The sequence below is a fragment of the Ochotona curzoniae genome, unplaced genomic scaffold, assembly GCF_017591425.1.
Source record: "Ochotona curzoniae isolate NIBS_2020 unplaced genomic scaffold, NIBS_Ocur_1.0 contig_46, whole genome shotgun sequence".
Taxonomy (NCBI): domain Eukaryota; kingdom Metazoa; phylum Chordata; class Mammalia; order Lagomorpha; family Ochotonidae; genus Ochotona; species Ochotona curzoniae.
Genome location: NW_024466340.1, coordinates 1725415 through 1795497, shown reverse-complemented (window position 1 = coordinate 1795497; position 70083 = coordinate 1725415). Strand labels below are relative to the sequence as shown.

The following is a 70083-nucleotide window of genomic DNA, read 5'->3' as shown; positions in this document are numbered from 1 at the left end:
AGGTTTTTTTTTTTTTTTTTTTAAGATATATTCATTTCCGTTAGAAAGTCAGATATACAGAGAGGAGGAGAGACAGAGACGAAGATCTTCTGTCCAATGATTCACTCTCCAAGTGGCCACAATGGCCAGAGCTGAGCCTATCCGAAGCCAGGAGCTTCCTCCGGGTCTCCCACGCGGGTGCAGGATCCCAAGGCTTTGGGCTGTCCTCGACTGCTTTCCCAGGCCGCAGGCAGGGAGCTGGATGGGAAGTGGGACTGCCAGGATTAGAACCAACACCCGTATGGTATCCAGGCACGTGCAAGGCGAGGACATTAGCTTTTAGGCTATTGTGCTGGGCCCTCCTCATACCACTTTTTATTTCTCACTTACATGTCTATGTGACCATGATAGGAAAAAGTCAAACAGCATATTCAAGCATATTCCCATCCATCTCCCATCAATAGTGGAGTCAGCATCTACTTTAAAACCTCTGCTGCTTCCCACTGCCTACAGGAGGAAATCCAGATTCCATCACATGGCATGAAAAGTCCTTTGCACGCTGTCCCTCCACCTCTCCAGCTCCCCACTAGCATGGCTGACCTTCCTCGGCTGCACTTTTGCTTTGTGTGCAACTGAGTCTCGCTTCTTTGCCGATGTTCACATATACTTCATCCCGAATTCCTTCTCGAGTTGCTGGAAACAGGAAGCAGCACAGTCACGTGGCAACTCTAAGGCACAAAGTGAAGAGGTCCTTTGCCGACACACCTTGCACTTGGCGTGCACGGGTGTCTACACCCAGGGTGATTCAACTCCAGTGCTCTTTTCCTTTAGAGAGTCGGGGCCAGCGACCTCGGGCCAGCAGGGGCTCTGCTCCCAAGCACCTGTGTGCTGAAACATGATTTCTCTGGGCAAACTGCTCTCCCTCACCCCTCGCTATCTGTAAAGACATCAACAGCGCAGGAACTCCATGTTTGATTATGGGGTGGAAGCCCCCGGGGGGAGAGGAACCAAAATTTATCTAAAGTCGATACCAATTGTCATATTTGGATCACATAAATGATTTTCTAGTCTATATTGTCCCAAAGAAATATTCCGTAAGTTTGTTTGTAGTATATGGGGAGACTTAAAGTTTGTGGAAAATGGAGTTAAAAGACAAGTTTGTTTTAGTGCAAAAATATTTTTAAATCCATGCATTCAAGTGGTTACCAGAAGGTTCATGAAAATCTGTTTTATACCAAGCAACAACAACAACAAAACCCACTATGCAGGGATTGCAAAAATCTGCATCTGGCGCACCTCCTACAGCAAGAGATGGATCCTGTTTAACAATGCCGACGCCAACACTGTGACTTCTCAGAAATCCCCTCTGCCTGTGTTTGCTTCAGGTTCTGCCTTCTGCAAAATGAGGCAAAGAGAGGTAAGAAAACTTACAACTCTTGAGGTTCATTTTAAGTCCCCTGAACTTGGAATTCTCATCGGCTGTAGCTCATTTCACCTCCAAAGCACTACAGCATTAACCGCACCTGCCTAATTACACTGCAGAGGAATGGCCTGCCTGTATTTCACCTGAATGTGACAGAAATCAGGATGGTCATCTGCCAGGAACATCCGTGTGCCTGCACACTCAGTCTTTTCTGATGATCAATGAAGGGATAGTGTGTGAGACAGAATATGATATAAATAGTGGGTGCCTTTCTTTTGCAATACGCCAGTTGTCATGGGCTTCTGGGCAAGATATTATTTCTGATAAATAGATATGGACAATAGATAATGTCTGTATTAATATCACTAAAAAGTGGTCCTCTCTTGCAACTCACCCGAGACGGGGCCGTGCATAAAGAGGCAGCCTGCAGATGCCAGACAAGAGACTTTCTTCTTGTCACAGGCTGAGCTCCCCACTGCAATTAACTCCCCCCCCCCTTCATCTTCTGCAATGTGCTTCAGAAAAAAAAAAAAAGGAGGGGGGGTGCCTGTATTTTCCTCCTGCTGATGGGAGTTGATTAGCAGTCAGGTGGAGTGACGCTCAGGGGACAACACAGCGGATTAATTAAATCACTTCTACTGGCTAAGTGGTGACACTTTGATTTATAGCAGAGCTCACTCAACCAGACAGTGGCTTTTCTTGCATGCCGAAGGAAGAGGGGCCAAGCTGGCCAGTGGTTTCGCAAATTCTAAAGACAAGCATCCTTGCCATGAAAACAGAAGCCTCCCCACCGGGCTCTACTCCCCTGGGGGGAGGGAGGGGGGAGGGAGAGACCCAAATAGAGAGGAACTAGAGAAAGAGACTAGAGACAGGCCGTCCAGATGCAAGACTTCAGTCTTTGCTTTTTGCAGAAAAGCAAAGCGGACTGGGGCCGGCTCGGCTGGGTTTTGCTGGGGTCTGTTCCGGCTGGACTGGGCCTTGCACTTCCCTATTAACTCAGGGCTGTGTGAGATGATTTCCCTTTACACCAGGGGTCTTCTCCATCAGCACGCCTCACACGCACATCTAGGGAATGGCTTTGCATCTGGTGGGTCACGCGGTGAACTGCACACCTCTGGTGGCTGACCCTATTCCACTCTTTGCTCATGCTGTTCAGAAGCTCGGTGTGGGAGCAGCAGCCCTCACACCCAGCTCCCACACATGAACTCTCCATGGCATCTGTGTACAAAGGTCTCCCATCTCCCCCTCTTTCCTGGGAACAAAAATGTTTACTGCCACAGGTAAAAACTCCATTTGTTATCTCCAAATTGGGTGAACGCCTAACGTGGTTGACCAGCGAACAGTCAGATTCAACAACCAGTAAATGACCCAAATGTTGAGTAAACAAACACACGATGGTCCAGCCACACCATGCAATATTATCCAGTGCTAAAAAGCAAAGAAATCCCGATACCTGCTACAACATAGATGAATGCCTTGAGGGCGTTATGCTAAGTGGAAACACACAAAATACAGTTTGATTCTAATTACACGAGGTGCCCAGAGTCGCCAAAATCATAAAGTCCAATGGGGCTTGCCAGGGGCGAGAAGGAGGGGGAAGCAGGGCTAGTATGGAATGAACAGAATCCCACTTTGGGTCAGGCACCATGGCGTTAAGCTGCTACTTGGGACGCCTCCATGCCGTATGAGAGGACTGGCTCCAATATCACCCACCCAGCTTCCTTCCCACACACCTGGGAAACATCAGTCCTTCGGTCCCTGGGACTCATGAGGGAGACCCGGATGGAGCTCCCGGCTCTCAACTTCAGCCTGGCCCAGCCCTGACTGTGGCAGGGATTTGGGGAGTGAACCAACAGAAGGAAGATCTCGTTCTTTCTCTCTCACTCACTCTGCCTTTCAAATTTAAAAAAAAAAAACAAAAAACATGCCTTTTTTTTTCTTTTTATATAAAAAAAGATGGGACTGCAGCTTGCAGAGAACTTCTGAGAATGAATGCTGGCCATGGCGGCACAAAGGCACGCATGCGCTTACTACTGATGAACTATACATGTAAAGGTGGAGAAAATGCAAACTCTCGGGGGGTGTCTGGTTTAGCAGGACAGAAACCGATGGTGTCATGACAACACCAGGCAACCTTTACCTTCCAAGACCCCCTCCTCACCTTGACCCTTCCCTGTGATTTAGTTGCCAACCGAATGTGTAGTTGAGGTGCAAAGCAAAGGGGGCCGACAAGGAACAGGAGAGAAGTAACAGCTCCAAGCTTCCTGGTTGTTTAAGCCACAAGTCCCCAAAGTCCCCGGGAAGCCACAGAGAGCTCTCCCAACGGCGAAGGAAGCTGATGTAACATCAAATATTAAAAGGGTAGAGGAACCAGCATACTTTTCCATATAAATGAATCCACTTACATATAGGGAGATTGCTTTTAAAATTCAAATATAATTATTTTTTAAAAGGAGTCCTGCGAGCACCGTCTCTCTGCTGGCGCTGACACTTCTGGGCCGCTGTCATGTTCTGGTGAGGTGCCTGCTGGCAGCCAGCCCAAAGCACTTTGTAACGTGCCCTCCAGATTCGAACTGAAAACTGATCAAAGGACTGGCAGCCGCCAAGACAAGGCTGAAATCAGCTCGGGAAGGGGTGGGGTTGGGCCATTGTCCCTCTTTGTGGGAACAGCTGCTGAACAGGGCGTTGGGACGGCCTGGTTAAAATATGCATGCGGGCTGCTCTGCTAACAGAAGTCGGCTTCCAGGACCTGCACCTTCATTCTTGGCCCCGGGACCTGCAAGGACACTGTGTCAAACCTTTCTGAATATGTCTCCTTGACTCTTGTCACAGCCCATGGCTCCCTCTGCTGTGCCCTGGCTCTCCCTGTCTGGATGCTGAGAGCGCTCACAGCTCATCCTGCTGCCACTTGTCACCATCCTGGGTTCCCCTGGGGTCTGGGTAGCTCCTATAAAGGAGAATGCACCGCTGAGACCATCAGTGTTTACCGTGCATAGCACAGACAGGACATCTTGGTACTAGGGGTAGCAAGGCAGGGAGCCACCCATGGACACACCTGGGCCCTGGTGCCGTGGACCAAGGAGAAGCCTGAGGTCCTGGGCTTCAGCAGGTGGCTGTGGCTGCGAAGCTTCAAGCCACCTCACCAGAATCTCCCCAGTTGTGAGTGGCAGGACCAGACTCCCAGGCCCACATGTGCGGTTGGCTGGTTTGGTTTTTGCCTGCCCGCTTCCTGAAAGACACAAATATGTTAGTTTGGGAGGGTTGTGGAGCGGGAGATGCTGCCTGCTGCCCAAGCCTGCCATGTCCAAGTTCAGCCTCGCCTGTTGGCAGCTATAAGACCCCCCACCCCTCCCGCCCGTTCCCATTTCTGGCAGCAAAGGGAGGCTGGGGAGGGGAGCGGATCTAAAATGAATATATGCATGTGTCTCTCCCACTAATCACTGGGATGCATTTTGAGGAGAGGTGAGCAGAGGGATTAGCGGCAGGACTCCCATTAATGTTAACTTTATTTCAGTAATGAGGTGCCAAGGTAGAGAACAATCACTGCGGCTAATATGGCATAATCATGGTGATGAGCCCAGCGTGCTGGGAAGCCAGTGAGAGGGGGTGAGAGTTGGTGGGGGGTGTGGATGGCACAGGAGGGGAGGCAAAGGCAAGACGGGTGAGGAGCAGGGTGGCAAACTCTGGCAGATTGGCTAAAAGGAGCACGCAGACGAAGAGACTATCATGGTGGCGGTCTCTCAGTGGACATACAGGGTGACCAGGCAAGGGGAAGGACTCTGCTCATGCAGTGTGGCCTGCTGTGACCACTGGAGAGTGGGGCATGACCCTGAGCAGGAAGGCCAGCGAAGTGGGCTTGAGGGAAGTTCAGAAGTTGTGTAGCTTGTGGGAGCGGCTCAAACGGGGAGCTAAAGTTCGAATCACCGCACGTGGCGGCACGTGGTCTCACTGCTCCAGACACGCACAGGGAGGGGAAACGTAGCACAGGGAGACTGCGGGAGCTACAGATGGGTCCCCGGGGAGGAACGGGGCAGGGCACGCAGCCTGGCAGCCAACATTCCATACGCTGCCAAGTAGGGGGGCCAACGCTGCTGCTCAGTGCCCTACAGGCAAAGGACACATCCCCTCCCCAACAAACCGTCACCCAGCTCCAAGTGTCACCAGTGGGAGACTGAGGACCCCTGGACTGGGATTGGGTGTGCCCTTCAGGGTAGGATCATGCAAGGACTCTGGAGAAGCAAAGGTGGTTGTGGTAGTGGATCTCAGGTAGAGGGGACAGAGGTTAGAGGAGGCTCCTAGGTTGCAGGTGGGCAGGAGGGGCTGGGGTCCCAGCCAGGGACAACAGAGCCTGGGGGAAGATCCCAGAGTCCCCCACAGGACCCCTCCGGCTACTATGTGAAGACAGCCTGTAGGGATGCCTGGGGACCAGTTGCGAGGCTGTCCGCATTAGCCAGACAAGCAAGGCCAATGCTTGTGGACGGTGGCAGTAGGGGCAGGCCTGTCCCGTGAGACTGGCCAGCAGGTTTAGATGAAGGAATGACAGAGAGGACTCGAGAGTGGCCGCGCTTTCAACCAGGTCCCTGCTTCAAGTGTGTCCCTAGAAAGAGGGACTTCCTCCCCCTCCCCCTGGTGGGTCTCAACCAGGAGTGACTGTGCTCCCAGAGACACCTGTAATGCCCAGCACTGGGGTGTGGGCTGCCCCTGGCATCTGGTGTGTGGCCGCCAGGGATGCTGCCCAATGTTCTGCCGTGCACAGGACAGCCCTGCCACAAAGAGCCAGCCAACCTTGACTGTGACCAGCACCCAGGCCGACAGGGCCTGACCTCCAGGGACCCTCATGCATGCACACCTGGCCCTGCTCTGCCAATTTAGCAGGGCCCTCCACGAAGGGCCTGGAAGCCGCCGGTGGATGCATCTCAGCAGCTCGGGCCTGAATTAACTACATCTCACTTGTTCTGACAGCGACACGGATCAGATGCTGCTGCTGCTGTGGCCACTGCCACTCGGCGAGCGAAATGTTAGAAAGCAAATTCATTTCCCAGCCATTAAGGGTGTGAGGCATGCGCACGCTGGCCCGACTTGGGTACCTGAGAGCCCGCCCCGCCCAGTGATTGAGTAGCTGTCAGTCTCCTCCGCTCCATGACCCTGGCATGCCAACGCCGGGCCTCCTGTGCGCAAGCTAAAGCTCCAAACGGCAGTAAGTAACGGATGGGTTCATTTGTTCTGTACCCAGGCTGCCACCAGGCTCTTGTGCAAAAACAAATCAGAACAAACCCACCCCTAACCCCAACCACCCCCCCAAAAAAAAGGAAGAAAGAAAAGAAACAAACCAAACATAAAAGAAAAAGAGATTCCCTCCCTCCAATCATGGGTTTGACGTGCCAGCTGCTGCGATTCAGATTCTGCAGGAGGAAGAAAAACGTGACGTCCAGGCAGAGACCCGTGGACTCGGTTATGTTTACTTAAAAACCAGTTTTTCATCTGCAGGTTATTCTTGCAGGCCTGGGCCTCGAGCAACAGATACCTCACGCTTCCAGGTGGTATCTTTAAGGAAAGCTAATTAGGACTCTTGGCACTTGGAGCACGAAACATTTTACAATTTTCTACAAAGCAATTTGCCAACGTTAGCTAATTAAAACACCCAGCCTTCCACTGAGAGGCGGTGAGCAGACAGGAAAGTCGTCACTTCCGAGCATCTGCCGCAGGTCTTCGACTGCAGACTCCGGCAGCTCCCGCTCGCTTTAAGCCCTCTTCCGGGGATGGCTCCACGTTGTTTTAGCAGCTGACCCCGGAAGCGGGGGCACTGAGAGCAGGACTCCAGCTTGGTTAGAGCTTGGTTTCTACAACAAGGTGCTGCATTGGGCAAGAAGCTGGAGGAATAAAGGCTGAGCCAAAAGCTGGAAAACGGTAGCCCTAGGACTGTTCCAGCCCTCGGTGTTTGTTAATAAAGTTTGATTGTAACACAGCCATGCTCGTTTGCTTGCACAGTGTCTCTGCTCTGGAATCACCATGACACTGTAGAGCAGTTCTAACGGACAGTGTGAGCTGCACGGCTGAAAACGTGGGCTAGCTGGATTTTTACCTGGGCATCTACTTCACCATGACCTTCTACAGCAGCAGGTCAAACTCCCCACACAGCCCTGGGTTCAACTCACCCACTTTCCTCCAGGTGTCTAAGTCATCAACAGGGCATCCATGGCCACATGCTGGGTCTAAACACAAGATCCAGCAAACCCAGCAGGGACAGAAACATCCCTTACCCTGAGCCACGTTGGGCCAGAAGAGGCACTGCCCAGTCCCTCCGAGTGGCTTTCACTAAGTCTTGACAACGTCACATGACCTCGATTTACTGGGGCTCCCACTTTCCAATATCCTACCTACGATAAATGGGCCCCTTAAAGTACGAGCTGGCAGAGGCAGGGCTGGGCTGGGGAGGACGGAGCTTCCCTGCCTGGACGTGGGACACAGAATGGGTTATAGGGTGTGTGTGTGCCCCACACGCTCATCAGTCGTCCTTTGCAGGATCAAAGCAGAAAGGGCTTGAGCTGAATGGGAGCCTTCGAGTGGGCACCTAAGTAAGGGGGCCATGGACACGCACAACAAAGATGTCAGCTTGGCCCAAACCTCTCATTTTATGCAGCTCTGCTGCATTCAGTTCGGCTGCCTTCCAGAAGCTTCTGAAATTACAAGGGTTTCAAGGAAAGCGCCCTTACCAGCCGTAAGGTCACACAGAGGACCACAGCAGCATCTCGGGGCTGGGAGCGAGCCTGTGGTTCAGTGCTTGTGGAACATAGCATGCGTAAGAAACGTTACAAACTTAATCTCCTTCATCCAAAAAAGCGTGTGGGCACCGAGTAGCACAGCTGCTTTGCAAATCGGAAAACGAGCTGCAGAGCAGTGTAGTGTTGGCGTGAAATTGTCAAATGGTGCCACCAGCAAGGGGGCAGGGTGGGCATGTGTGCGCTGGCCTGGCTCAGCCCTCCCACCCCACAGACACCAAATCTTCGACACACTGTTTCAAAACGGGTTTACTGAGATGTCATTAGCAACCTGTAAGATTCAGAGCCGGTGGGGAGGTAGGGGATTTTGCATCCCATATGTCAGTGCCAGGGTTCGAGGTCCAGCTCCACCACCAGTCCAGTTTCATGAATGTGCACCCTGCGGGCAGCAGGTGATGGCTCTGCGGCGTGGGGCAGCACTGAGCGCTCTCCACGGCTGACTGATACTCCGCCGGGCAGGCAGCCTGCATCGTCGGCTTTAGACACGCATCAGCTGAAAGATTCATTTTATTTTATCTTTTATTGGGAAATCAGAGATACAGAGAAAAGGAGACATAGTAAGATGATTCCATCCGCTGATTCACACTCCAGGTGGCCACAATAGCTGGAGCTGAGCCGATTTGAAGCCAGGAACCAGGAGCTTCTTCTGGGTCTCCCACACAGTACAAGGTCCCAAGACTTTGGGCCGTCCTCAACTGCTTTCCCAGGCCACAAGCAGGGATCTGGATAGGAAGTGGAACAGCCAGGACATGGATCGGCACTCATATGGGATCCCAGTGCGTGCAAGGCGAGGACTTTAACCACTATGCTATTGTGCCGGGCCCAAAGCATCCCATTTAATAAAGATTGAAGGAAAAAGTACAAATGTGCACACACTTTTGTTGGACAATGCTACAATGCGTTATTGACACAACTGGGGTATCTCAGACACAGCAAGCAGCGGGGCGTGCTGAAAGGTCAGCTGAGCAGGACTGGCGACTCAGATGCGGCCGGTGTCTTTCACTCGTGCACTAGGCTCATTCAGACATCTCCCAGTGTACAACACCTCGCTAGGCACCAAGGATTTCACATCTTGATCAACGAATCCCACGCTTTGAAAACTTGCTGCTCCTGTCAGCTGTTCGTCCGCTTGAGGCCTTGGCGTCTGCAGCGTGGGGGATAACACAAGGACCCGTGGGCCTAAGTACGTGGGTCCCAGCTCCTACCTGAGAGACCTGGCTGGAGCTCCTGGCTCCTGACTTTGGGCTGGCCCAGTTCTGGCTATTTCAGCCATTTGTGGAGTGAGCCAGCAGACAGTACATCTTCCAGTCCAACTTTCAAATAATTAAATCAATGCTTTAAAAGGTGGTGGTGTTGGGGAGCAGGTGAAAAGCAGATTCTGCTTCAGGAAGTGGCTCAATGTTTAAACACGAGCTCCTTGGGTAGGGGGGCCTGAAGAAGCAACAGGAGCTGGCGGGCGTGGAGGGCGCTGGCCGGTGGGCTCCCACATCCCACCCTGCAGGAACCACAGGGAGCACCAGCAGGTTCTCAACGCTCCGGTCGCTGCATTCAACCATCCCTGCCACCAGATGGCGACATAATCCCACAAGGTTGCCGCAGTGCAACTCTCCGACAAGCAGCAGGAGCTGGACCTCCACCTGCCCAAGGAGGCATCGTGGACTGACAGCATGACCGACACCTTTAGTTAGCAGGGACCTACAGCTGACCCAGCACCTCACATCCACTGAACGTGTCTCAGCAGGGCCTGGCCTGTACCAGGCTCTCCTACACTGGCATACGACCTCACAACTTCCTCCCACCAGGAGCCGCAGCAACAAGCTGTGACAAGTTACTATGGACTGGGTGGCTGAAAGTGCTAGAAGCTGTCACTCCAAAACTAAGGTGCTGGCAAGTCCCTCTGCTTGGCTTGCAGGCAGCTGCCTTCGCTTCGGGGCCTCACGTGGTATCGCTGTCCTTCTGACACGTGCCCGGTCTTGAGGGTGCCAGGCACTCTTTAGAGACCCTGACTTCCAACACAGCCACAGGCTGTGTGTCCAGCACTCCCACACAGGAGGAGTATCGAGGTCAGGGCAGGGGTGGGAACGTGATTCGGGCCCCAGCAAGGATGCTGCTCAAGAGGAAGACTTTAGGATACAGGCCTCTCATCGTGGCTGTATTGAAACCCCAAGCCCCCTTTCAGTACATTCTTCAAAAGCCTTTCCTGGCAGGGACTGGCAGCCAGAAGCTGGCATAGTTCACTTAAACCAACGATGCTCTGATCCAAAGGAGCAGTGTAAAACCCCAGGCCATGGCACTCAGAGCCCAGTATAATACACGGCTGAAACACCACACCTGAGTCTGTCTTCCTGTCTCAAATAATCAATCAAGGAGTTAAAATGAAGCTGTAACCATGGTGCCTGTGTGGGGTGGCACGTGGTAAGCCACCCATCTCCTCTTCCACCCTGGGGGCAGAGGGCTCTGGAGACCAATGCTGGATGCTGCTGCTTGTTGTCCTGAGAGGAGGGGGAGGCGGAAAGCGGGGAACCAGGGCCCCAGGAGCCATCATCACCAGCCGGCTGCCCTGTCCACTGGAGAGGTGGCTTCATTGTTTGGGGTGAGAGGAAGGGGGGGGGAGGAGATCGCGGAGGCACGGAAAATCTAGGGAGCTGGCACCACCCAGTGGCACGGGGAGCAACTGCTGGCGCTCAGGCCGCCTGCTTGCTTCTGTCCCTCCGTCGCCTCTCCTTCCTACCCCGAAAAGGCCCCCAGCGTCCGTGCTTCAAGCTCTGAAAAAGCTGCGGTGAAATGCAAGGGCCTCGAGCTCTGTCTGACTTGATTTTGTGGTTCCGCCGCGTGCTAAATCAGGTCAAGGAGCTTATTCGTGTCAAATAAATTACCCCGGTTGAGTGCTAAGCTGATGCAAACCTCTTTCTTTGACTCCCCAGTTCCCGTCCAGCAGGCTATGGGTGCCCGTGGCAGGAATGGGGCATTGATGGACCCGATCTTCCCCCCCTTTCATCACTGTACCCCTAACCCCCTCAGGAGAAGCTCCTGGGGCCCTGGGACCCCTAGGGCACAGCATAGCTGACTCAGGCTCCCAACAGGGACTGTTAGTGGCCACCACTGAACATCAAACATCGCAGCACATCTGTCAGAGAAGGGCATCCTCTGGGCTGGAGGGATGGAGCAGTGGTTTAAGCTGCCGCTTGTTAACACAGAGTGCAAGTGAGTCCCAGCTGCTGTACTTCCCATCCAGCTCCTTGTTTACAGCCCAGAAAAGCAGTGGAGGATGGCTCAGGTCCGTGGAACTCCTGGATGGGGTTCCAGGCTGCTTGGTTTTGGCCTGGCACGACCATAAGTGCAGCGGCAGTTTGGGGCGTGAACCAGTAGATCAAGATATCTATCTCTGTCACATTGCCTTTCAAATAAACAGCCCCCCCCCCCAAAAAAAAACACTGATTTATTTTCATTTGAAAGGCAGATTCACAGAGAGAGATAGAGGTCTTTTATCCGCTGGTTCACTTCCCAAAAGGGCCTCAATGTCCAGAGCTGAGCTGATCAGAAGCCAGGAGCTCTTTCCATGTCTCCCATATGGGTGCGGGGGCCCTCGAACTTAGGCCATTCCCTACTGCTTTCCCTGGTTAGAAGCAGGGAGCTGGGTGGGAAGTGGAGGAGCTAGGATAGAAACTGGTACCCATATAGGATGCCACAGGCACAAACGGAGGATTGGCCTGCTATGTCATTAATATGCAGCCCCACAAGTAACTTTTTTTTTCAAATAAATAAGGAAAATATATGATATCCTCTACCCTGAAAACTAGCAGGCATTCATCAGAGCAGGCCTGCACAGAGGGAACCCGGGGCTGCCCTGAGCAGACAGCATCTGTTCACAGCAGCCAAGGCTCGCCGGGTCGGCTGCCGGCTGCTCCCGGGACCTGCTCATCTGGTTCGTTTCTGCACTCTGTGACTCTCGGACTGACAAGCTCAGGATATGTGCAGTGAACTGCTCTCTCTGTTACTCTTCTCTCACTTAGCAAAGTGAAAGGTAAATTGCAAGTGTCCCACCTGCCCGGACAGGTTTCGCCTCCGCTGTGCTTAGCTTGCACGTCAACTTCAGCCGCGGAAAAGGCCTCTCATTGATTTACGAAGGACAAAAGGACTTCTTTCTCCGCTGCATAAAACCAGCTGGGGGCGGGGGGGCTGGGGGGAAAGCATGCAGAAACGCAAAACCAAGCCTGTGCGCAGTCTCTCCCAGGGCAGCGTTTTCCGTCTTCGGGGTAGGGTGATGTAAGTGGACCAGGAATGAGTGATGCTGAAGTAACACACGCAGCGCCGTTCTACCTTCCCATATATCTGCACGTGAAACGCACGTTCGCCTACAAAAAAAATGTGCGCGGAACTCTGGCGCGCAGGTGCGTTCAGCAGCGGCTCTTTCGGGAGCCAACAATCTGATTCAGCAACGTAACTCGCGTTTTTAAAGCAAATTTGTACATCGCAGGGTTTCTTCCTTGTAACACAAAAGAAATTTGCCCTGCTTGGCAATTCTACGTTGTTCTGAGTCTCTCAGGTTAAGCACATCTGAATAATTCAGCACCGTGTGAAGGTGTGGCTGGCTGTACCGCATGGTTCTGGGTTTCCCTGCCAAAAGGCAGCTGCTTTTACGAGAGAGCGCAGCAGCTGTTTTCACAGGTGCAGGGCAGCCACACATGATGAAGGTGCTCCCAGCAGAGATGGAGTGCACTTAAGATCGGAGGAGAAAGAGGCGGAAAATGGTTCGCTCCGGATGGGACCCTGTGGGGAGGGGCAGGGGAGGCCTAGTCTGAGGAAAACGGGCTCCAGATGGCTGAACGCACCTCCCCTGTGAGGTTCACGGCCCCAGAAAAAAAAAACCTCAGAATTCAGGACCTGCAGAATTCAGGACCTTGTCCTCCGATGGGACAACGAGCAGACCCAGAGCCGCAAGGTCAGTTAGCCAAGGTCTGCTGGAGCCTGGGCTCTCGCGGGTCGGGCCAGCTGTCACACAGCTCACACTTCTGTTACTGACACATCAATGAGTGGGGACACATGTAGAGAAGCATGCATGACGTCATAGCTCAAACATTGTCAGCTGTCTTTAACCAAGATACCCAGGAGGAGCTTCTTGGAAAGGAAAAGGGGGATCTGGCCAGAACTTTCTGGAAGGCTGCCTCCCGTGGAATAACAACCTCACCCCACACCCACCTCTTCAGTGGCTAGGATCAAATCTCCTCACCTTGACCCATGGGTCCCTCCGCAGTAAGCCTTCAGTAAGCCTCAGCCAGCTGCAGACTTGGTTGCAGTGGCCATGTGGGGGTGAGCTAGCAGATGGAAGCTTCCTCTGCATTTCTCCCTGTCACCCTGGCTTTTAAATCAATGACTGACTCTCTCACACACAACACACACACACACACACACACACACACACACACACACACACTCACGAACAGCCTTGTTCTAATTTCTTCCTGTGTTTATTATTTACTTGATATGTTTTTTTAAAGGGGAATGACTAAATCTGCTCAATGGAATCTGGCACAACAGGTTCACACCTGCTTCCCATCACCACCCCCAAAGAACTCACCACTCCAAAGGACTGCAACTTTGGTGCAGGGGGAGGAAGGCTGGGGGTGAGGAAGGCCAGGGAGGGGGCTGGCCTGTGGTGGAGGGGAGGGGACTGGTGTTGCTCTAAACCACAGTGGATCCCTCAGCCAGGAGCCCGTGTGTGCTCAGCAGCGTGGCAGGGTGATCAGGTCACGACTGGAGGCAGCACCGGGCTGGCAGGGGCCTGCGAAGGGGCAGCAGGTCCTGTGGGGACTGCGGGGTAATTGAATCAGCAGCAATGCAGCAAGGGCGGGAGGTAATGAAGTCTGCACTCAGCCAGGGGGAGCTCCTCAGTTCAAGTCAAGTGTGGAACAGGAGACTCCGGGCCAAAGCCCCTGGCCCTGGGCGCTGTCAACAGTGGCAGCCAGAGGACTCCGTGTTCTGGGCACCGCAGGACCATCCACTGACACCCCTGGCCTTCGCCCACCAGGTGCCATCTCCAGCTGTAACAAATGTCTCTGAACATTGCCAAGTGTCCCTTGACACATGTGTGTGTGTATGTGTTGGGGGTAGCCTGTTTCAGATTGAAAACCAATGCCCCAAACTTTTGAGAATTCATGAGCTACTTTGCTCTAGCTAACATAGGACTGAAAAAGAGAGGAGAAGGAGTGTGAGGCCTCTTACCCTTGAAAAAAAATGCCCTGTAGTCATCAGGAAGAAAAAGTCAAAACGCAACCAGGTCACAAACAAGTGATCCATCCCATGTAAACAATAAACTGCCAAACAAAACATGGAATGGGTTTGTCTCACTAGAAATGAAACAAACACGAGTCAGGACACGGAGAGGCACTGGCAGAGTTTACAATGGCAACACTGGGGTAGACACGGGGGGGTGGCACAGCTGGGTAGGTCACTGCTGGGACGCCGCTGTCCTGTATTAGTTGCCTGGGATTATGTCCTGCCCCTCCTTCTACTCCAGCTTCCTGCTGATGTGCACCTGGGAGGCCGCTAGGCGATGCTTGTGACACGTGCAGCCCCTAGCAGATGTACCCGGCTTCCAATCCCAGCTCCGGCACCTGACCCTAGCTTCCTCCTCCCACAGACCCCGGGAGGCAGCCATCACAGCTCCAGTAGCTGGATTCCACGTGGGAAGCCTCCATCGGGTCTCTCGGCTCCTGCCTTCGGGGCCACCCTTGGCTGTGGCAGGCACTCGAGAACCAGCACTAGGAAAGCTTGGTCTCTCTGCCTCTCATCAGCCCACAGATGAAAGGCCTGGGACTCAGCAGAGTTAAGAAGCAAGCAGCGGTGACTAACTGCAAGCCTGTGAGGGGTTTGCTAAATAAATGGTCTCTTCACTATCCATCAATGGGGCAAGGACGGTCAGAGCCAAACGGATCATCACTTGGATACCAAATAAGTGCTTTTTTTGTACCAACTGTGTCTACAACCTATCTGCAGATCCCAGGGATCGGGAAAGCTTGCTTGGAATCTCACAGATCGCGTGCCTGTTTCCCCTGAAGCCAACACTGAATAAGGAGCTTCCAGGATGTGCCCTGGGGAACAGGGAGGAGCAGTTGCTGCTCTGAAGTCCTCCCGGAGCAGCGTAGCCCTTCATGGTAGTGCTCCTCAGCCTCAGCGCTGTGCTCACACTGCAGTGTGCTCCTCCCTGGGGGAACCCACCTTCTCTCTGCAGCTCCAGCAACGAGCCTGGCAAGCAAGGGGCAGAACTACCAGAGAGACACTTTCAAATACCCAGCGACCTATAGCCGAAAGCAGCTGGCATTTCAGACTTTTCCTAAGGGCTCAATGTCTGGCCATGCTTCGCTGGGCTTGGTTCTCACCAAGCTCTGGCAAGGCCCCTGCTTGAGAAAGCCTTGGTCAAGGTGAAGCAGAAACAAAGCAGAGTAGAGAACAGGACTCCCCATCAGGACAGGAGGCCAGGGAGGCCAGGGAGGCTGGGCTGGAGTGGCCTGGCTTCCCTAGATGGTCTGGGGCACCACAGGTTTCCAAAACAGTGAGCACACCCCTACTGGGGTTAAGGACAAAAACAACATACTCTGTGGCCAAATGAAAATGACCTTTGGATTATCAGCCTGATTTGGATATTTATACCACCTCTCCTCTCTGTGACCCGCACGATCTGAAATCTATACGCTCTCGGGGGAGATGCTCACAGATGAGTCAGCGTTCGAGTGGGCAAGAGGCAGTACGAACACAGGGCCGAGAATTCGAGATGAAGTTCTTGTTTTGGGTTTTGTCATGAAATCTCAGCAGGGGTTCTGGCAGTCGCGGTGCCCCTTGCTGACTCCCCACGCACAGGGTAGAAACACGAGTGGTTAGGCCACAGGTGTTGGGTGTAAAAGTGTTGAAAATATACAATGTGCTGCTTAAGCCAAGGTCAGAAAGGCTCAGGGGGCAGCCACGAACCGGCCTTGGCCGTACACTGCTCACGCTCAGCCGGACTCAAGTTACTCAAGCATTACAACAAGCTCAGAGACTCAAAGCTCTGGCTGCTACCAGTGTCAACGAGGGAAAGAAAGCCATTTGAATTCCACCTCGTGGCACCAGAAAGGATAGGTTTGATAAAATTTAAAAAAAAAACAAGCAGGGCACACCATGTTTCTCTCACACAGGCTTGGATTTAGCACTGTTCAGTACACACAGAACCTGGGAAGTCAAAAGCAAACAGAATAGATTACCTGGGGTCTGACAATGGAAAAACACACACACACAAACACCTGCTTGGCAGTTCACCCTCTAAGAAAATGTATTCAGGGAAACCCATGACCTTGGGATAAGTGTAAGATAAATGCAAGGGGGAGAAGCTGGGGAGCCAAGGAAACACTGGAAGAGAAATAAGGCCTAAGAAGCTCCACAGCAGAAACAAAAGATGCTCAACGGGGATCATGCAATTAGCACCCTGCTCCCAGGTCAGTAACGTGAACGGAAGAGACCTTGCCCAAGGCCAGGGTTCACGAAGGACTCCAGGAAAGAGGTGGGCCTACCCCAGCCAAAGCGCAGTGCTATGAGACGGACAGCATGTCTTCACCCTAGAATCAAATCTTCCGTGCATTTCAGGTGAAACACTCCGAGTGCACTGAGTGTGTGGACCAGGACAGTGCAGCAGCCGCAGCCACAGCCGCAGCCATCACCACAGCCGCCCTTCCAAGTTGTCGAATCACACGCATCACCCACTCAGGACTAGCTAAGACTCGCTTGTAGCCCTCTGACAGAAGTCGAGTTCTCGTCTCACATCCCAGGGAAACTGAACATCTGTACCTGTTACAGCTCCTGAGGCTGAAGCCCACCGGCAGGCGGGCACACAGCACACTGCCAGCTGCATTTCCATCCTTGCCCACGTACTGGCTTCCAGGACAAGAGAAGAGGCAATAGCCCAGCGCTGAGCGAAGGCTCTCCTGGTTTCAGCGCTGAGCGGATGACAGAGATTTAGAGAGCATCATGGAAAATGACAGAATCCCAGGACGGCGTGTCAGGAGCCAAGGCTGACACCAGGAGGAGAGCGTGAGGCTCATGGGCTTCAAGTGCCATAGATCTGGCCTGGAGTCTGAGATCCTGCATAACCTCCGAGGCCGGGACACGGTTAACAGGTGTGTGCAGGGCTGCGAAGAACCTGCAGAGCCCATCCAGGCTAAGCAAAACATTCCAGAGGGAAGGTGGCAATGTCATTCATGTAACATAAGAACCAACAACCACTGCAAAAATTTCCTTGAGTGTATTTGACTAGAGCAACAAGGTATGCTCCTACATAAAACAATATAATTTTTCCATTATTCCAAAGAAATCCAATAAATAATTTTACAGAGTCCTAAGTGAAAACTGGAGGTGAACACCTGGCCCCAGGCAAGCACAAGTCACAGGTCCCCGCACAGGCCCCTGTCTTCTCAGAAGGCCGCTGGCCAAGCCAAGCCCGCAGTCAGTCAGTCCTTGGGGAACCAGACCAGTGGCGACTCCAGGATGCTTCACAGAAGGACGTCCACCTGATGATGCCCAGGTAGCAAGTGACAAGGATGGTCACAGCCAAGGCCTCCTCGAGCGGCCTGTCTTCTTGCCTCAATGCTACAGTCCAGCTCCAGGAGCCAAGTTCAGCAGTGGGGGCTTCCTCACCCTGGCTCTCCAAGCCTGCAGCGCCTGTCACGCAGGGAACAGCTCGGGGGGGTTCTCTCCGTAGCAGAACTTCGCTATGGGGTCCCGGTAGGTGTTCTCATGTTGCACACTCTGTGGGCAGAAGGGAGACAGGAGGGTGGTGAGGCATGGCAACACGGTTCTTTCCTGCGGGTGGGAGAGAACAGCCGGCAGACACGACCTGCAGGAGGCGGCCCTGGACCGCACATGGACTAGAGGCTGCTCTAAACTAAGAGAGATGCTCAACAGAGCACCAGAAAAAGGCACAAAAATGACCACCGTGTGGCTGGTGCTTTCCCTGACCACCAGTGAGCTTTTCAGTAACGTGACTGAGACCCTGGCAACTCAAGACAACTATACTTTCTTAAGCGATTTGACACAGGTGAAGACCCAGTGGGCGTGTCCATGCGAGCTGGTTCCTAGCGGGGAATCCCACCCTGAGGAGCCCCTCTCACAGGGCTCACCTGCCCAGCGGGCGGCTGCATGAACCGAGCCTACGGTACGGTGGAGCGTCGCTGGGGTGAGCCGGCCGCAGGCGTCACGGAAAGCACACATCATCCCCGGTGGCTCATTTTTCAGCAATTTGTTTTCAGACAAGCAACTTGCGTTTTTGGCTCATCTACAATTCTCTAATTACCCTGAGACCAACGCTAAGCAACTGAATTGTAAGTATTAATCCAATTTAACAGACAAACTGCCAAATCATCTCTTCCTTGGGATACTGTTATCAAAACACATTGAGTGGCAGTTGGGAAATCACTGTTCACAATAAAAAGACAAAAATCTGAAAGGATGGTAGCTTCGTGGAAGACTGGAAGTCCTCCCGGGTTTTATCGGTTAAGCAGAGAGAAGACTTGGGCCTTTTCTAGCATTTCTCAGAATGAGCGAATCTGAACCAAGCTGAGTCACACGTTCAGCCTTCCTCCACATTTCAAGCCCAATCAAGTGGAAAGCTCTTCAAGCAAAACAAGACCATAACATTTTCCTGAAACATTTACCCAGCGACACTGAAAACCCTCAGGACAGACCAGACACACAAAGCAGTGGGAAATCAAAGAGGGGGGCGGGACTCCCGGGCGAAGGGGGCAAGGGCTCTGCAGAATGACGTGTGAGGCTCGGGGAGCAGCGAGAGCCGGTGACCAGAAGACGGGAGAAGCATGTGCTGCTGGGTCAAGTACATCCGGTGGCTTTGCACAGAGGCTGTGGCCAGTGGTCAGCCACAAACGCTGGGCGCTGCACGATGGGCAGGCAAGGAGTCCGAGGCGTTGCCAGCAGCAGGTGGCCGAGGAGAGACTTGACTGCCGAGAGCATGCTACCGCGTCCCGAGAGTCACACAACCTTTACCACCTGCCCTTCCTCCTCAGTCCCGAAACAAAACATAACTGTCCAAATGGCTTCTTCCTCTAATCCAGTGATCGCTGTCAAATCTCAAAGACGGGGTAGTGGACAATTTCTCTAAGGAGCTGGACTATGAGGACTCCACTTAGACTTAAAAGCAATTTTAAGCTTCCACTTAAAATACAAATATTGCCAACCAGAGAGGAAATACAAGCCCTGATTTAATATCAAAGCTTTACCGCTCCCATGCTGGACAAACCGCATGCTGCCATCACCAGCACCACCACCCCACCAAATAAGTGGCTCAGCATTGCTGTACCCCTGCAGCCCACTACCACCAACCCTCCGTACCCTGGCACCCCCAGCTGCAGACAGCCCAGCCTCTCACCTGGGATGAGGTCCTGCATTTAGCCAGGCACAATTCGAAGTGATCTTCCACCGCCATGAAGAGGTTTTGGAATGCCATGGCTGCCCGATTGAGGAAGCGCTCCAGGAGAAGTTGCTATGGAAGCAGAAGTTGTACCAGTAACAAATTCCAGACCCAGCCAGCCCAAGGGAACCTTGAAAGTCTCCCCTAAACTAGCAGAAGGAGGTGGTGAGGCTACAGGCCTTATTCCCAAGATTTTTCCTGAGGAACCCAATGGTTCACTTAGGCCAAAGAGCCTCTTCCTGGTCTGAAGACACAGCTCAGTCCCAATTCTGTTTCCATTGTCCAAAGAACCTCTCAGGAAGGGCCTTAGGGACATCGAGGGGCAGGGAGCAGCTCCGTACCTTGTTGGGCTGCAGGCAGCAGGAGACGCAGTATTCGTAGGCGCTGCAACAGCCGTTGGACAAGCAGCCATCGCAACAGTACTGCTTCGTGCCGGGGACGTTGACGTTACAGCAGCCGTTCACCAGCAGGTCCTTCCTCTCACAAACATAGCCTGGAAGTCAGAGGCCAACCTCAGCACCAAGCCCTCAGGGGCCCCCCAGCCCCTCGCCACCGCGAGGCAGCAAGGACAAACCCTGACCCAGGATCTGGAGGCTGGGCGTCCCGGGCTGGCTTCCCCCAGGCCACCGTTCCAGGAAGCAGGGCCTCCTGTGTGGACACAGGGCTCTGGCCAGCCGCGGTCTGGAGTTCCTTTTAGTTTGTGGTCACGGTTGACCTCATTGCCGCGTGGAGCCTACATTTTCCCATTCTAACTTAAGTAAGCTACTCTTTCATCAGGGCCTGAAGAAAAATGTCATTTTTTTTTTTCAAACAAAAATCTGAAACAGGAGAAAAACAAGGCATTCATTCGTAAGAGAGCCTTCTACATTTCAATGAATGATACCTTTCAAATACTTGTTTATTTAGCAACTCGGGATTCTGAGAGGAGAAACAGCTAGCTTTTGTCAACTGAAAGGCAGGCAGTCCCAGCCACCTGAAACGGAGGTAGGCTGTGTGCACACAGGTGCCGGAGACTCGACGTCCCTTCAGTGTCAGGAAACACCCTGGGAAAGAGAAGCCCAGCAACACCAGCCACTCCCACCGAACCCCATCACTTCCACACACCCCTCCAACCCGGCCAATTCCTGCCCAGCTGTAGAGAAAGAGCTCTACATGGACATCGCCCTGCATCCTTCCACGAGGGGGACAGGAAAACGTATGAACTCCGAGTCCATGGGGCCAGCCCGTGACCCCTGGGGAACTCCCAGGAGCCAGGAGGAGTGCACAGGTGTGTGTTCAGACCCACAGGTGCTCACAGGAACAGAGCAGCTGTCCCAGCATCACTCTGTTCCAAAGGCCCCAGCTTCGCACTCCTCAGAGAATGAGAAGATCTGTGGCTGTTTTCAGAAACGCCTGTGGAACACACTCTGTACAGACTGCGTGTACACAGTGCTGGGGGCACCCGTAGAGCAGCGGTGACACTGGGGACAGTGGGGACGGCCAGGGTCTCACATCCCACCCTGCAGACACTGAGGGAAGCAGCTCCAGGGGGACCCGGGACCGGGTGCAGAAGATGGACAGTCATGGGGCATTAAGCCTTGGAACTGCAGTTCTTCTTGCCTTCTGGGGAGACCAAGCCCATGCCTGCCGAGCCGTCTCACTTCAAGTGCTTCACCAACTGACTCCTGGCAAACGCTATTTCCAACACAGGTCAGCTAGGAACACACTCTCCATAGGCGTCGCTACTTGCTTGGGAAAGGAACTTCCAACCTTTGAAATGTTTGTGATTCTAATCAGTTGTCTTATTTAGTAGTGCCTTCATCAGGCCACACTTCTGTGGACAACTGCCTGCTAAGTAATTCTTCCAAGTTTTATTTCTCTCCTATTCACAGAGGTAAAATAATAAATAAAAGATATTATGGTTTGTGGTGTTTTTGTGTGTGTGTGTGAATAATTCTCAGAAAATTTTAATCAAGGAATCTGAGAGTTTGTTTCACCTAAACTAATCAGAAAAATATTCTTTTTGCTAGATATGCTCAAAGAACAGAGTTAACTGCATCTCTGACTTAAGGCTAGATTCCATATTTTCTTGATGAACGTTATGCATTACAAAAACTCAGCCTGGAAGTCCAAATCAGGGCTCCACTGGGTAGTTACGCTATCTGTTCAAGTCACTTCCTTGTGCTAAACTTCACCCCATTTAAAAAACCTCACGGAGTCCCACCGCAGGCTAATCCTCCAACCTGTGGTGCTGGGCATCCCCTATGGACACCGGTCTCGGCTGCTCTACTTCCCATTCAGCTCCCTGCTTAAGACCTGGGAAAGCAACAGAACATGATCTGAGTCCTTAGGACCCTGCACCCATGTGGGGGATCGGAAGAGGCTCCTGACTCCTGGCCCATCCCCCAGCTCTTATAACCCAGGTAGACAGTTTTTTTTTCCAACTCCTATCTTCATTTTCATTTCCAAATAATTTTCTCTCTGGTTGGGTGATTCTGAGGTCTTGTTCAAAAAGTTTTGGTTTGCATTTTGCAGAAAATAAAAACGACTCTTTTCTTTAAGTAATAAATGCATTGAGGTTTTTGGTGCAAAGAACATGTGTCTTCCACATAATTCAGCATTATCAAGCAAGAAGACTGCAATGCCAGGTTACTTCTAGCAGTTTCAATATTGCACCTTCTTAATCCACCTGTTCTGAGACTCTAAAATTTACCCTTCAACAAACAAAATCCTCACAGTATTTGGAAACCACAATGTACAAGGGAAACTGCATTGCAGGGGAAGCCCTGTTAAGACAAAAAACTTTACACATGGCCCCACTGATACTTGGAGGTGTTGGTGGAGACAAGGATCAGTTTTTTTACACCCAATCTTTGCAACTATAAAACTTTCTATGCTTACAGGAACTCTGGATTAAAAAATAATAATAGGGCCCGGCGCGGTGGCGCAAGTGGTTAAAGGTCCTCGCCTTGCACGCCCGGGATCCCATATGGGCGCCGGTTCTATCCCGGCAGCCCCGCTTCCCTTCCAGCTCCCTGCCTGTGGCCCGGGAAAGCAGTCGAGGACGGCCCAAGGCTTTGGGACCCTGCACCCGCGTGGGAGACCCCGGAAGAGGCTCCTGGCTTCGGATCGGCATAGTATCGGCCCGTTGCGCTCACTTGGGGAGTGAATCAATGGACGGAAGATCTTCCTCTCTGTCTCTCCTCTCTGTATATCCGCCTTTCCAATCAAAAAATAATAAAAATAAATCTTTAAAATAATAATAATTGGAAAATCTATGTGGAAAAAAAGGTATGAATTTGAAAACTGCTTTGCAGTAAAATAAACCTCCCTTTGAAGTATTTATTTGAAAGGCCAGAGTGACAGAAAGAGACAGAGAAGAGAGGTCTGTCTGCTAGTGCATTTCTCAACGTGTCCAACAGACAAGGATGGGATAGGGCTAAACCAGGAGCTTGCAGCTCCACAGTCTGCAGTAAAGAACCCGCCTCATTGGCCAGCAGGGTCCTGGGTCCTTAGCCACCATCTGTTGCTGCCTCCCAGACACACTGGCAGGGAGCTGGACCAGACACAGATTAGTTAGGACTCAAATCAGTGCTATGATTCGGGGTGTGGGCAGCCCCCAAGGTGGCTTAGCCCACCGTCTCACAATGCCCCTCCCTAAGCTTAGCTCCTGTTCCCCTTCCGCAGGAACTCTTCAAGTGCCAGGACAGCAAGGGGAGCCAACCTTACCCAGCTCGTCTGTGATGAGGTGCTTCCCCTGGATGGAGTTGCGACACTGATTGCTTGGCCGACTGCTATTGCCCAAGTTAAACTGCACTTTCCAAGCAATGGGTTGATCATGGTCTTGAACCTGGAGGAGACTCCGATCTCTCACTGCCCTCTCCTCCTACAAAGAGACCAAAAATGACAAGGTCAGAGCTTTTCTTCTTGCCGTCTCAGCCATTTTCCACATAAACTACAGGGAGAGGACAAAAGCACGGCAAAACACGAAGTGCAACTGCACTTGCACACTCAGAGCATGAGCCAGAGTCAGAATGAACCAGCAGGAAAGAGAACAAAAAGAGCAGGCTCCAACGCTGGCAGGCTTCCCGCACCGCCCTGAAGGACCTGCACACGTTCAACACGCACAAAGCTGGTAATTCAAAGTTTTACAGAGAAGCTTTGAACCTCTTCTGATGGCAAGCCATCAAACCGCTGTGGAACGGAATGTAAAATGCAAACTAACTTTTAAAACAAAAGAGGAACCTTTCTGGTGCCTGTCAGGTGTCTCTCACTTGCAACTACTCATGTTTGTTGGGGTGTGGAATTAGGGGGCTGATTTGCAGGGCGAGAGATGCAAAATTTAAGCCAGAATTTTCTCCCAACCCTGAAGCCATGCCAGGGCTCAGCTAGGCTGAGCTTTCATAATTGCCCTCTCTCTGCTATTAAGAGTCTTGAGACGGAAGGTGCCCACATACCAGAAAACAAGCCTAGCATGAGACAATCCTCTTCTGAATGCTTTATTATTGCAAAACAAAACAATTATGGAAGACTCACTCCCAGAGGTTTTTATGCACTTTAAGTAATCGCCGTTCTAACCGAGCTCTGTGGTTTTTACCATTAAGAATGATCAGCTGTGTGTTGCTTTTTAGGAAAACGGGACTAACTTTGACAATGGGATGGTAAATCTTAGACGCCGAGAGAAACACACTTGCGGTTCGTGAGATTTCTTCAGGAAAACAATCCGGGAAGAGCAGCAGTTCATATATAAAACACAGGTGTGCACGCACACTGCACTTCAGGCACGCCGAGCAGCCCCGCCACAGCCCCACGGCAGCCCCACGGCAGCCCCGCCGCAGCCCCACGGAAGATCTTCCATCCGATGGTTCACTCCCCAAATGGCTGCAATGGCTGGAGCTGAGCCGATCCAAAGCCAGGAGCCTCTTCTGGGTCTCCCACGCGGGTGCAGGGTCTCAAGGCTTTGGGCCATGCTCAACTGCTTTCCCAGACCACAGGCAGGGAGCGGGACAGGAAGCAGGGCCGCTGGGATTAGAACCGGTACCCATATGGGATCCTGGCGCATTCAAGGCAAGGATCTTAACCACTATGCTATCGCGCCAGGCCCCATCAAGCAGCAATTGTTTTAAGATTTATTTTTTCTTTATCTGAAAGGCAGAGTTAGAGAGATTGTGCATCTGGCTGGTTTACTTCCTAGATAGCTAGTAAAGCCAGGAGCTTCATCCAGGTTTTCCATATGGCTGCTGGGGGCCCAAACACAGGGGCCATCTGCTGCTGCTTTCTCAGGCTCATTAGCAGGGGACTGGATGGGAAGTAGAGCAGCTGGGACTCGAACCAGCATCCATATGGGCTGCTGGCATTGTAGGCAGCAGCTTAACCTATTCCATTACAACCACGACCCCAAGTAGCAACTCTTAGGTTTTGAACAGAGCTTAAAACAATCTAACTCCTGAACCTGCCAAGAGAGTGAGAAGACAATTTTCATGGATGAGGCCTGGAAATCGATGTTTTTAAAGCACATGACGCCAACACCTGTGGTTACCAAGAATATCAAGTGAAAAAGCAAGGTGCAGAATATGGTGCATACAGTACATAACTACAGTACGTTCAGAAGTTTGACATCATACACACAGACCACTGAGAAGGACTGAGACGAAAGGCCCAGCCCGGGAGCCTAACGGCTAAAGGCCTCACCTTGCACGCACCTGGATCCCATATGGGCACCAGTTCCCGACTGCTCCATTTCTCTTCCAGCTCCCTGTATATGACCTGCGAAAGCAGTCGAGGACAGCCCAAAGCCTTGGGATCCTGCACTCACATGGGAGACCCAGAAGAGGATCCTGGCTCCTGGCTTCGGATCGGCTTAGCTCCGGCTGTAGCGGCCACTTGGGGAGTCAATCAGAGAATGGAAGATGTTCCTCTCTGTCTCTCCTTCTCTCCATACTTTCCAATAAAAAATGACTTTCTATTAAAAAAAAAATCTTAAAAAAAAAAAAAGAGCTGAGACAAAGATATGGAAAACTATAGCATAAGTTTTTAACATAGGTGCAGATAATGAGTAAAGTGACTTTTCACCACATGAGGGGGGATTCTTTTACGGCAAAATGATAAAAATATTGTTTAAGGAAGAGGAAATTGATCAGCAATAGCAGAAACTAAGAGCACTCTAGACTGTCTTTGAAACTTTTCAGCATACCTACAGTTATTCCAACAGAAAGAGGTTTGTTTAAAAGAACCAACAATTAAAAGAAAAACTGCCTGCAATCTCATCTCTTAGGTAAAATTGTACTGAGCCTTGATCCTGGTATTTACAGTACAAATTAGGATGTGCTGCTTTCAGTTCCTCCTGACACTAATTGGTGAGTAAAACATTTCCAAGGCCCTACATTATCCTGATAATCACATTTTCAAGGCTATACAATGAGAATCCATCATGCTGATGTGCCGTAATTTAGCAAACACATCCTCCATAGATCAAAATTAAGGGTGTGTTTCTGTTGTCATAGACAGCACTGCACTAAAACGTGGAGCTGTAAAAACCTTCTGTGGAGGAGTTAGTAGGAAACGCTACAGTGGCAAAGAACTTGCTCAAAGATAACATCTATGGTTTGTAACCTTGCCACCATTTAAGTGGCACGGTTAGGTTGAGCATTTAACACGGTTTTACATTCTCACCACAGTTACAACAGGACTGGATTTTGCTCTTGAGCTTCCCAAGTACACAACAATCCTCCAATGTGGCTTTAATTTCTAGCCTGTCCCTCCCTTTTGTTATTTTAAAAGGAAGAGCTGGCATAGCAGGAGGACCGGCTGCACAACATCTGTATTCCTCAGTTGGTGCAAGAAGGAATTAAGTGCTGGAGTCTTGGGGATTTGCAACAGTCACGTGGGTGCACGCTGCTCTGTCACCCGAACACTCACCTGCAGGCTCTCCGGGGACCCTGCGGCAGCCAGCGGCACAACCAAGCCACATGCAAGCTCACCTGAACTGCAAACGCTACTCTAGATAAATTAATAGCTATAGAGACCACTAGAAGGTCAGCATACAGCAAACTGGTTCTTAGGCCGAGGCTAGAAGCACTCTTAACATCACTCGCATGCTAGCTTGTTATTCTTCCAGAAGTACAGCAAGAGAGCATGGGTGACAGCATTCCAGAAGGACCTCCGCTGCATGACACTCTTGGTAAACAGGAAAGCAATTCTCTCAGCACTTGAGCTTGTTTTCAAACACAAGCAATGGAGACTTTGCCAAAAGAAACGTGTGAGTAAGGCAGAGATGACACAACAGCAAATGCAATGAATTAGCTCACGTTGGCTTTTTTGAAGACCCAAGCTGGCCAAGAGGGTGGAGAGAGAAGGTACCGAAGGGAGCCCTCCCTACGGAATCAACTTTCCCTAAAACCGATGAATCAACATAACGAAACTGTCTCAACTTTAAATTCTTACACACACACACACACACACGACATATTCCAAAAGCATCAACGTTTAACCAAATGCTAAGAAACAGAGGCAAAGACAGGCTCTTTCCTTTCAAGCACCTGCAGGACTGCCGAGAGAGGCACACATGAATCAGCACAGATGCCCACTGTGGACACGAACACAGGTGTCCACACGGGGCACAGGACTGGGCACAAGGAGGAACAAAAACACAGCAGAATTTTCTTCATACAGGGCACAGTGCCACAGGAATGTAACGACTGCTACTGTGCAGTGTTTTGCCTCGGGTTTTTGAAAGCGCTGTATTAATTGTGGTGTATTTTTTATGGATGATCGTCAGGATCAAACGGTCCATCTAAGCAGCAAAGCACCGAAACAAGAGAAATCACTGTGATAGAAAAAAAAAAATCTGTTCTTATGTGTCTCCGAAAATGGAGATGGCAATAAAGGCAGAGACACCCGAAAGCCTAGCACTTGGGGAATGCTAAACGCAGCCTGACGGTGGAAAACTGGAGTCATGAAAAATATTGTGCTTAAAAGGAGCACTTAAAGACGGGGAAATGCTTACCTAATAAGTGAACGCAACAAGGATGCTCTATGGTTGTGTTGAAAAAAAAAATGTGTGAAAAATGACAGTGGGATGGGGATTTGGTGTGCTGGTGGAAACACTGCCTGAGACGCCCACCTCCCACACTGGAGGGCCTGCCTTGAGCCCCCGCTGCGCTCTCAATTCCAGTTTCCCACTATTGCACACATTGGGAGATGGCTGGTGATGGCTCAAGGAGCTGGGCCCCTGCCACCCACAACCCTTTACAAGCTTTCTGCTTTTTTTTTTTTCCTCAAAACCTTGATTTTTTTTCCAACTTGAAAGGCAGAGAAATAGAAACCAGGAGAGGGATGGAGACATGGTTCATCAGCTTCTTTGCTCCCCACATTTTTCCAACAACGTGGGCTAGACCAGGCCAAAGTTGGGAGCCAGGAACTCGGCATGGGCCTCCCACGTAATGGCAGGACCGCAAGTACTTAAGTCATCATTTGCTGTCTCCCAGAATGTGCTTAAGCAAAAGTGGAAATAAAACTGGCATGAAGCGAAAGCCAGGCGCTTGGACATGGGATGTGCTCATCCTAAGTGGCATCCTGACCACTGCACCACATGGTCGTCCATTCTCACACAATGAAAGCAGCAAGGACCCTAAATGTGGGCTTTGTTGAGCTGCAGACAGTAACATTTACCAAGGCGAAAAATTAGAACTTAAATTCTTAAAATATTTTAAGTCTGGCATCCACTTAAAAACAATGAACTCCTTGCATGCTAGCACAACTTCTGTGGGAAAGCTTTCAAAAATTAAGAGAAACAGTGTTTCAGATTTCTGCAAACCTAACATCTGGCTTAATAAAAGACAGCTGGGTTATACAGCTAGCTACTTTGGCCTTCGATCTGCACCAGAACAGAGAAGTGTGTGGTAGCAGCATTTGCAGAAAATTACGGACACCAAATAATGGATCCAAGGCAAGCACAGTTTCTACAAAGTGCAATGTAAATAGTGCAGTTACTTTGGAAAACCGCCTAAATGTTAAATACAGGATTACCACCTTACCCACGAAAAAGGGAAACACATGTCCACGCGGAAACTTGGAAACTCGAGCACCAACGTTTACAGCAGCGTTACACAGGGGAGGCAGAGGCAGAAACCACGGAAATACACACTAATGACAAACAGACCAAGAACGCAACAGGTGCACACGATGGAATAGCTTGCACATAACACTGCAGGGCAGGCACCTATTGCAAAAAAAGGATGAGCCTTGAAAACAGGGAAGCACCACATATTATGATTCCCTGCATATGGAATATACAGAATAGGCATCTATAGGAACAGAAAGAACACTTGTAATTGCTTAGGGCTGATGACTGTTCACGGGTACAAAGATTAGAGTGTTCTAAAACAAGATTTTGGGGACAGCTACCAACTGTGAATACACAAAAACCCAGTTATGCACTTTGATTGCTAGTTGAATGTGAATTACATCTCAATAAGATCGTTATCAAAAATGTGTTGTATACTATAACGTGGAACCTGAAACTGTTTCAGCCAGAGAAGTGACAGCACGTGACTGCGCAAGTCACACCCTCACCTACACACCCCTGCCATTAGCAGGCTTGCAACACACTGCCTCTGTTTGCCCAGGTCTGCATACAATTCACACCTTGTCTTTCCATAGCTGCACTGCTAATCGGCTATAAAACAAGGGTGACAAGCTGTGTTTATACTCTATCTACTATCACGAGCCTGGAGAGTGAATTAATGATTGCTCCGGACAAGGAGCACAATCAGCCCAAGGTCTTCCTGTGCGCACTCTAGCGGGTGTGCTCGCTCACGCACTGTTTCGGTGGAAAACTCCCGCAGGCTTGGGAGACCGTCTCTCACCAAAGCTCCCTGCCATTTCTTCCAGAAACTCTCACACGCCAAGAAAACCAGAGGGTTCAGAAGCAGAGAAAAGAAATTCTATTAAGCCAAGTTACGCCCGCAAAAGGAGCACCTGGCACAACCTCTGAATCACTCGGGTGGACTCACCAAGGAGCAGACAAGCTAAAACCAGGAGCTGCTGGCTCATCTCCACGCCCCACAGCCAGCCCTCCCTCCCTCGTGTCCTCGGGGTGATGCGAGGACACCTCTGCACCCACCTCCCCAGCGCCGCTGCGGGGGCGATCTGGGAGAGCGCACGCGCCCCGGCAGGTGTAAGGCACAGAGGCACGGATGCAGGAAGTCTCCGCCGCTGAGGGGCGTGTCCCAGGGCCCAGCAACGCCTGTCGCCCCCGGGCACCCCAAGATCCACCACCCTTCACTCCCCTGGGATGCCCTGGCCGTCACTGACCTGCTTCAAGGTGCTGCTGAGGAAGTAGATGAGCGACAGCCCGAAGACCAGGGCAAGCACCCATCTCTTCCGCAGCAGCCGGCGCCACACCATGGCCGCCAGGTTCACCATCCCGGCGCGGACGCGGGGCGCGGCGGCCGGGGGGCGAAGCGTGACAGGCCCGAACACCCGGCGGCATGGCCCCTTACATGTCTATTAGCCCCATGCCTCTTGGGGTGCGCCGGCCTCGGAAGCTACAGTCCAAGTCCAGCTCCCGACAGGCCCCCGGAGCCGGCGCACAGCGCAACACGTGACGCCCCGCGCGGCCCCGCCTCCCTGCCCCTGCGGCTCTTCCTCCCTTGCCATTGGTTCCTTGCAGAGAAGTAGCGGCCTTCTATTGGCTGAAGCAAGTGGGCGGGCCGTGTAGCCAAGCGACCGGGAGTAGCCGAGCCGCGGTCCCAGGGAGCAACCTGGAGAACGCTGAGGAGAAACCGGAAGCACTCGGAAGTCACGTGTTGGCCGGGACGCGCGAAGGATTGGCTTGGCTGGACGTGAATGATACGGCTGTGATTGCTGAATTGTCTGGGCAGGTAAAGAGAGAACCGCTGTTTATTTTTTTTTAAACCGGGTTGGCCTGTGTGGTCCGCACTTGGCAGGCCCAGAGCGTTGGGTTCTGTGGAAAGCGCTTGCGGCGCTGTACCCGGTGCCCCTGCCTGCTCTCATAGCAAGCAATGCTTTGGGGCACGACTGACCACGTCGCGGGCCTCAGACCCTCTCGGCGCGGGCCTCCCTAGTGGGGTGGACTGAAAATAAGGGCTAACAGGTTCTGTCACAGGCTTCCCTCCCGCGTGCGAGCGTTTACTACAGAATTCCGTTTCGGAATCATTGACCTATAGCCTGCTTCCAGCAAAGACTGGGAAACGCCTTGGAAAGCAAGCATTTCCACCAGGAGTGAACCCTTGGAATGCTGTGTTGTGTTAGCTGCCAGGATTTGCAGGTGTTGGAGGAGGACGAGGACCGTGGGAAGCATTGATCCATAAGCAAATACTGGAAAACTCTGTTTCATGAGCTTTCCTTTGTGTTCGGACTTGGTGGACTGCTGACCCATGTCTTAGCACTAAAGCCAAGGAGGCTTGGCTGATGGGTTGGGTGTCTACTCGGTGACTCTAATAACAGCAACAGGACTGCCTGAAGGGGAGAGAAGAGGGGAAGTCTTCCAGCTTCTGTTTCATTCCTCCAAATGGCCGCAACAGCCAGAACTGAGCTGACCCAAAGCAAGGAGCCAAGAGCTTCAGCCGGATCTCCCACCTGGGTGCAGGGGCCCAGGGGGCCGTCCTCCACTGTTTTCCCAGGCCATAGTTGGATCAGAAGTAGAGGAACTGAGACATGAACCAGCACCCATATGGTATAATGGTGCTGTAAGGTGGAGGATAAGCCAATTGAGCCATCACATCAGTCCCATGAAGGTGACTTTTGACATGCAATTTCCAGAGCGAAAAGACAGTCAAAGGCACTAAAGCAGAGACAAGCTGACCGGCTGGACAAACAGGGAGTCACAGAGAGGCCGTGGAGGGAAATAAGGTTGAAAACAGGCGATACTGCTTCAGGCAGGACCTTTAGGCTATAAGAGCTTGTTTATTCTGATTGTATTGTGGAGGGCCCTGGGAGGATGCAACCTTTCCCCCCCCCCCCCTTCCCTAGTCAGATGACGATGGAGTGAAATATGTGACCCTAACTCTGCTTGAGAGTTGCCGAGAGGCAGCTGCCAGGGGATGCTGAGCTGATGAAAGCATTTGTTCATTGCAGCCAGTGGTGTTTTCAGACAGGGTTCAGGGTGTTAAACAGGTGTCTGTGCCATCCAGGATTTGGACACCCCAAGAAGCTCCCCCGACCTGTGCAGTTCTCTGGAGAAGAAGAGGAGGGGAGGCCTACTCTCTCCAGGATCCAGGAGTCACATCCCCTTCGGGAACACCGAAGTCTGCCCTGGGGATGGTCAGCATGGCGTTCTGAAGTCCATGTGGCTCCTCACAGTGAACCAGGTGACGTCTGTTCGTGAGAACTCACATCCTCACCGCCCCCTCCCCCGCCCCTCCTAAGGGACCAGTGGAGTTGCTGATGTGTCTAAGGTCCCATGGCAAGTTAGGGGCAGTGTCAGTCCAGCATCCTTGTTTCCTGACAAGCCCGCTGCTCAATGCACCTTGTCCAGTGCATTTCACTGCCTGTTCCTCTCCACCCGTGGGTCTCGTGAGTCATTCTCCCTTGGGAAAGGGGGCATAACACTTTTCCTTGTGCGGTTGAAAGTCAGAGTGAAGCCTGGGGGACACATAGAAAATCCTGGTGGGATTCTGGAACATCAGTGAGCTCCATGGGGGGACCCTCAGAGTCAGCCTTAGTGATGGTTCCTGTGGCAACCGGGTAAGCGGTGGGCGGGTTGCATGGTGGTGACTCACCTGTGTGTTGGCTTTCAGGTGTTAAGGAAGATGCAGAGACGCCACAGCAGCAACACAGAAAACATCCCACCTGAAAGGTAGGGATGCCCTTGTTCCCATCCACCTGCGGGTTGTGAGTGTCTAGTGGCAAAACGGAACCCCAAACTGGATTGAATAGTCCCTGCCTCTCTGAGTTAGGGGCCATGGAAGGAAGTCACGAGATGGTGGGAGTGGAAGCTGCTGTGCGCAGGGACGGCCTGGCAGTATGTTCCGAACCCTACAGTGCCTGTTGCTGTGGTGGTGAATTCTCCCAACCCTGTGACAGTTGCCCCCCGGGGGTGCCTTCTCACAGTGACAGCCTCCTGTGGGGTTCTGACTGCCAGTGCTGCCTTCATCCCTACAGGCTGCCGTTCTACAACAAACAGCAGTGCTTCCAGCCCTGGGGCTTCCTTGGCAGACAGGATTACTGCCACAGCTCTGCAGACAGTGACAGCTCCAGCAGAGTTGGTGTCTCTCTGGCGAGGACCTGTCCTCACCGGGTGTTAGCAGCCAGAGATCTCTCAGTGGCTTTTTTTTTTTTTTAATTGATTGGAAAGGTGGAGAGGCCGAGTGGCGAGAGATCATCCATCTGCTGGTTCACTTCCCGAATGTCCACAGCAGCCAGCCAGGGTTGGGCCGGGTCAGAACCCAGAGTCTCCCGCATGGGTGTCAGGCACCCAAGTACTTGAGCCATCACCTGCTGCCTCTTAGGAGTGTTGGCAGGAAGCTGAATTGGGAGTTCAGGGAGTAGCCGGGACTCAAACCAGGCCCCCCAGTACAGGATGCAGGTGTCTCTAGTGGCAGCTCAGCGTGCTACACCACTACCTTTTGTACCTGGGCACTTATCCCATTAATGAGGACTGCACCCCTGTGACCTAGTCACTCCCCGAAGGCCCCGCCTCCTAACTCCACCTTGTTGGATTTTTGGATTTCATTGAGGGACTGTGGAGGCCCACAGGCATTGAGTCCATAACAGTGGGAGGCCAGTGATCTCCCGGGGATTGATTTTTCTTGCTCACCTTTCCCAAGGTGGCAGGAGGAACAGGGGAATGTTCCATGTCCGTCGTATGGCAGCGAGGAGGGGACAGAGGCCACAGCCTTGATCGTGTGTTCATGAGATGAAAGGGGCAGGGTCTGGTGTACTTTTTAGGGCTGGCTGGTTTGTGTGAGGCTGCTGGGCCCAGGGGGCTGGCAGGGGTTCCCTGTTGTCTGCTCTCTGATATGCTTTAGAACAAAGGAAGGACTGGCCGCATGTGTGAGAGGCCAACCCCAGGCTCTTCTCTGAAAGAGCTCTGTGAGTTTTTTTTCTGAGTCCAGCCCCAGAGCCCAGGCTCAGGACTGGAGAAGGCTGAAAACCCAGGTGTGAGAGAACCCTGAGGATGTACCAGGGGCCTGGCAAAAGTATTCTAAATTTGCTCCCTTGGAAACTCTAGACATGAGTGGTCTTGACCCTCATTTGTCAGGTGGACAAGCGCTGTGCAGAGGGAGAAGATGGAGCTGGAGTTTGGATGTGGGCTTCTCCTTGCCATTCCTGTGTGCTGCCCACCAAATGCCAGCTATGACCAAGGTTTGCTTTTCTGGGGATTTGGGAGTCACTGAACGTGAAGGTTTCAGAGCCATGGGGTCCTTGGGCTCCTGAGGATATTCTAGAACCATACAGAATTCTGTGTTCCTTGTCAGTAGAGTGCTGTGGACATGAAGAAAGGTTCTGGAGTGGGCCTGCTTGGGTCTGACACCCCTGCCTCCACCCTGGTCCATCCTTTACCAGCCATGCAACACTCAGTCTCCACTGTGCCTTTTTTTCTTTACCTATAACATGGGGATTTTTCTGGTACCTAATTCTTGGGTGGTGAACAGGATTTAGGAGTTAGTGGAAGTCAGGTGCATACAGGAGGGTCTGACACAGAACAAGTTTTCAGTGAAGATCATGACCTGTGCCTAGGGCCATCCTTCCGAGTTCCTGCAGACCAGGCGACTTGAGCCACAGGAATTCTTTCCCTCAGTTCTGTGAGCCAGAAAGCAAGATCAGATTGTGTGTGTGTGTGTGTGTGTGTGTGTGTGTGTGGTAAGTGTTTGCTTCTGAATCCTCTGTCCTTGGCTTGTGGGTGCCACCTCTACCCATGACTTCACGTGGTCCTCACTGTGTGTCTCTGTCCTGATCCTTCATCGGGACATTTGTCCTAGAAAGCGAGTGCCCTAGCTCATTCTAGTTCTTGCTGTCTGGGTTAACACCTGTCTCTATAGGAGGTCCCATTGCTAAGTACTGGGGGGTCAGGACTGCAGCATAAAAAGTTGAGGGGTGGGCATGTGACCCAATGGTTAAGATGCCACCCAGGACTCCACGTCCCTTATCCAGTACTCAGGTTCCACTGTTGGTCTTCCTTCAGCTTCCTGCTGGTATGCACCCTGGCTGGTGGGGATGGGGCAGCAGGTGATAGCCCAAGTGCTTGCTGTCGGCTTGGCAGACCCTGATGGAGCTCCTAGCTCCTGGCTTTGGCTTAGCCCAGTCTCATCTGCTGTGTCCATGTGACGAAGACAATAAAAATAAATTAACATGCGCATTCTTGGCCCCTGTCCTGCAGAAATCGCACCCAGGCGCACAGCTCCGAGGCGAGCGTGGATGGGAGTGGTGTTTTCGAGAGTCTGAAGGCAGAAGCCACCTCCCCGCCTGCGCTCTTCTCCGGCCTCACCAGCGGCCTGCCCACCAGCCCCTTCCCTGCCAGCTTGGTGCTGGGCTCCACAGCTGGCGGTGGAGACGTGTTCATCCAGATGCCCACGGCGCGTGAGGAGGGCAGCGGGCGCAGCGAGGGTGGCACCTTCCACCATCGTCCACCCCACCACCACTTCCACCACGCCACTGGCACCCGCGGGGGCTCCCTGCTGCAGCACGTGGGTGGTGACCACCGCGGGCACCCAGAAGAGGCAGCTGATGAGCAGCCGGGGACCCCTGCACCTGCCCTGTCCGAGCTCAAGGCTGTGATCTGCTGGCTACAGAAAGGCCTGCCCTTCATCCTGATCCTCTTGGCCAAAGTGTGCTTCCAGCATAAGCTTGGTGAGGGCCTGGGGGCTCCACGTGGAGGAGCGCTGCAGCCTGCAAGGGGCGGGGTGGGAAGGGCCCTCCTGTGTTCTGTAAGACCTGGCTTCAGATCTGACCAACTGGCTGTGTGACTTAGGGCACATTTCTGGGCCTCTCTGATCCTCTGTTTCCTCATCTGTCTGTGAGGGACAATAATAGTTGTTGAACTGCTTGGTTGGTGTGAGGCAGGAGCAAGCATCAGAATAGCCAAGAACTCCTACTGCTGGGGCCTTAACCCCACTTAGCCTTGCAACACTGGAAACTATACAGAACCTCGTTCCTTCAGCCCATCAGCTATAAGATGGGGTTATAGTAGAATGTACAAGCTGCCCCGTGCCAGTCATGGGCTCTGGACCCAGAATCTACCATGTACAGATGGAAAATACTCAGAGAATGGCATGGTAGCAGGTGTTAAAAGTCATTAAGAGAAAGCAGAGCTCAGAGAAGGTACATGATTCACGTGCAAGTATCGGGCCGTCACATACAAAGGACTTGTATTCTCAAGTGTAGTCATTGTGCTTGTCAGTTGTGCAGGTTTTTCTTTGTTTGCTTAAAAGAAAAAAAAGGAAGATTGATTTTACTTATTTGAAAGACATAGTGACAGAAGGAGAAACAAGAGACAGAGCGAGATCTCCTAGCCACCGACTCATTGCCCGAAGGGCCACAACCACCTTGTCTGAGCCGGGCTAAAGACAAGAGCCCAGAATTCCACCTGGGATTCCCACACGGGTGGCAGGGTTCCAAGCACCTGAGCCATCAACTTACCCTCTCAGACACACCCATAGGGAAGTAGCTCAAAAGTGGAACAGCTCAGACCCTAACCAGTGGTCTGACATGGGTGCAATGCTCATGTCGCAAGCAGCTGCTTAACCTGACACTAGCACCATTTGTTTGCTCTCTTATTAATCAAAGAAAAGAGTAGAAAAAAAATGTTATGGCATTATTCATTTTATTTCTTGGATTGACAAATACATTTTTTACACATGGAGTATGTGGTTAATATTTACATCTTAGATACCTGAAGTATGCATAGCATTAAAATTCCAAGAACATTATATGAAAACAGAATCCTTTCTACAAAAAAAAAAAAACACAACATTTGAAAATCATTATTCAAGAAGCAGTCCAAGATTGAAGCTTGGCAAACAGTAGCAATTAAATGAGTTGTGGAATAAAATTCAGTTCCGTTCTCCCATCTGCCTGGGTCATGTTTGCCTGTTAGCCAGGATTTTTTCCCCCTTTAACATTAAATTTTATTTCCTTATGGTGTTGTGTTCTTTTTCTATATATGCTTTATCACAAATAACACACTTCAGATTTTTTTGAAAGTAGGAACAATGGTGAATGTTTGGCACAGCAGTGAAGACATCCCTTAGCATAACTGTATCCCATATCGAGTACCTGGGTTGAGTTCTCACTCTGCTCCCTATTCCAGCATCCTGCTAATGTACACTTTGGGAAATAGCAGGTCATGACTCAAGTGCTTGGGTCCCTACTGTTCATATGAGACCTAAGTTCCGGGGTCGCAGCTCCTGTAAACATTTGGAGCATGAACCAGCAGTTAGAAAATCTCTGTCAGTCTGCCTTTCAGATAAATACATTTTAAAGATTTGTTTATTTGAAAATCAGTTACACAGAGAAGGAGTGACAGAGATCTTCCATCTGCTGGGTCATTTCCCAAATGGCTACAACAGCTGGAGCTGGTCTGAACCAAAGCCAAGAGTCAGGAACTTCATCTAGGTACAGGGACTCAAGGACTTGGGCTGTTCCCTCTGCTGCTTTCCCAGGCACATTAGCAAGGAGCTGTATTAGAAACAGAATAACCAGGGCTCAAACTGGCACCCATATGGGATGTTAGCATTGTGGGCACCAGCTTTACTCACTAAGCCACAGCATTAGCCCTAATGAGTAAATCTTTAAAAAGCAAGTGAGAAGTGTAAAGCAGCATTGTTCCCAGCCACTGCAGATCATGTTCTCTAATTATCCCTTCACTAGGAAAGGACTGTTACTCTTCTGTCCATTTTACAGGTGAGGAAACTCAGGTAGAGTAGCTTACCCAGGCCCACAGAGAGGAGGTGGCAGGGTTGGGGTTTGAAGCCAGGTCTTGACAACCTGCCCAGTCCGTGCTCCCATCCTAGTGCTATGAATTATCACCCCCGGTGGTCTTACTGCGCCCTCAGCCAGAAAGGCTCAGGGTTCTCGGTGATTTCCATAAGAAGCAGGATCTTCTCCCCTGTGTGTGGGTAGTGTGCCTTCTCCCAGGGAACCCAGATGTGACTGACCATCATGTCTCACAGACTTGGGCTGGGCCTCATGAGACTAAATAGTGGTGTCGGGTGCTCCTGTGTCCCACAGGCATTGCTGTGTGCATTGGGATGGCCAGCACCTTCGCCTACGCCAACTCCACGCTCCGCGAGCAGGTCTCCCTGAAGGTAAGTCTCTGCCTGCAGGCTCACTTCACTACTGCAAGGGTCACAAGTTCACCCTGGGTCTTTCAGGGCCAAGTTCCTCCTGGAGGTCCCCAGAGGAAGGGTCTCTTTTGGCCTTTTCTGGGGTGTAGAGGTTGCTTGCCACCTCTAGCTTTGGCCTCTTCCTTCCTTCCTGTCACTTCCTGCACCTCCATAACCTTCCACGTCCTTCATCCTTGCATCTCACTTCACTTCACCTGTAAGGGCTCTTATGCTTATAGCGGCCTGCCAGTAGTGACTCCCAACCTCAGGCCAGCTGCAGCCAACCTTCTTTCCCCCTGACGCCAGGAGCCTGACAGTCACAAGCCTCAGGGATCGGAGTGTGGGTACCTGGAGAGCACCACCCGTCTTGTCTCTCCAGGCAGATCCTTGGGAGTGCCCTCTGACTCCCCTGCACCTGTCCACAGCAGTTCCTCTAGCCTCTCATCCACATGCCCCAGTCCAGCCTGTTCTGTCCTGACATTCAGCCCATTGGCTCGCCCACATCCCATCCTGAGGGTTAGGACCACTTCCATTCCACTACTGCTGCCCCAGGGACACGGCCACAGCACTGTCTGCCATCAGCTCAGCACTGAGCCCCTTCTCATCTGTTGCAGATGCAGCATAGCAAGCAGGAGGGGACACACTCTGGGTCTGTTGTCCTAATTATGGAACAGGCTAAGTTTCTCACTTGAAGTCACAGCTGTTGAACCAGCCAGTTGAGAGTCTGTGCTCATTGTTGGTGCAAATCCAGCTCCACTACCCACCTGCAAGCCTTCAGGTGGATTCGCCTCTAGGAAAGGGGCTATCAGTGTCCTTAATAAGGATCCATTTAGATTGTGCAACCTTAGGATTATGTATAACCAAAGGCATCCAGTAGAAACCATGCTTTGGGATCCTTCCCCAGTTTAGCGATACCCAGTCGAGTCCTCTTTGGGATGCCAGGCAGCCGTAGCAAGCACAGCTCCCAGTCAGCATCACTGCCTTGAGGAAAACAACTTGTGTATAGACACTGTGCCCAGCTTGGAGCTCCAGAGGGTTAGGTCTGGGTGATGTGTTTTGACTTGTGATTCTGGCTTAGCATGGAAGTATCAGCATGTAACCCCACTGTACTGTGAGTGAAGGGGCACCTGTGCTCATGCCCATTCCTAGACCACTCTGGAGGAGTAGTGAGATGGCACATAGTAGGTGATTCATGCAATGCCTGGTGTGTATTAGAGGCAGTGTTTAGTTGAGCCATGCTTGCACTGCTGCTTGTAGCCATCTGTTATGCAGCATCAGCTGCTTCCTTACTAGCACTTGGTCCTCCGTGTTACATAGATGGCAGTTCAGTCTCCATGGGCACCAGGGTTGGACCCAGAGCCAAAGATTCTTCTTGACCCTTAGTCTTGTATTGGCACAAATCCTCGTCTGCTGCTATCTTAAACAACAGGTGAGTTCAACTCCATACAGAGAGGAGATGGAGGCTACCCCTCTCTCACAAGTGTAGCAACATCCAAGTGGTACCTCGATATGGACGTTTTAGGGGCCAAGTGGATGCCTGCATCCCTGGGCAGGCCTGCTGGGGGCCTGAACTCTATGAAGACACAAGTGTGTTGCCAGCTTGTATTTCCTGTGAGAAAAGAGTCTGTATGACCTCCCGTAAGTGTAGGCATCAGAGCTTTCTGCTTGAGAGCTGCCCCTTTTGTCCATCTGAATGTGTCTCCTCAGTCCCTCTCTGTCCCACCATTCCTTTGAGTCTGAAGAATCAAACTGGGATCTATTATTTATCGGGGTAAAAGGGCTGCCAAGTGGATTAATCACACTGATAAGAGCAGTCAGTTAGTTGCAGGTGGTTTTCAAAATCGTTAACCTTGACCACTCTTGGCATAATGGGTGGCTGGAGATGCATTTGTTTCGTCCACTCCTTAGAAATATGTGTCCAAACAGTGCATGGGGCGCTGGGGCTGTGTCTGGAGACAGCACGTATTGAGCATTTACCGAAACCACAGGGAAGGTTACACTGGGAAAGTTATGACCTCATCTTGTTCCAGCAATGCAGCCTCCTGGTCCAGGAAAAGACAAGCTTTTGACACTCATCAGCAGAGGGGTCCACAGGCAGGAACACACCCATGGCTACGCCCACATCCGGACAGTTCTTAGGAAGGCTCACTTGCCCAGAAGCTGCAGAAAACAGAATGTGCTGTGACTTTTTTTTCTGGGCACTTAACAGGAAGAAAGCTAGGAAAAAGAGAAAGAGCCCTGGATTGTGAAAGGTGTTGATGGTCATGTGCGTGAGTTTGAATTTGATGCTGTCAGCATAGACCAACGGCAAACAATCAGTGTGCGGTGGTGGTGTAAATGTGTTAGAAAAAGGGAGACCAGTAGTTTCCAGCTATGAGTTTACTGCTGGGCCCCACCCAGGGGCAAACCTGAGATGTGAGTCCGTACTGCACTGGCTATTCATTGAAGTGATAGACCAAGAGAAAGTCAGAGCTCTAGAGAAAAAGAGCTCCCCTCTGCTTCCGCCCGCATACCCACAATGCCTGTGGCTGGGCCAGGCTGAAGCCAGGAGCTGGGGACACAGTCCACATCTCCCACATGGGTAGCAGGAACCCTACTGGGTCTGTGTGAACAGGAAACTGGATCAGAATCAGATGACGACCCTCTGAGGTGGGATGCAGGCATCTTAATCATGCCGCCAAAGGCCTACCCCTCAGCTGAATATTTAGGTGTATAAATTTGACCTTCGTCACACCCTAACTTTCAGATGAGGACAGCAAAGCTTGGGTGTGTGCCCTTGAGCAAGAATTATCTAGTGTTTTGTGTCTTAGTTGCTGACAGTGAATGTAAACTGCCACTGCCACGTGCTTGGCACGCTCCCAAGAAACACTGGTGTACATGAGTTCTCACGGTCTGTGAGACAGTCAGTCATGCAGGCAATCTTCACAGAGTTCCTGGAAAAGGAAGTTAAATGCATGTCTGTTAGCAATGTTATTTTCCTACTATATGGAAAATACAATAATAGAAAAAAAAACCTATGCATGGCTTATATCTTTTTGTTTCAAAATAAACTCATACCTTTTTTAAACTCTTCTTTATGTTTCTTTATGTTATCTTTCTTCTTTATGTTTGCTTTTATTTACTATACAAATAAAAATACTTTTTAGTATATAGTGTTACTAGTTAGTATATAAATACAAATATTTTTATTTATTTGAGGGGCAGACAGAGGCAGATCTTTCATTTGCTAGTTCAATCCCATAAAGGCCCATAGCAATGTGGGCTGACTCAGGCTGAAGCCAGAAATTGGAACATTAATCCAGGTCTGCCGTGTGGCTAGCGGGGCCTCGAGCCGTAGCCGGCTGCCTCCCAGGGGACCCACTAGCAAGAAGCCAGAATCAGTTCAGTGGGGACTCAAAACCAGACACTTTGATATGGCATATGAGTGTCCAAGTGCCCCAAATACCTGCCCTAAACTCCTACTTTTAATCCCATTTTTCCCTGAACTTTGTGAGGTTCTCTCCTCTATACAAATGTGGAAAGGAAGTGTAAGTCACTTGCCCGTGGCTGGATGATTGCCCATAGCTGACTGCGGATTTGAATCCAGGCGCTCTGGCTCTGAAATCTGTTATGCATACCACAGTGCTTTCTAGTCATTCCAGAGGATTCTGCAAGACAGTTTACACCTCGTTCCCTTTTCTGTAACCACTCATGGTTCCCAGGTGGGTAGAAAGATGCCAGTGCCCTTCCCATTACTATAAGCCATGCTTCCTGTAAAACTTTGAAGATTCCGCAGGGAACATTCTAGACTGTTCCATCTCAGTGTCCCCACATGTCTCTTGCTTTGTCTCTAGGAAAAGAGGTCGGTGCTGGTCATCTTGTGGATCTTGGCCTTTCTGGCGGGGAACACCCTGTATGTACTCTACACTTTCAGCTCCCAGCAGCTGTATAACAGGTGAGCACAGCAGGATTGGGGAGCTTTGTGGGCTTGAAGCACACACCCTTCGCTTAGGAAGGATATTGCAGCTCTGTCTCATGAGACCTACTGTTTGTTCGCATGCTTGCCTAGAACAGCTCTCTCTATTAGAAATACAGTACAAGCCACACAGGTAAGTTGACATTTGTTAGTTCCCACATTAAGAAAATGAAAAGGAAACAGGTGAAAGCCATTTTAATGAGAAATTTATTTGACCCAGAACAGATGGCTGTCCATATCTGTGGATTCAACCAGCCATGAATCAAAATCTTAAGGGATAGGTGTTCACTGTGATGGTTAGGCGTCACTGGGGTGTCTGCATCAGTTACAAACACGCTCCAGACAGGTGGCTTCAGGAAGCGGCCTCAGCTCTACAGCTTTGCTCTGACGCTATTTTTCTGTGCCTCAGGTTGACTCAGCCCTAGCTTGACAAGGGTGTAGAGCTCTGTGCCTGGGAATCTGATCAGGCCCAGAAATGGAGACAATTTTTGTGAATAGTAACCATGTCTCACCCATTTGGTTTGAGCTGGGTAGAAGCAAGGACACAGGGAGGAATCCTTGCTCTCCACCCACAACACGTGTCATATAATTGTGGTCCTTCCTATGTAACCCTTTTTTTTTTAAAGGTTTATTTAAAAGTTGTGGATATCACAGGCACATGTGAGACTTGTTCAAGGATGGAGAGAATCAGAAAGAGAAGGGAGAGAGTGGGAAATGTTTCTGCCTCTCATTCTGTGTGTACTGGAAGAGAAAGATTGTCCCTCCCTGTTGCCAGTCATCATATGATCTTGGAAAGGAGTTGGTTTCATGATACCCCCACAGGTTCCTGGTTAGGGAAGTATTTCCTGGGGTATTGATAGGTGGGTGGGATTTACAAACAGCCTGGGGAGTGTGGCTTCCAGTTTGGGAACCTAAGCTAGCTGCCTACCTGTCCCATTTAATTTCCAACCACAGAGATTTTCAGCTCCTACTCTAAGGATTCCTGCAAGAGGCAGGTTCATCATACCTTCTGTAGTTACTTCCTGCTTATTAGGGTCATACGCTTGCCTATCCTGAGTTGAGAACTCTGTCTCATATAATAGATCCCTCTCTTGGGCCAGAGAATTTCCACTCAGTGCCAATTTCTATGTCCCCTGCATCTTTATTATTACTCTACAATGTTGTTGGCTATTTTGCACTGAAGTCAGCAATGTACATAGTCCAGTCATGCAACCTGTATGCCAGGGCCAGACCACATACTCATGGGTCCTAGATGCTGAGATCAGAGATTCTGACATTTCTGAGGCCAACATGAGATGAAAGAACTTGCTGCTTGCCAATGCCAAAAGCCATTGGTGGATCTACTCTGATGGTGGATGCTTCAGCCTGTTGCAGGGAGCCAAGCTTGTCAGCTCTTTAGGCCTCTGGCCCTGCCTGTCCCTATCCCCAGCTCTTGCACACAGCAGCAGGTGAAGCATTCTGGCCCAGGGAGGCCCATGACTGCAACTCTACCACCTTAGAAGCCCACAGTGGCCCTTACCCCAGCCTGGGGTCTCCAGCAAGCAGGTGGTGGCAGTCTGCTCCCCCAGTCCTGCAGATTTAATGTTAAACAATTAAGCAACTATGCTGGTGGCACACTGGTATAGTTAACACAGAGCTGGCATGAACCAGGCTCAGAATGCCAGCCAGCTATTTGCCTTTCTCTACAACACTTATACTAGGTACAGGGCAACCTAGACAGTTGCTTCCAGCTGCGGTTGTGTGACTTTTTTACTAAGAGATCTGAGTAGCATTGTGGCAGGAGCGGGGCCAGAGAAACAGAATGAACATGTAACTGTGAGTTATCATCAACTTAGTAAAAATATTCCTACCACCCAGCAAACACAAACAGATTTAAAGCAAAGGGACTTTTTAAAATTAAGCTTACTTGTTTTAAAATGAAGATTAAGGACTATGATAAGAAAAAAATGCCAAAAAAGGGCATTTGGGCTACAGGCTTAAGCCAAAGAGAATATTTACCAGGCATTGCTCTGTGCGGGGCCTCAAGCAATCTTAGGAAAAGCAAATCAGCTAGGCCTAGATAGGAGGAACCAAGGAAACTCTTGGAATTTGGCAGTCAGAATTAATTCATGGGCAGCTCTTGAAGTCCAGCTCTCAGCATGATTTAACTTTTCACTAGCTATCCCTTTTTCCTTTAAAATCCAGGAGAGGGAGGCAGGCATTTGGCTCAACCCCTAAGATGCGTCTTGGGACTGGTGTATTGCCTCTCAGAGTGCCTGGATCATGTCCTGCCTCCGTTTCTGATCCAGCTTCCTGCTAATGCCCACTCTTGAAGGCAGCAGATGATGGCTCAAGTGCATAGATCCTGCCCTTGGAGATCTGAACTGAGTTCTGGCTTTGGCCTGTCCCAGCCCCAGGTATTACAAGCATTTGGGGAGTAAACTAGTAATAGAAGATCAATTGATCCCTCATCCTACCTTTTTTTATATTGATAAACTTAGATAATAAATTTGAGAGAGTAAGCATTTGATGTAGTGGTTAAATTTACCACTTAGGATACTCACATTTTTATATCCAGAGTGCCTGACTCAAGTCTCAGCACCTCCAGTTTCAGTCCAGCTTCCTACGATTAGGATGGCAGCAGGTGCTAGATCAGGTAGTTCAGTCCTGGCAACTGCATGAGTGAACCAGATTGAGTTTTCCCACTTTTGGCTGGGTCCTTGCCCAGCACTGGTCTTTGTGGGTGTTTGTGAAATAAATTAATTGGTGGAGTTAGTTCCTTCTCTGTCAGTCTCTTCCATCCCCTTTCTGGGGTGTGTGTGTGTTTGTATGTGAAATAAATAAATGCATTTTTAAGAGTGCTGGAAATGACTGAATGTGACATGTCACCCGGTTGCAGGTGATCACTGTGAATAGCAACCATCAGGGGTGTCCAGATTGAGAGAAGATGTTTTGGTGGGCACTGAGGAAGACTGGCCAGTTAGAGCCCAGTCAGAGCTGGAACTCAGGCTTTCAGATCACATCCACTCCCACTGCAAATGGACTTTGAGGAGTGAGCAGTTCCTGTGTTTCCTGAGGCCACCTCAGAAAGGCAGTTGGGAAAGTTAGTTCCAAGGCATGAACATGCAGCTCCTACCCTGCATGCGTGAGACAGCATGGGGTGCAGGAGACCCAGGTCCAGGGGCAGAGGACAGCAGGGAGGAGGGGTTTCCCAGAACCATGCTTGAATTTCCAGCTCATGCCATTTTCTGGGCACAATGGGACTCCCAGGCACAGACCTCTATGCCCCTGTCAAGCCAGGGCTGAGTCAGACTGGCAGCACAGAAAGAGAAAGGGAATGCAGCTTAAGAGCAAAGCTGCAGAGTGGAGGCATCTTCCTGACGCCACCTGTCTAGAGCGTGTTTGTAACTGATGCCAGCCACCATGATCTCACTCTGCTCGCACGCATGTCTGGCAAAGTAGAGACTTCACTGAAGCTCTCTGTGTTGTTCTAACAAAATACCAGAGGCTGAACACCTTAGGTTTCTAAGCTCAGGGTTCTGGAGGTCGGGGGTTGGGCTGTGGCAGGGGGCCTCACAGTGGTTGGCGCAGCAGTGGTGGGCTCCTTTGCGAGTCAGGAAGCCAGGGAGAGGACCACCCTTCCCGTCACCATGCTGAGGAGCAAGCGTCCAGCACACGAGTCCTTTGGGGACAAATCACATGCCAATCATAGGCCCTTCCATGGGAGGCAGCAGGTGGTGGCCCGAGGACTTGAGCCCCTGCCACCCGTGTGGGAGACCCGGATGGAGTTCCGGGTGGTTTCGGGTTGGCTCAGCTCCAGCTGTTGTGGGGCATTTGGAAAATGAACCAGCCAATGGAAAGAATGTGTGTCTGTTTCTCTCTCTCTCCCTCTCTCTCTCTGCGTTTCAAAGAAATTGCTCTTAAGAACAGTTTATTCCTAGGGTACTACAGTTGAAAGGCTTATTTATTTATTTAAAAGGCAGAGTTATCAGACAGAGGGAGACACAGAGAAAACTTGCATCTGTTCATTCTCTCCCCTAAATGGCCCCATCAGCCAAGGCTGAGCCACATCGAAGCTAGAAGCCCAAAACTCAGTTGGATCTCCCAGAGGGATGACAGGTGCCCAAGCATTGGCCCGTCTTCTAACTGTTTACTCAGGCACATAAGCAGAGAGCTTAACTGGAAGTAGAGCATCTGGAGCTTGAAACGGCCTCCATATGGAATTCCAGTTTTGCAGGTGGTAGATGGACTTGATGTTCCATAACACCCACCTTTCAAGTAAGTAAATCTTAGAAGAGCTCTAGTTTAGTGCTTAATGTGTCCATTCCCCTCTCTCCTTCCTCCTCCCTCTGGTACATCCTGTTGTGGACTCTTAGAAACCAGAGGGGAGCTTAACGATATTCCTAGCCAATCTTGTCACTTGACTCTCAAGGGACTTGAGGCTTAGCAAGGTTGAGGGACGTACCTGAGGTCCCACAGCAGGTGCATAGCAGATTCAGGCACAGGTGTCTGACTCCCAGTTCAGTCTGCTTCCACAGGTGACAGCTGTGGGGCTCCTTGGTGCTCAGTGAAGCTCATGACTCTGAATCCTCCCCACAGCCTTATCTTCCTGAAGCCCAACCTGGAGACGCTGGACTTATTTGACCTGCTGTGGATCGTGGGGATTGCAGACTTTGTGCTGAAATACATCACCATCGCCCTCAAGTGCCTCATCGTGGCCTTGCCGAAGATCATCCTCAAAGTCAAGTCTAAGGTAAGCTGTGCTTGTGGCTACACGTCGTCCTGCTTGTGCTGATCCTGCAGGGGATTCAGGGTGTCGTCCGAGCCAGGGCAGAGCTGATGTCAGTGCGTGGAATACATGGAGTCACTGCCAGTGGCACCCGCCAGCCACCGTCAGCTTAGCCATTTATCCATGGCTAAGCGTTTGGACTGTTTTCACTTTTTTGGCTACTCTGCTGCTATAAACATCTGTCTCCAAGTCCTTGCCTGAACACAGATTTCTTGATAAGTGGCTAGGAGTGGATAGTTCTCAAGTCGTTCTGTTTAGCCCTTTGGGAAACTCTCAGACTGGTTTTCTGTGGGAGCTGAGCTGCTTTCCATTCCTAGAAGGAGAAACAAGAGCAAGGAGAGGTTAAGAAAACAGCCCAAAACCACACAGCTTGTTAGTGGCTTGACAGGGATTTGAACTTGACTCCAGGGCCTCTCCTCTGTCCTCATTCCCACAAGAATTCCCTGAGTTAAGGACATTCCTCAGAGTTGATTCCAGAAACAAGTTCCCTACACCATCTCCATTTAATTCCCCCACATCCAGTCAGAGTCTCCTCCCTCCCTCACTTCCTTCCTTTCTCTCTTCCTTCCTTCCTTCCTTTCTTCCCCCTCCATGGGCACTACTGGGGGTGAAGGCCAGGGCTGCATCCGGTTACACCTTCCCTGCGCCTCCGAGGTGTGAGCGACAGTTACTAATGCCTCCCTGGCTGCCGTCCAGCTCCCTTTTTCAAATTATTATTATTTGATTCGGCGAGATTGATGTGCCGGGTCAGCGCACCATACAGGCTGTGAGAGGAGCTGTGAAGGCTGTGCCCAAGATAAATTGCAGGCCTGGAAGGGGTTCACAGCCTTTCCTTGCCTGTCTGAGTGCTCTCCCAGATCCTCATCAATCCTTGTCTAGGGGGAAGAAAAGGACGCGCCTTGTCTGCAGCTGGCATGGGAGTGGGGGCCCAGCACATCTGTCAGGGACCCCGAGTGGCTCACAGCCCCAGATGCTCCTACCCAGGGCTCCCTGCCATCCATGGAGCAGGCGGGTTGGTTGTTAATATCATAATGCCTGCGTTGGAAGAGCTGTGGCATTTAGGTCTGCTTGATGGTCTTGACATGTGAGGCCCAGCCAGCCCTCTTGTCTGGGGACTCTGGGATTCCTTTCATTTGCTTCCTCCTCTTAATCAGTCCTCTGCCAGTACCAATTCCCAAATGCCCTCTACCCGCCCACCCAAACCAGAAAAGTCCATCAGGAATCTGCACCTGGGAGTCCAAGAACACCCACTCTCACTGGCCAGCCAAGAGGGTCAAAGATGGGGCCCACTGATCTGGGACTTCATCCCCAACCATCCCGCTGGCCAGGCGCCTCAGTGCCACCTCTCGTTACAAACCTAGCTAACTGCTCTATAGCTTGTGTGTCTTGGCCTCACCAAGCCTGGCTCCCTCTCCACCTCTTGGGACCTCATCACCCACATCACGTCCCTCTCCCTTGCTCCCTGTGGACCAGTCACACTGGTGACTGACTTCACGGCACCCTAGTACACCCATCGCCTTCCCTCTCAGGCTGCCAGCAGTTGTACCCTTCTCCTGAGGTCCCAGAGCTGTCTCCTTATTAATCAGTTCTAGACTGCAGTGTCACCTTCCCTGAGAAGTCCTCCCTGACCACACAGTTGAAAGTGGTTTTCTCCATTTGTTTTTTTTTTTTTTTATCCTCCTTAGCATGTTAGGATCTGAAATGATTGGGTTGCTTTGTCTTTATTTTCTGTCTCCATCACTAAACTTGAAACTTTCAGGCATGAGGTCCCTTGGGTCTCTCTCCTGACCCACAGGGAGCACAGTATAGATGTCATGGGCTGAACCAAGAGCCTGATCTGTGTTATGCTTGCCTCCTCCCAACTGCCACTGCTGCCTCTCACCAGCTCGCACATGTGTCCAGGCCTGTCTACTTGTAGGGGCAGTGCCAGGTCCCAAAATATGCAAGTTGGATACCTGACCTACCATCCACCCAGTCTCTTGGATTCTGCAAATGAACATTGTTTTGTTTGTTTATTTGAGAAGAAGAGATACAGAGACAGTGAGATCATCCATCTGCTGGTTCATACCCCAAACGCTCAAAATGGCCAGGGCTGGGCCAGGTTGAAGCTGAGAGCCAAGGACTGAATCCAGGTCCCCACCACGTGGGTACCAGAAAGCCAACTACTTGGCGCATCACTCCTGCTACCTCCCAGTGTGTGCATTAGCAGGAAAGATGATATGCAAGTAGAGTCAGGCATTCTGATATGGGATACAGGCCTCCTGAGTAAGCTCCCTGCCCCTGTCTTTCTTTTAACCTCATCCAAACTTAGCTAAGAAGCCAAATCCCCTATCCCCGAACATTCCTTATCTTAGTGTTTTGGCTTGAACATCCCTTATCTTAGTGTTTTGGTTCTAGTTCGGCTTGCCTAACCGAAGCTTCTGACAAGAGGCTCTGCCAAGGTCAGATTCCCTGAGCTTCCAGATCTATTGGTTTTACTCTGAGGTGTGGGCATCATGAAGACAATGTTTGCCAGACGTAAGAACTGAGATGATTCATGGGACATGTTGTGCCATTAAAATCCCTACTTTTTCTAGGTCCTGAACCCAGCACTTGGGAAGCTTTCCATTGGTTGTGTCCTTTCCCCTCTTGGAGGCCAGATATCTCTCACTCCCCCTCTTCCTGCCCTAGCAGACATTTGTCTACACCTGGGCAGCCCTGTGTTTCCCTGGTTTACACTGTGGTTCTTATAGCACTCCTTCCTGGGTGCAGAGATGGAAGGCCACCCCAAGGAAATGAGAAGCTTCCCGGAGAGCTAGCCACACCTGTTGCAGCTATAAGAGACACATAGGGCAGTTCTGGGAGCAGTTTTAGTTGTAGTCAAGCACAGAGCCAGACAAGCTGTTCACACCCTGCAAGAGAGAACCATTTGGCACCAGTGGTAGTAGGGCTGAGGGCAGGAACTCTGGAATAAAGCTTTGCTCTAGGGCCCAGGGTCAGCTCCCCTAATATTATGAGCTGAATTATGTCTCCAGAAACTTCTTTGTTGAGTTTCCTACCTATAGTACCTTAGGATGAGGCTGTATTTAGACTTAGACTTATTAAGAGGTAAAGTTAAGATGAGGTTAGTAATGGCCTGCACTTAGGCATAGCAGGTAAAGCCACTACCTGCTGTGGTGCTGGCATCCTAAATGGGCACTGGTTCATGTCCTGGCTGCTCTACGTCCAATTCTGCTCCTTGCTTATATGCCTGGGAAAGCAAAAGAAAATGGCCCAAGTATGTAGGCCCCTCTACCCACCCACATGAGAGACCTAGAAGAAGTTCCTGGCTTCTAGCTTCAGATCTGCCCAGCTCCGACTGCTGTAGCTATTTAGGGGAGTGAACCAGTAGGTGCAAGATCTCTGTCTTTCTCAGTAACTTTGCTTTGCAAATACAAATAGTTAATTTTTAAAAAATCCGCAAAGTAAAAACACGTGAAATCAGTGGGTGGACCCTAATCCAATATGACCACAATTCTGACATGAAAGGGAAAGTTAGACACAGAGGGGTGACCAGCTGAAGCCTCAGGAGGCAGCAATGTGGCTGACATCTTGGTCTTGGCCTTGGAGCCTCTAGAAATGAGAACAGTCTGAACTAGAGCAGATCACCGAGGCCGGCCACGATTTCCTGTTAGCTGTCACAGTCCAGTGCGGGTCAGCTCATGTGCACTGCTCCATGTGGTCCGTTAGGGATCCAGGCTTCTTCCACGAGTGAAACCATCATCTCTTAGAGTTTCTATCACTGTAGATATACAAGATCTTCCAGAGTTTATTCAAATGCTGATTCCTGGGCCTCAACCCCCAGAGAATCTGCTGGAAGCCTCTGAGGTGCTGATTCCTTAACAGCCTTTCAGGGGGTGCTGATGTGGCTGGTCCAGGAACCATACTGGGAACCATGAGGGTCTGGGACTTCCATTTTTCATGAGCTTTCTGAAGTCACCGTGTGCATCATGTCAGTCCTGTTGTAATCCCTGGTCCAGCAGCTTCCGTCTCACCTGGCCAGCTTGTCTGAAGTGCAGATCCTGGGGTGAACATTCAGTATAGCAGTTAAGAATCTGCTTGGGCACCCCTACCCTGTAGCAGAGGGCTTGGGTTCGAGTTTGAGCTCTGCTGCCAAGTCCATCATCTTCTTGGTAAGGCATACCCTGGGAGGCAGGGTTCTGCCAGCCCATGTGGGAGGCCTGGGTTGAATTCTAGACTCCTGGCTTTCACCTGGCTCTGGCTGGTATGGACATTTGAGGTGTAAACCAGCAGGTGAATAATTTTTTTTCCCTCTCTTGTTCACTTTCTCTTTCAAGTAAATTTTTGAAAAAACGTCTTTAAACATGCCAATTCTCAGATCCTGCCCCAGAGTCACTGGCTCTGGGCCCCTCCGGGTGACAGCTGAGAACCCCTGGCCTGCATGACTGCAGCTCCAGTCCTCTGGTTTATTCACCGTGAGTGCAACATCACGATGGTCCGTGGTTTCTCTGTGCTGTCCTTGCTCTGACAGACATCACGGGACGAGTGTCTCTGACAGCCACCTGGAAGCTAGACTGCCAGACTGGGTGCTGAGGAGCCTCCGCTTTGTCTGTTCCCCCAGATGGTACTTTCTAGCACCTTGCACATCCTCCAGGGCCAAGAGTGCTGGAGATCTGTATGTCCTTGCCTTGCCTTCAGTTCCTGCCTGTCATTCTGAGTTCACATTCTGCAGGATGCGCTGGGAGCACATTTTCATGGAAGCTTAAGGTGCTGTCTGTTGCTAAGGCTCTGGAGGGTATGTGGGAGTAGAGCCTGCCTCCATCTCTTTCTCCCTCCATCTTCTGTTGGATGCCTTTTCTTGCCTAACAGAGGCGATCATGGTGCTTTTGGCTTCTTCAACCCCAAGAAAATACCTTTGGAATCCTTGTACTGGACGGGGCATTCCAGAGAAACAGCTGCGGAGTGTGTGTACAGGAAAGGCTAGGATGGCCAGGGGGCTGCACAGCACACAGCCATGGGCTGAGCTGTGAACCCGGGCAGGGCACTTGCCGTGCCACTGAGGTATGCACCCCCTGTTCTTGGGAAAGCCTCGGGCTTGCTCTGAAGACCTCTCAACTGATCGGATGTGGCTCCACCACAGTTATCAACAAGGACCTCCCTTCAAGATTTATTTTTTATTTATTTGAAAGACAGTTAGAGAAAGAGAGGGAAAGACAGTGGGATCTTCCATCCACTGGATGACTCCCCAGATGGCTGCAATGGTGAGGGCTGACACAGGTCAAAACTAGAAACCGGAAAATTCATCCAGATCTCCCATGTGGGTGCAGGGCCAGCACCTGGGTCATCTTCTGCTGCTTTTCCAGGGACATTAGCAGGGGGCTGATTGAAAGTGTAGAAGCTGGGACTCGAACCAGTGCCCGTATGTGATGTTAGCATCACAGGCAACAGCTTTTCTGTTATGCCACACGGCCAGCCCCATGCCTGCTACTCTTATAAGGGCTTCCCCTGCATGCATTTAGACTATCCTCACCATCACCCTCTTTAGGACTCTGATTATTCCCAATTTGCAGATAAGCCAACTGAGGCACAGAGAGACCACATGCCTTGCCAGAATTTTCATGCCCTGCCACAGAATGTGTCCAGTGCCCACATTCTCTCTCCTTTTTAAAAAGGTGTTGAAGAGGCAGAGAGAGCACGTCCGTTTGCTGTTTCACCCCTAAAGTGCCCACCATAAGCCAGGAGCTTCATCCTGGTTGCTCGCCCGGACAGCAGAAACCTTGGTACTTAAACCAGTCACTACTGCCTTCCAGGCTGTGCATTGTTAGCAGCAAGCTGGAGTCAGGAGCAAGAGCTAGAATGCCACAAAGAGCAGTGGCCACAGGCATCTCATCTGACACCTTAGCCACTGGCCTAAATGCCTGCCTCTGCACTCCTGCCTCCCTGCCCTCCTCTGCCCATCCCTGTGGCCACTGCTTCTTCAGGTCCCTGGCCGTCCCCTGGGCCTGCAGGGTCATGTTGGTGTTGTTGTTGTGTTGTGTTGTGTTTCTCCTCTGTTCCCTGGGAGACTCTCACAGTCTACCTTCTGCCACCAAGGAAACCGTGGGGCCCAAGCCCCAGTGAGCACCTGGGACTTCCCCACACCCCGGCGGCCGCCACTCGAGCGGGGTGGGGCAGTGGCACCTTTTGCTTTATTTATTTATTTATTTAGCCACTGAGTCCTGCCCGCTCCACACCCCCCAAGCTGTCGTACCACACTGGGGAAGATGAAAAACTGCCACAGACAATGGAGGACAAGGCTCACCACATGGCCCCTGTGGTTTAATTTCCTTTAATTCATTTTATATTGAACCAAATGATGCTGTTTGTTTTTAATGGCAAACACTCAACAGGGAGGAGGGGCGGCCAGGCCTCCTCCTGGGGAAATTAGGAACACAGCTGCTAGTTTAATGCTCCCGCCCTCTCCTGCCCTCCTCCCGCCCCCACGCCCCCGGCCGCTGGGGGCCTTGGGAAATCGATTTCCAGGTTGAAAGATGATACCTTTCATCAGTTCGTGCATGGTCACTGCTAAAGAGTGGGGCCTGGCTCTGCCCCCGCTTCTGTCATCCCCATCCCAAGGCCCACCCTCCCCTGCCCACCACTGGGCATCCCAGGCAGGTACCAGGAGGAGCCCGTAGCTGGGCACACCACCTGAGGATGTTCAGCTGCCATCCAATGCCTGGGAGCCGAGTCGAGGCCTGCAGCCCAGGTCTGCTGCCTTGGAATCTGCATTTTAACCAAACCCCGAATGACTTCTACACATAGGGAAGTTAGAGAAGGACCAAGTGCAAAGGAGACCAAAGGAACCAGAGTGATTGCTGCCAGGTCACCTGACCTCTCCCATTCTGAGTCACTGGACATCAGCTGCGTGCCAGGCACCACACTAGGTACAGGAGCTCCCCACACCCAGGACCTCATGAGCTGGAGGAGCTCAGGGAACCAGTAACTCCAGGCCCTCTAGGAATTCAGAAGGGGTCTCCAAACCCCAGCAAAGTCTTCCTAGAGAAGGAGGGAACCACATGACTGAATTTCAAGGCCTGGGTAGGAGTCAGCCAGGCAATGCGAAGCCTGCAGGGTCTGCCCAGGAATGGGTCAGCCAGAGCCATGGCATAAAAGTAGATGACTGTTTGGTGCCTACATTTTTTTTTTCCAGAACTTTCTCAGATATCTCATCCTGGTGGATTGGCAGCTCCAAAGAGCAAAGCTGATGCCCACCCGCCTTGCTCATGCTGTGCACAAGGGCCTGTTGTGGTGTGAAGGGATGAGGGAGTGGGAGTGGTTGGCATGTGTTTGCACTTCAGGACATGCACTTAACACCCTTTCTTACCATAACAAACCACGCTGTCGGGACAGGTCGGCGACCCCTACCCTGGAATGCTGCAGGTTGGGGACGTGGCCCTGAGGTTCACCTCCCCTCCTAATCCCCCGCCCCGGGGCTGGAGGGTCTCCGTTGATCCAGGGTTGCTGTTCCGTAGGTCATTTTCCTCCACAGTGTGAGTCTGTCCAGAAGGTTCCAGAGTAGCTGGGAAAGAGCTAGGGCTCTGGAGTCAGTGGATGTGAGTCTGATTCGTGACTGGGTTATTTGCATCAGGCCTCTGGTCAGTCCTTGCCCCTCTCCCCTCCTAGTTTTCTCATCTGTGAAGAAAGAAAAGCATGGTGTTTAACTCTCAGGGCTGAGACAAGGTGAACAACAGATAGAGGCAGGAGGAGGAGGAAATATTTTCTTGCTAATAATCTATCTGAGCTGGCCCTGGGCTTGGTCTGGGGGCAGCCTGGCTTGGCCATTAGCCGTGCGTCCTCAGACAGTTCCGTGGCTGCTTCTGTCCCTGGGACAGACGGCAGAGCCTGAAGATCTTACCCAAAATGCTTGGAGCGCAGAAGTGTTCCTGATCAGAGATTTCCAGAGCTGAGAGTGGTGGCCTGGAGTGTCCAGGTTGACCACCTGTAATCTGATTTCTGCTTACAGTTGCTCAGTCTCTTCTCTCCCCCCAGAAGGGCTCCATGAGCAGCAGAGGAGGCCCTGGGTTGAGAAGGCTTGGTGCACAGTTTTCGGTGTCTGTCCAGTCTTGGCTGCTAGGCTGCGTCCTGACTGTACCCTCAGTCCATCCCCATGCTGGGAGGGAGTGGGAGATTGAGTCCCTTCAGCTAGGCTTCTGTGTCTGGGGCTATTGTGTGTGAAGAGGAGGAAACCTGTGTGTTTATGTACCCTGTCCCCAGTCCTGCAGCCTCTCGGTGTTCACAGGGCTGTCCTTTTGGTCACCTGCCTGGCCCCTCTCTCCGCCTCTGTCACTTGCCAGATGTTTGCAGCTTCACTCAGCCACCACCTGGCACCCCCCACATTATGCTGTTCTCATACCTCCAGGCCTTTGCATGGCTGGTCCCTCTGCTGGTGCCCCTTCAGTCCCATGTGGCTGACCCCTAATCGCCCTATCCTCCTGGTGTCTCTATCACTTCCACTGAGAAACCCAGCGCTCAGCTGGCCCCAGGTGGGGTTGGGTGACTCACCTGTGTGTTTCCATGGCCCCTAGGCTGCTTCTGTTTGGAATGTATCACATGATGTTGTGATCGCTGGGTTTTCTTGCAGGTGAGAACAGAGGCCACGTCTCTTGTATATTTCATTTTATCCCCAGCATGGTGTATGGCACAAAGTAGATGCTTGGAGTAGCAGGTGGGAGTGTTGCAAAGACATATTATATGACTGTCTTGAAATTCTTCATTTTTAAAACAGAAGCCTTGAATTCCAGTCTACACTGGGTGGCACACTTGCTGGTGACAGGAGATGCAGCCTCAGTGGTGGCCCGGACTGCAGCTCCCAGAGTGTGCTTTCTGGCCTCCCATTGTACCATGGGTGCCAGCCCACCCCAAATACTCCAGCCAGCCCATCCTGTGGGTGTTCTGGTGACAACAGTAATTGTTTCTTCCCTGTAGAAGTTCTGTTTGGCTACTGTAACTCATTACCCTTTCACAGCTTTGAAAATGACATGGTTTTATTATCTTACAGTTCTGGGGGGCCAGAGGTCCAATGTCAGTGTCACAGGCTTAAGTCAAGATGGCAACAGGGTTGCCTATTCCAGCAGATCCAGGGGAGGATGTCTTCTTGCCTTAAAGAAGAGGGAGCTGAGGCTGATGAGAATCATGTGTTGTGGGCCAGGTCACCTTCAGAGGAAAAGAACAGATCCACAGCTGGGCTGGCGCCCGTCTGCTGGGAAACCCTGGTCTCTCAGTCACTAGGGAATGAAGCACTTCTGTCCATCTGTCTCCTGCCTCCTCTCCTTGGCATGTTCCCCTGCAAACCCAGTCCCTGGTGCTTGTGGAGGTAGTCGGGTCTGGGCAGTTCAGGCCAGAGCTCATCACAGCTGACCTGGGGACAGGGAAGCATGTCCACCACCTCCCCTTGTCCACAGCTCACAGGGTCCCAGGCCAGTTCAGGCTTCATCATCAACATCTTATAATGACGTTTCTCCTGGGTGCCAGGGAGCAGGTTCCTGCTGCAGTTACCCAGCTACTCCTGTGCGTGGGGCCAAGACCCATAAAACTGGGTGCCTGGTAGCTGCTGTACATAAACAAAATTCTCCACCTAACCTGGCTCCCAAGGATTCGCTGTCAGCTACCCATGGGGCCACCACAGCAAGGCCCGATTCCAGCCCCAACCATACTCTCTGCCTGAGTCCTCATGTTGGCCTCAGAGGAGCAGTGTTGGAGGTCAGGGATGCGAGGGGGGATGTGACACCCCCTTTCCGGGGCATCCAGCTGTTGGCAGGCAGATGTGGCAGTGTGCTGACTTCAGATGGACCTGCATTCAAATACCGCCTCTGCCACTTCCAGCTCTAAGACCCTAGGCTCCGTTTGCCTCATCTACAGATTGGGAGTACCCAGTTGTCCTGGCTAGTGTGGATTTTATCATCAGTTGGGACAACAACAAGCAGATTGTCAGCTAATGGCTTTTTAATAACATATGTAAGGAATAAAAAGAAAATCTGATACCTAAGTATTAGCTTTGGCTGCCTCAGAACCCTACTGTGCACACCTCCCTCTACCCCCAAAATGCCAGAGCAATATGATCCCCTCTCATCCCCTTGTTTTCCTTGTGCCTACTTCGCATAAGCTCTTTCAAAAATTTACTTACTTAACATGGAAATCAAGAGTTAGAGAGAGAGGGGGAGAGACAGATAGAGATCTATATGCTGGTTCACTCCCCAAGTAGCCCCAACACCCAGAGCAGAGCAGATCCGAAGCCAGGAGCTTTTTCTGGGTCTCCCTTGTGGGTGGCAGGGGACCAGGGACATGAGCCATCCTGCACTGCGTTCCCAGGCCATAGGCAGGGAGCTGGATCGGGAAGTGGAGCAGCCGGGACTTGAACCGGCACCCATATGGAATGCCAGCACTGCAGGCAGAGGATTAGCGTAAGCCGCTGCACTGGCCCTGTTCTTGTGGTTTTCACGTCTGCTTTCTGGCTGAGCTCTGATTAGAAAGTCCAGTGTAGGTGTAAGCATCTATAACCTCCCTTCCTTACCTGACTTCCCACAGGCTTCTTCTTCTTGCCTCCCCTCTCCTCTGTGTTGCCAGGACACTGTAGGTTAAGAAGCCAGAGCATCTGGCTTGTCAGTGCGGCAGGAAGTTCACAAACATAGAGGCTTCGGGCAAGCACCAGGGGGTCATGACTGTGAGCTAGGTACATGTGCCAAAGGACTTGGACCTCCTAGGAACTTGCACCCCATTATCAGCACTATCCACTAGCCAGAGCCACTCGCTCTTCACATTCATTCCAAAAAATATACATTCTGAGCATCTACTGAATGACAGGTACTATGTGGTGGGGGAATATGACCGTGAGTGAAGCAGGCCAGCCCCGACAGACAGGGACCCTGCTGCCATGGGGAGATTGCCATTAAATACACCAAACTTCAAATTGTGACAAGCACCAGGAAGAAAGTTCAAGAATTCATGGAAGGCTTAAGTAGAAAGGCCTTTGGGTCGTCATAACATTGAGCCAAAATCTGTACCCCATTGCTATGTGAATGTATTTCAAAGAAATCGCATTTTCTCTTCTACAACTGCCTCTCAGCTTCCCTGTGGTGGCCACGCCTTAACCCAGAGCCACAGAGCATAGCCCTTGGTGCACGTCAAGTGCCTGTTCCCGGTTGTTGCAGGTTGGTTCATCAGCTGGGGACGCTGCAGGTGCAGGAGAGTCCAGTTGTGGGCAGGGACAAGGATGGTAGAGGCAGCTTTGCTCCTTTGTGCGGGGAGGCCGAGAGCCTCTCAAAGAGGAGCCCCGAGCCCTCGCTTCGCAGAGCCGAAGTGTGCAGAGCCGAGCGAGGCAGCCCGGGACGCGGGCTCTGACCTCATCTGCCAGCGCCGTCCCGCGGGGCCATGAGATCATGAGATGCCGGTGCTCGCAAAGGAGTCGATTTGTTGGGAGCGCGGGGACAGCCTGCCGCCTGCCGCGGTGATCTCATCCCGGCCCCGGGAGGAGGAGGGGGAGGCTGCCCAGCCGGCCCGCTCCACCAAGAAGGGGAGTTGGGCTGGTGACATCACCACAACACCCGTTGCCAGGCGACGCACGCTCCCCGAGTCCCGCCCGCCTCCGCCTACCGTGCTTTGCTCTCTGCATCCTGTCTTGCTCTCCTGTTTCTCTTTGATCCTGTATCGAAGTGTATCCGTCCCAGATCCAGCCTCTGCAGGGCCCTGGCAGGAGACACTGAGTTTGTGAACAACATGATTGACAGGCGAAGGTTGGGAGCTATAGTGCTGCCTCTTTGTTGTGGGTTTTCCGAGGCTTTGAAGTTCCCTGTGCATTTTCTGCTTGACATCTCATTCCCGATCAGCCACCTCTCCAGAGCTCAGCAGCCACGTGGGACCCGGGGACATCACAAACGTGCAATGTGCCCCTTCCCGTGGCCCACCAAGGGCCCCCTGTTATTCTGAAAACATCATCCCTCTCCAGTTCCCTGGCCTCATTCCTCGCCCCCAAGCTGTTTTTCTTTCTCCTTCCCCGCATCTCACTTTTTGTCTCCTGGGATTTCTCTTTTTCTGTTCCTTGCCAGTGGCCCAGAGCACCAGCTGGGGAACCAGGCTACACTTGAATCCTGGCCTCATGCCCCCATCCCTGTTTAGCGACCCTGGACTGCGTGTTCCTCTAGACACCAAAATCCACACATGTGTAATTCCCTGATGTCAAATGGCCTAAACTGCATGGAGCCAATTTGCATCCTCCCATTGTACGTCATATCCTCTCCTCATGCTTTTTAACACATCATACAGGGCAGACAGGGCGCCAGGAGGACATCTAGTTCCTCTTCCACATGGCACATGTTGGGGCGGGACCACCCACAATGGCGTCTGACTCCCGGGCATCTACCTTGGCTGGTGGGGCTTCTGGATGTCCAGGATTGGAGCTCTCGGGCCTCACAGTGGGCTGATATCCTTGCTTCTCCTCTTTAGGCTCGAAGCCATCCCCTCTCCATGTGGCCACTTCCCCAGCTCTCCCTATAGCCTCGTTTCTCCCAGCCTGGCTGCTGGAAGAAGCAGATCCAGTGAGGGGAGGGAGCCATGGCTGCTGGGTTGCTTTAGGCCTAAATGTGGAGCCCCAGATGTCTTCAGTCTGCATTTCAGTGTCCCTTAATTCTTTGAACTTGTCTTTGCTCATCCCTGAACTACATGAAATCAGCGTAACAGTCATATTCCTCATTTATCAGAAGTCGCAACCAGCTGTTCCCAGGCTGTGCACCTGTATTTTACATTTCTGCACTCACTTAATTTTCACGGTTGTTTTGCTGCACTGGATCTGGGTTGTTATGCCTTGTGAGAGCTGAGAGAAATCTCCAGCAAGTTTGTGAGCAGTCCTTAAGACACTTGTGGCTTCAAGTGGGCCTTGTGGGAGTATTTACACCCCAGAAATTGGCAAACATGCAAATCAGAACCATTTTCCCCCAAGAGGTTCGATCTACCAGCGCATCTCTGCATGTGTGTTATTTATGTCCAAATCATCTCTGTCTCTCATCATGCATGTATATGTATGTGTCCTGCTAGTAGTGCTTCCAAGTGTTCGTGGAGCATCGAATTAAGATAAACTACTTTGATGTGAAATCCATACATAGGAAGGTCTCCAAAAAATTGCATTGAGAATGTATACTATGAAAAAACTATTTACGGAACTCAAAAAATTTTTGCACCAAAATCAATCGTTGATTCAACTGTATTTTTTCTTTGGGTTCGTTCTTTCTTTCTTTCTTTCTCTTTCTCATTCTTTCTCTCTCTCTCTTTCTCTCTTTCTTTCTCTCTCTTTCTTTCTTTATTTCTTTCTCTCTTTATCTCTTTCTTCCTTTCTCTCTCTCCCTCTCTTTCTTTCTTTCTTAATTGGAAAGGCTGAAAGACAGAGGTCACTCATTTTCTGCTTCGCTCTCTAATGCCTGCAGTGGCTGGGACTGGGCCAGAGCTAGAACCAGACATAGGAGCTTAAACTCAATCCAGGTCTCCCCATAGGGGTGGCAGAAACCCAATTATAGCGCAGCCGTCATCTCCCAGGGTCTGCGTTAGCAGGATGCTGGAGTCAGGAGTCAGAATCCACTGTCCAATCTGGGTGTTCTGTTCTGGGACCCAAGCATCTTTGCTCCTAGGCTCAATCACCCACTCCATATTTTCCCCTGATCTTCTAGAAGTATTCAGGTCGCATTATTGCCCACATCAGGAGCCAGCACTGTGGAGCAGTGGTTAAAGCTGCGGCCTGCAGTGTCAGCTCCCATATGGCCTCTGGTAGTCCAAGCTGTTCTACCTCTAACCCAGCTCCCTATGAATGCACCTGGGAGAGTAGCAAAAGCTGGCCCAAGTGCTTGAGCCCCTCTACCCCACGTCAGCAACCTGAATGAAGCTCCTGGCTGCTGGCTTCTGGCTTCGGCCTGGCCAAGCCCAGCCATTGCAGCCATTTGGGAAGTTTGGGCAGTGAACCAGTGAATGAAAGATTTTCTCTCGCCAACTTTGCCTTTCAAATTAAAACAAACAAGCAAGCAAACAAACGAACGAACCAAAAAAACTATTTTCTACATTAATCACTCTAGTAAGGTATCAAAAGTGACCTCAGAATGCCAAATCCCATGCCCATCATTGGCTAAGCCCCCATAGCCAAGCACATGTGTGTGAAAGAGATTCAGAAACAGCAGAGCTATATAAATACTCATCCTATATAAATACCCATTATTCCCTCCCTGGCTAGGCTAACAGGTGTCTGATGACATCTCCCCTGCCTCTTTCCCACAGTTCCCCAGGATGACTGTCCCATGTCAATGCATTCTCAAGCACTCTCCTCCATCCTTGTCTTCTGGTTCACAGCACCTGGCTCTCCCTCATCCGCCAGCTCCTCCGGGAGGGAGCCCTTTGCTGTTTCCTTGGCTTCCCGCACTCCCTGTCTTGCCCGCTCCTGTTCCTGGCCCTGGGGAATAGACTCCACTTTCCCAACTCCACCATGCCCGCCTCTTTCCATCAGAATCCAAGCCAAGAGCCAGTGCTTGCCCAGCAAATTCCTTGACAACAGCTATCACTGCCGTATAATCTGATCGCTCTCCTGGCTCTCCCACACCCCAGAGAAGCTCCATGTTCCGTTCAGTAGTCTTCAGAAATAACACGCTCACGAAACCTGGAATTATAACACGACTTAATTAGCGAGTGAAAGTTTCACTGGGAAATGCCCAGTTTTCCCCGATGGCTCCTGCTCTCTCTCAAAGCTAATTGCTGCCTTCACCCTGGTGCTGTGGCGGCACTCGTGGCCTGCACTTTAATTTCTGGCATACCCGTGCCTGCTTGTGGAGGGAGGTGTTCCAGCACTTTCCCATCTAGGAAGCTTATGCAAGTAACGAGGGTGGACTCTAACTTCAGAGTTAGGTGAGCATCTGCTGTGTGCTGGATGTTCGGGAAGCACCCAGAGGCGCATTCCTTCATCCACCTCTGGAAAGCACGCTGTCCTGCCTAGTCCTGTCCCCATTTGCTGTGCTGGCCCAACTCCTGTTCATCCACCTTAGCAGGGCTACCAAACACACACTCGGGCACCTTGTTCCAACTCAAAAGTGAGCCAGCACTGTGCTCCCTGAAGCCAGTGAACACGTGGTCTGTGCAAGGACTGGCCACTTGGTCATGTCCTCTGGGATGGTAATGGCTGCCGCCTGTGTGCTTGCAGGGCAAGTTCTACCTGATCATCGAGGAACTGAGCCAGCTCTTCCGCTCCCTGGTCCCCATCCAGCTGTGGTACAAGTACATCATGGGGGATGATGCCTCCAACAGCTACTTCCTAGGAGGAGTCTTGATCATTCTCTACAGTCTCTGCAAGGTGAGGTGCTGGGGGGAGGACCCACTCATCCTTCAGGCCTGCTGGGGGGCTCCCAGAAACCCAAAGTCATCACGTGATTGATGTGAAATCTACGTGGCACCCAACAAACCCACTCGTCTTTCAAAGTGTATACTGCCAGGACACTTAGAGGCATGCAGCCAGCACCTTTGCTTAAGATAACATTCATCACCCCAGAAAGAAGCCCTGTGTCCCTCAAGTACTGTTCCCCACTCTTCCACCCCACCCCCTCCCTAGCTCATGGCAGCCACTGGTCCACTTTCTAACTGCTTCATCTTAACAGTCTGACAATGTCTGCCTCTTGGCATAGGGCTTATTTAACTTAACGTAATACCTTTGTAGGTCATCTATATTGTAATATATTTTAAATAGTTTTAAAGATTTATTTAGCTTTATTGGAAAGTCAGATATATAGAGAGAAGGAGAAACAGAGAAGATCTTCCATCCATTGATTCACTCCCCAAGCAGCAGCGCGGCTGGAGCTTAGCTGATCTGAAACCAGGAGCCAAGAGCTTCTTCCAGGTCTCCTCCTCTTGACAACAGCCATTCAACACAGACTCCATTATTACTCCTGCCCTAGAGGTGAGGAATCTGTGGCCTGGGGGCATAAAGTCCCTTGCCTGTGACCACTCAGCCAGACGCAGCATCAGGCACAGGCTGGTTGCCTGCAGGACTGGGATTTGGTAACCACAGTGCCACTGAGTTTGCCAGTGCTTTTCTTCTTATTGTTAGTTTAGACATGGATCCTCCCCTGCCCTCAAGTCAAAAGGCAGCCATTTGACTTAGTGGTTAAGACACCCACGTCTCCTGTTGGTGCCTGGGTTCAATGCCTGTTTCTGGCTCCTGACGCTCATGCCTACTTCCTGTTCATGGAGACGTTGGGAGGCACAGTGATGACTCAAGTGACTGGGCCCCTTTACTCCATGAAGAGAGCTGGACTGACTCCCCAACTGCTGGCTTTGTCCTCCACCCAGTCCCATCATTGTGGCATTTGTGGAGTAAACCAGTGGGTTAAAGTCCTCTCCCCCACACTCTCTCAGATGGAAAATTCAAAACTGCGTCTTGCCCTTTCTTCTCTATTTCTGACACTAGTTACTGCTGGGGAAGGCATATATTCTGTTTTGCTCTCCCCAGCATACATAACCATGCAGTGTTTGTCATTGGAACTTACCCTGTTTGCTAATTCTGATCAACTGGCAGTGGCTAACTATGGAATGGAGAAAGATTCTCAGAATCTCTCTGGGCTTGATGGCATACTTCGGTGATTGATCAGCAATGCCTGCCCCAACCTCAGGCGTGGGGAAAGGCAGTGTGTGTGCCATTTCTCAGCTATGTTGACCTAGGGAGCTCGGGGGACTGTTGGCATCAGGCAGCGAAAGTAGTGAGAATGAAGAATTCAAACAAGAAGAAATGTCCTGAAAATGGTCTGAGTCAGACAGTGGCTGTGGGGAGGCTCTGGGAAGTGGGGGACGCTGAACAACCCCCGGATGCTTTTCAACAGTGGTCCTGCTTTCCTCACAGTCCTTCGACATCTGTGGCCGTGTTGGCGGAGTGAGGAAAGCCCTGAAGCTGCTCTGCACCTCCCAGGTGAGTGGGTGACCCCGCTGAGGTCCCAGGAACCAGGAAGTGGAAGCAGCGACAGCCCCTCCCTGGCCTGCGGATCTCATGGTGCTCCCCAGAATCTCGCTGTCACATGGTCCGTAACTGTGTTTGCCTCTCCCTTGCCTCAAACAGAATTATGGGGTGCGAGCCACAGGGCAGCAGTGCACAGAAGCTGGGGACATCTGTGCCATTTGCCAGGCTGAGTTCCGAGACCCTCTGATACTCCTGTGCCAGGTGAGTGGAGCTGAAGCTCAGGACAGCAGGGCCAGGGCCCTGGAGATGAGCTGTGTTCTGCGCCATGACCAAAATGCTGCGTGCTTGTGTGGGTCAAGACTGGAGTCAGCCAGATCCAGTTGCAGATCTCATCTGTGTCTCTTACCAGCTGGGTGGCTTTGGTCAGGTTACTTACCCTCTCTGATCACCCATTTCCTTGGTCAAAGGAAGTGTCCCATCAGAGTATCCCAAATGTGAATCTCAAAGACGTCCTGGACCCTCAGTGGTCTCTCCATCCCACTCAGACTTGGTTTTTCCTCCCATGTAAAATGTACATGAGAACAGCACCTGCTATCCTAGAGCTATTGCAACCGCGGAATAGGACCATCTGTGGGAAAAAGCCAAGTTTGAATTACTCAGCCGTAGAAGTTGCTAGCTTTATGTGATCAGCGTCATTGTTACTGCCATTTGTTTTTGTTGTTAGAGGTGGGTCATCAGTTCACAATAGGAAGTGCTGTCCATCGTGTTTGACCTCCTTCTGCGCATCCCTGCGCCCCACCCCCAATCCCAGGGCCTGGGTGTCAGGTCACCAGATGTGTGTTGGGCAAAAGGCAAAAGCATCCCATCAGACTCCAGGGAAGTGAGGGCACAAGCCCGTTCCCTGCTCTGAGAGTTCCTGGTGTCCCCAGAGAGCCAGACACTTTAATGACTGTGAGCCAAGGCAGGCAGTGCTCAGCGCTGTGGAAGAGAGATTCATGCAGCATCCCAGGGGGTAGAGACCCAAGAGTCCCAGGATAGGGAGGGAGGAGGCTGTGTGGAGAAGACCGAGGCCTGGAGACATGGAGGAAGGGAAAGGCAGATGGCTCCCCTCACCACCTTCCAGAGGGGGAAGGAAGAAGGTGGGCGTCCTCCTTCAGCATTGACAAAAATCATTATTGCTGATTAAAGATACTAGAGGGGGATTGTTTTAGTTGAACGGGGGTACAGAGACAGACAGCAAAAACTCTTGTTTTCTGATACACTTCTAAAATGTGTGCAGTGGCCAGGACTGTGCCAGGCTGAAGCCAGAGCCAGGAATGAAATCCAGGTCTTCCATAGAGGTGGCAGGGACCCAAGTACTTAGGTCACCATCTGCACCCACCTGGAGTGTATGTCAGCAGGAATCGAGAGCAGAGCTGGGGCTCCAACTCAACCACTTTGTCTGTAGGATGCCAATGTCTTCACCACTCCCAGGCCAAACGCCCTCCCCCAACTTTTTTTCCATTCAAATCGATCACTTATTTGTATGAATTGAGACTCAAGAAACAACCTGAGGAAACAGGATGAGTAAATGCATTGTGGGGCCAGAGTTGGATTCTGGAAGGGAAAGAAGGGAACAGCTGTTTGCTAAACCCCAGATCTGGTCTTCAGTGTAATTATAGGAGCGTATCAAGGTGGGTCTCCTGGCTTTGATGAAGGTGCCATGGGGATGCAAGTTGATGACATTCAAGGAGGCAAAGTGGGTGAGGGGTGTGTAGAGCTTTTTCATTCTGTCTGTACAACTTTTCTGTAAGCCTTAATGATTTCAGAGTAAAATATTTTAAAAATGCATTGAAAAATAGAAAAGGAAGAAAGGGGACCAGCCTCCTATAATACCCTAATGCTCAATCTACTCACACAGGCAGCCACCATTACCAAATCCGTTGGTGTCTTTCAAGACATGTTTTTATACAATTTACATATATTTACATATTCATATATGTACATGTGTATACACACACAGGCCCCTCTTTTTTTAAAACAACATAAGTTGTTGCATATTGTACCCAAGCTGCTTCCTACACCTTGCCTTTTTAACTTGAAATTCCGTCTTCAGAATTGCTGCTTCTGTATGATAGCTGTAGAACATGCGATTTCATAGATAGACCACTATTTGTTTAATCATTCTCTTACTGATAGACCATTAGTAGCTTCTAATCTTTTGTTATGACAAATATGACTGTCAGAAGTGATCTGAAATGGGCCGATCAATTGCACCTGCCTGGGCCCATTGTGTTGATTAAACGAGTTATTTCAAGTGTAGCATTTAGAACGACACCTGGCACGTGGTCAGAGTTCAATAAATATTAGTCCTTATGGACGCACATTCCATTTCACACATTCACAGGCTCTTGGTAGGATAAATTTCTAGCGGTAGAATCACAGGGTCAGAGGGTGCGCAGTTTTGACAGCTATTGCGAAATTGCCCTCCCCAGAGAAGGCACCCGCATACGCTCCCAGCTCCCGCTCCCTCCTCAGCAGCACTCGGTGTTCTCCAGCTCCTCTTTGAGCTGTGCCCATCTGACAGGTAACAAATGTTGTCTCCGTGTAGTTGCAATTTGCATTTCCCTAATTATGAGCCTGGTTGAGCATCTTTTCAGATCCTCCCGAGCCATCTGTGTCTCCTTCTCAAGAGCAGGGATTGTTTGCACATGACGTCAAGGTAGAAGTCTTTCTTCTCTGGCAGTCTCTCTCAGCCACAGTCTGTGGGCCTTTTTCTCATTTGGTTCCACGATGCCTTCCCTCAGCTGGGTTAGACATCCTTAGGAGGGCTCCAACCAGACAACCAGATGCCCTTGTCTCAGCTCAGTGGTGGTTAACGACAGCCATCACCAGGCTGAGCATCCATAGCCTAGCCCTGCTGCTGAGCCAGCAAGGCTGGGGATGACTCAGCACGGGTGAAAGGGCCTTGCTGGTTCCTCACCTCACTCGGGATGAATAAATGAATGGCTCAGCTGACTCTGCCTCCCCGGACTAGCTGTGCTCCCTGCTATAGTTCCTTGTGCTTTGCCTTCTTGAACATGCTTTTGGCCACACTTAGCAATGGTGCTTTGTAACTGGTTGTACTGGGTCTATTTCCCCTCGGCCAAACTATAAGGAACTTGAGACCAGAAACCATGCCTGTCTTGCTTAGTAACAGAAACCTCAGTTCTGGCTCAGTAGATGATGAATAAGGGGTGGGCGGGTGGGTAAATGAATGAATCAATTAGATGATGATTGAATGGGTAGCATGGATGATTGGATGTAAGGATGGATGGCTAGCTGGATGGATGGGATGGTGAGCAGGTTGAGGAGTGGGTGAGGATATGCAGGGGTAAGTACCTTTGTGGTACAAGGAGAGGATGACCGTGTGGGTGGACAATAGATGGACGTATGGGTTGGTAAGTAGGTGGTAGGTGGATAGATGAATGGATGCATTGATGGCGATTGATGAGTAAATGAAGAAGTGGATGGATGAAAGGAAGGGAAGGAAAGATCACCAACCCGTGACAGGGTGTCGCTCCCATCCCCCCACCCCACCACAAACCAGGGCTCGGAGACAGATTCAGGTTGATGCTCAGCAGGCAGGTCAGAGTGTGTACAGAGGTTAGCACTCTGCGCGGGCACTCACCCAGATTGTCACTCTGCCAGTATTTTTGGTGTGGCCCCACCAGGCTGCAGGTGACCTAGTTAGAGGGCGTTTTGAGCAGCATGAGAAACCCCCTTTATTTGAAGGATTCCTTGCCGCAGGGAAGAGCAAGCAGATGTTTAGAAAACAAACTGCCCTCACAGCCTTGATGACATTGAGTTCAGAATTCCTCATGTTGTGTGAAACGAAAGGCAACAGACTGGGGGACATCGGCTCCAATAGATTCCCATTCCTCAGAGTGTGCATTGTGTGTCTCCAGCTTCCAGACACCTTGCAGGGAAGCGCCAGCCCCTGTTTCCTGGAGAAGGAGACTCGGGCTCTGAAAGAACCAGTCTCACTGCTCCTGGAAGCTGTATCAAGAGTTAAAGCCTGAGCCTCTAACGCCATTGGCCAAGCCCTTCCCATGAGCCTTGGCCTCTTGCTCTGAGGTCTCCCAGTAGTTTCATTACAAACACAGTCCTTGTCCCGGAAATTCCTGGTCTTGGGTTGTGCTGTGTCAAGTTGAGCCTGTACACCATACCTCCTCAGAACAAGTGCTCAGCTGAGCTGAAACACCAGGAGCTCTGAACACCTGCCTCTGACCCCTCCTCCCTTCACTCGCTCAGCAGCAGCAGGACCCCAAGCACCAACGTTGACAGTCCTGAGCGGCGTGTCATCTGTCACGCAGGAGTGATTCAGCATTAGTGTTTAAGTCTGGTCGTGGCTGGGCTGGTGTGCAATGAAGAGACTTGTAGTTGGGGAGGTGTGTGTCATGATAGTCCATGTCATATTTTCAGTGATATCACTTTCCAGAAATAAGTGCTTTAAACCCCGCTCCTGCCACCCACCGTGTGTGAACATCACACAGTTGAGTGTAGCAGGCAAGAGCACCTGATATGGATTTGGGCAGTTCCGGTATCATTTGACAATGGTGCACAGCGAATCACCTCACCACCTACGGACTTCAAGTGAGAAACAATTATGACCTCACCACATCTGCGGGTCAGGAAGGCAGGCCCACATACCCTGCATCAGGACCCTGTCAACAGGATGTAATAAGGTATTGACCACAGCCATTGTCACCTGCAGGCCCCAACATGTGGCTCTTGGCAGGATTCAGGTCTTCCCAGGGCTGATTTTTGTTTGTAAAGATTTATTTATTTACTTGAAAGGCAGAGTAACACAGAGGAAAGCAAAAGAGAAAAATCTTCCATCTACAGGCTCACTCCCTACGTGGCCACAGCAGGCACAGCTGGCTGTGAGCAGAGAGCTTCCTGTAACAGGTCTTTCACATGGACAGCACAGGGTCCAAGCTGTTGGGTCATGTTCTGCTGCTTTCCCAGACACATTGGCAAGGAACTGGATTGGAAGTGTAACCACCAGGACTTGAACCAGTGCCCCTATGGGATGGCTCATCACAGGTGGCGGCTTTACCCACTCTACCACAATGCCAGTCCCCTGGTAACAGATTGTTAGTTTAAGAAGCACAGAGATTCTTAGCTTCCATCTACTGGCTTCTTCTAAAGGTGCCTGTAACATCTGGAGCTGGACCAGACCTAAGCAGGGAGCCAGGGACCCTAATCCAAGTCTCTGCTATGGGTGACGGGGACCCAAGTATCTGTGCTATTACCTACTCCCTGCTATGACGTGTGTTAGCAAGAAGCTAGAATCAGGAGTGGAACAAGGACTTGGGCCCATGCGCTCCAGTGCGGAATACGGGCGTCTTAATGGGTGCCTTTAAGCATCAAGCCAGATGCCAGGCCTTCCAGGTGTTTTTTCACTGTTTTCCTGTGGGGGCGCGGAGGAGAGGAGAGGGAGGGTGCTATCCTGTTTTACTGAAGCACGGAAATCTTAAGTCACTTGTCCCTGGGGCCTAGCCAGAGGGTGGGGGAGCCTGTTGATCTTGCTTGTTTCTCTGCTTGCTTTTGACTGTTCTCTTGTCAACCCAGCAGGCAAAGGGACTTTCTACCTTCAGTCTCATCGACCCTCTGCTCAGAGCCCCTCCTGGAGTTCCACATTCCCCTTTAGGATAGCAACCAAAGTTCCTACAACATCCCATGAGGCCCTGCCCTGCCTGCAGCTGCCTCCCCGATCTCCTCACCCCATCCACACTCAGCCAGCTCTCCTTGCTCTTTCTCTAGCACAGCAGGGACCTGCAGACCTCAGGGCCTTCGCAGAAGCTGTCCCCTCTGCCAGGAGCCCTCCCAGATATCATCAGGGCTCCCTCGGCACCCTCCTTCAAGATTTGCACAAACATCAGTGCCTCCAGCCACCTTGTTCAACATCCTGAGCCCTCCCACACGCACCTCATGCCCTTTCTCTGCCCTCTCACTTTAGTGCTTACCCTGGCCTCGTGGTGAAGGTTGTCGCCCTGCCTGGAGGGCCACACCTCCAGCCGCTAGGACCAAGGTGGACGCTCAGTAAAGAGCTCTTGGTCATGCCGAGTGCTGTCCCCACAGCACGTGTTCTGCGAGGAGTGCCTCTGCCTGTGGCTGGATCGCGAGCGCACCTGCCCACTCTGCCGCTCAGTCGCCGTGGACACCCTGCGCTGCTGGAAGGATGGGGCCACCTCCGCACACATCCAGGTGTATTAGGGCCACCCAGGGAGATGCAGGAGGGTCAGCGTCCCTAGGTCCAGCCCTGAGGACTTCCTGGAAGCAGTGTCAACCACTTAGCATCTGCCTCCTGCCTTCAGCAGTGCCAACCCCAACCCAGGTCCCATCCTCTCCTCCTTCATCCTCCTCTCCTGTGCCATGGAACCATGTGCACTGCCGCCTCCTGACAGGAGACTCTCCAGTCTCCTCCCAGGTAGGTCATCCATTCTCCCTTCATGCCAAGGACTTGGCGCTGTGAGAAGGCCCCACCAACTGATTACTTTATCTTAGTACGTGGTA

At 51.3% G+C, this 70083-nt stretch overlaps 2 protein-coding genes across 5 annotated transcripts; one reads left to right on the top strand and one right to left on the bottom strand.

Moving 5' to 3' along the window:
• Nucleotides 1-17437: 17437 nt before the first annotated feature.
• SPRING1 (SREBF pathway regulator in golgi 1) lies at nt 17438-30213 on the bottom strand. Of its 4 annotated transcripts, XM_040986933.1 has the most exons (5): nt 29924-30207; nt 23339-23495; nt 19972-20123; nt 19589-19702; nt 17438-17955 (listed from the first exon to the last, which is right to left on the bottom strand). In XM_040986933.1, exons 1-5 carry the CDS (start codon nt 30032-30034, stop codon nt 17872-17874), a joined length of 618 nt encoding a protein of 205 aa, XP_040842867.1. In that variant the 5' UTR covers nt 30035-30207; the 3' UTR covers nt 17438-17871. The 4 variants fall into 4 exon arrangements, with proteins under 4 accessions (XP_040842867.1, XP_040842868.1, XP_040842869.1 ...); XM_040986934.1 differs by lacking the exon at nt 23339-23495 and having other exon boundaries at nt 29924-30213; XM_040986935.1 differs by lacking the exons at nt 19972-20123; nt 23339-23495 and having other exon boundaries at nt 29924-30208.
• Nucleotides 30214-30225: 12 nt separating this feature from the next.
• RNFT2 (ring finger protein, transmembrane 2) lies at nt 30226-69783 on the top strand. The gene is made up of 11 exons (XM_040986932.1): nt 30226-30492; nt 31765-31941; nt 32371-32429; nt 34953-35422; nt 37802-37878; nt 41730-41830; nt 46430-46583; nt 61801-61950; nt 63490-63555; nt 63703-63804; nt 69649-69783. Exons 2-11 carry the CDS (start codon nt 31918-31920, stop codon nt 69781-69783), a joined length of 1338 nt encoding a protein of 445 aa, XP_040842866.1. The 5' UTR covers nt 30226-30492; nt 31765-31917.
• Nucleotides 69784-70083: the final 300 nt, after the last annotated feature.

Coding starts and splice junctions, on each gene's coding strand:
- SPRING1 (XM_040986933.1), bottom strand. CDS start 30,034: ATGGTGAACCTGGCGGCCATGGTGTGGCGCCGGCTGCTGCGGAAGAGA. Junction 23,496..29,923: donor TCAGCAGCACCTTGAAGCAG/GTCAGTGACGGC, acceptor GTCTCTTTGTAG/GAGGAGAGGGCAGTGAGAGA. Junction 20,124..23,338: donor CCTCATCACAGACGAGCTGG/GTAAGGTTGGCT, acceptor TCTGACTTCCAG/GCTATGTTTGTGAGAGGAAG.
- RNFT2 (XM_040986932.1), top strand. CDS start 31,918: ATGTGGCTCCTCACAGTGAACCAG. Junction 61,951..63,489: donor TTCTCTACAGTCTCTGCAAG/GTGAGGTGCTGG, acceptor CTTTCCTCACAG/TCCTTCGACATCTGTGGCCG. Junction 63,805..69,648: donor CTCTGATACTCCTGTGCCAG/GTGAGTGGAGCT, acceptor CTGTCCCCACAG/CACGTGTTCTGCGAGGAGTG.